Below are 72,089 nucleotides of genomic sequence, written 5' to 3'. Positions count from 1 at the left end.
GTCACTTCTTTTTCCAAATGGCCTATATTTGGTCTATATAATTCATACATCTGTTGTATTAATGAACACACATTTTTATTTGAAGCTTCTGACATGTTTTCTTGTGCAAGCATTTTTTCTTTCCTCTAATCTCTTTCTTAATCTTTTTGTATACCTTCTGTCTGGAAATTCTAGATTTCATACATAATAGTATACATAATTTTATGGCTCTTTTTTGGCCTATCAGTTTTTGTGACTTTATAGTGGTATGAAATATCTATTGTAATTGTCATGATAAAGTGTGATTGTATGTGCATTGGCACATTTAATTATTTATTTGCATGCTTTACATATTTATTTATTTTTGTATGTATGTATTTGCATGGCTTATTTATTGCCTGACTAATTACTTATTTGCTAGCTTACTTAATTATTTGACAACCCTTGTCGAATGCAATGTATATATTCTAATAAGGTTGGCACCAGTCTTGCAGTATGACCTCAGGATACACACTCGGCTCTATAGAGGACAACAGGCAATGCACATACAGGTATTTTAAGCAAAAACTGTTTGTTTATTATTTACACTTGTTTGATGGACAAAGCACCTTCATTTAGCAAATGGGACAGAATAATACAGCAGTACTTTTGAAGTTTTTCAGTATAGAGGGAGCTTCTTAGCTGGCTAATCATGAGTTTCACTTTACATTTAATCTTTTTTCTCTCAACAATGAAGCAGATTTTCTACCTGAATTTAGACATGCAATGTTGCAATGTTCTCTTTGAGAACAGAACACAGTTACATACACAAACACGTGTATGTGTGTGTGTATATATATATATATATATATATATATATATATATATAGACTTCCATATTAGTTCAGTCTGTCACACCTCAAAACCTGTTCATTCTCAAATAATGAGTCTTTTGTTTTTCTTTAAAATAAATTCTTTGCATATCTGGATACAAACAGAGCCTTAGTAACTAACTTTACCTTCTGTTATCCTCTCTTGAACATTTTTCTCTCTCTCTTTCTGCATATTTGTGAGAAATGTACAGCTGCTTCTCTCTAAACTCATTACAAACTCTGCATTTTTATGGATACATACTGTTACCGTTTTAACCTTAATTCATTTCTTTATTAAACATGGAACCCAGCATGGACGTCTTCTCATTTGGCTTCTTGTATTGCTTACCAGTCTGAATTCTGTCATATTTTATAAATATGATAAAATAAAACCAACTAAAAACCAAAATAATCAACTTTGTAATGTGAAACAAACAGAAAATACAAATAAAACAGGCAAAACCAGTTTTCATAGGTTCATAGGTTCATACTAGGCTATCTGCCCTGAGGCAATTATAAGCCTAGCTCGATTCTGTATGGCTAACGCCACCCCTTGATTTGAGTATACTGTGCCCTTTTTAAGGTTTAGTTTATTGTGCCTCTGTCTAATAGTCACACGGGAGTAATCCCTGGGACAAACCTACGATCCCCCATCCACCTATCGAGATTCTTCTTGAAGAGATTCAGTGAGGTGCTCTGCCTCACATGAACTGGAATTCTATTCCAGAGCAAAGGGAGCCTCTGGGTTATGAACCTGTGCCTCCAGCAAGTTCTATTTATTTCTGTGCTGAGGTTCAAGTCCCTCGAGCGTGTGGCTCTAAGGGATTTAGATTTACTGAGGTGGAGCATGTCCATTAATTCTGGATTTGACATAGCTTTGTATGTCAGGCATAGATCGCCTCGAAGTAGGCAGTATGCAACTGAGTAGAGCTGGAGTTTTTTTAACCGAGCAGCATATGGCATCTGTTTGAGACCCTTGATCCTCTTGGTGAGATACTTTTGGGGTCTTTCTAATTGCTGCAGGTGTCGGGTAAGATACATCCCAAAAGGGGCATTGTATTCTATGATGGGCCTGATGAGGGATGAATAAAGGCACGATTACCTCTCTTGATCTAGATGTGAAACCCTTCGTGATGAGGTGGGCTATGTAGAAGGTCTTTCTAACCACTTTGGCAATGTGGTTTTCAAAGGAGAGATTGCTATCAACTTGGGTCCCCAGGTCCCTAATAACTTTCTCTGTACTTAATGGGTTTCCGCCTATGTGGTAATTTGTGGGCACATTGTTTTTGCCAAAGGGTATGACTATACATTTTTTGGCATTTAGCTTTAAACCATGGTGCTGGCACCAGTTATCTGTCTCTGTGAGACCTTTTTGAAGGATGTTTGTGTCAGCTGGAGAGTTGATTATGGTGCCCAGTTTGCAGTCGTCTGCGAACTTGGTGAGCCATAGTCCTCCCACGTTTGCCTGTACTTCGGAAAAATATATACCAAACAAGAGTGGTCCCAGGACAGAACCCTGTGGGATGCCACTTGTGACTGGTTTTGAGTCTGACATGGCTCCAGCAACTCTCACTCTGTGGGTTCTGTCTTTGAGCCAGTTTGCAACCCATCTTGTGACATAGGGGTTTATATTTAAGCTGGATAGCTTATCTATGATGCCCAAGTGGGGTATTGTGTCAAATGCCTTTGCAAGGTCCAGATAGGCTGTGTGGACTACCTTCCCTTCATCTATGGCTTTGGTGACTGTTTTGAAGAAGTCAACCAGGTTCAAAAGGCAGGATCTGCCCTTGACAAAGCCGAACTGGGTAGGATCTAGTGTTTGTAGGTCCCCAATGTCTTTGTTTATGATCTCCATGATGATCCTCTCCATAGCCTTGCAGACTAAGCTAGTCAGGCTTATGGGGCGATAGTTTCCAGGGTCCGTAGAGGCTCCACCTTTGTGGAATGGGACCACTGTTGCTGTACGCCATTCTGTGGGCACATATCCTGTAGTGAGGCTGAGATTGTATAGCTGTTTTATTTGAGGGATTAGTTCCTCTTGGAGTTCATGTAGGACACAACCTGGGACGCCATCTGGTCCCATGGAAGCAGTGTTTTTTGCTTTGGAGAGGGCAGCCTTCACCTGAGCATCAGAGATGTTTGGGAGGCAGCCTTCTGCTGGGATAGATACTTGCTCTTTTGGGGGGGAGGGGGTGGAGAAGTTTGCACTGAACCTGTCTGCCAAGATATTGGCGATGTCTGTGGGTTCAGTGTATTTTTTGTCATTTAGAATCAACTCAGAACAAGTCTGGGAGTTGCATCCCAGGTTTCCCAGTTTTCTAACATAACTGAAAAAAGCCTTTTGATTGTCTTTGGTGTCCTGTGCAATTTTTCTCTCGAAGCTGGCCTTGGAGGATTTTATGAGGGATCGTAATTTTTTGCTAGTACTGATCAGAGATGCCTTCCCTATTAGGGATTTTGCTCTATCATGTAGTAGCTTCCTCCTTCTGTTGTACAGTTTATTTATGGCAGGGTCCACCAGACTGGACGCTTGCCTTCGGATGATTGGGTCTTGTTTTTTTTGGGATAGCATGATCCATGCATTCCTGGCGATGTCCGTAGAATGCGTTTATATAGGATTCTGCAGTTTGGGCCGTAGTTTCCACTGGCCCTGGGGCCTTGAAGGATTCCACTTCAGTTTTGAGATGTGAGAAGTTCGCTTTTGAGAAGTTTTTCACTGTGGTTTTCTGGGCTGGGGGTGGGGACGGGATGTGGACATCCAGTGAAATTAATTTATGGTCTGATCTTACCAATTAGGGATATACTTCTGGTGTGGAGCATAGAGTCCCCATGTTGGTAATGATCAGGTCTAGTATGTTGTCTCCTCTTGTGGGAGTGGTGACTAGTTGTTCCATAGCATTTGAGTTTATAATTTCCAGGAACCTTTGGGCTAAGGTGCTGGGGCTTGAGTAGTGCTCCCAGTCAATGTTTGGGTAGTTGAAGTCGCCCAATATAATGGTGTTCGGAGAGATCTTCATGTTCTCCAATGTTTTCAGGAAAGCCGAGTGGGATTCCTGAATTTGAGAGGGTGGTCTGTAGGATGCTATAAACTGAAAAGCAGTCTTGCCCACTGTTAGTTGCACATGGATGATCTCCGATACGTGCAATGCCACTAACCTAGAGGTGTGGATATCCTTGATAAATATGGAAACTCCCCCTCCTTTTGTGGTTTGGTCTGGGTTTTGGGGCCGAAAAGCATGATATGAGGTATAGCCTGGTAGTGCTGGGGTGCTCTCTGGAGCCTTGAACCAGGTTTCTGTCACTGCACAGATATCGATGTTCTCCATACTGAGGAGAGCTTGAGTGTGCATCTTGAGGTTAAGACTTCTGGCGTTTAGCAGCATTACCCTTAGTTTCTTGTTCCTTGTGCTGTCTATGGGGTGGGTTTGACTTTTGAGCCTTGCCTAAAAAAGGCACTATGGGGGTGGCAAGAGCCTTTGCCAATATCTGAAAGCCCAGTGATGACAGGTGCAAGCCGTACCTAGCGAAGCAACGTGGCTTGTCAAGCATGTCATCCCAGGCTGACAGACACTGGATCCCCTTTGAATGACACCAAAATTTTAGCCAATTGTTAAAATCGATCATTCTGTCTTTGTACTGTGGCATCATTCTAGGTGAGGGTAAGATGCTGCTCAAGGTCAGGGTCATACCAGCCTGGGCTACATGATCAGAGAGCTCCTCTATGTCTCTTTTCATGTAGTCCAGGGTGGTATGTCTCAGGTCATTCACACCAGCATGTACAATGACTGAGTCATATTTGTATTTGCTTTGGAGTGACCTGAGTGCTTGCGTTATGTGGTGATTCTAGCACCCGACAGGCAGCTCACCGTGACCGTATCAGGTGTGTTATTCAGCCTTAAGGGCTGTGGCTGCTTGGCACACTGACTTTGTGGGCTATGTGTTGTGCGTGTTTTGTTTTGAGGTAGCGTTTGCTTGGATATCTGCTTTGGAGGTCTCTGTTGCTTAGGTAGATTTTTATTTAGAGCCTCCGAGTATGTTTTTGTGTATTTATGTGTTTGGTTCGCTGATGTGGTGGGACTATGTGATACTGGAATTGTGTTGTGTGAGGTTACCTTCTCCTCCTGACTGGTTACACCAATTTTGAGATGAGAGAGCACAGCCTCCAGTTTGGCTAAATAGTTGCATCTCTCACATATATTTGAACCTGTTTGGAGGAGGAGAGGGTTGTCCGTGTACATGAGACAGTTGTAACATTGCCTCAAAATTCCCAGATTCACCAGCTGGACTGGAGACGAAACCATTGACTGACCTTTGGATATGCTAGAGTAATATAGGGAAACTGAATTTAAGACAGACCAATAGGGGACAGGGTAATCGTAGAGAGTATAAGAGTAAGTAGTGCTTATGGTTTAATAGTGCTAACTTGTAGGATTACTTAATTGTTTCACATTACAAAGCTGATTATTTTGTTTTTTAGCTGGTTTTATTTTATCATTATTATTTTTGTTTACCGGATCATTTGAGACATTTGTTTGGTTTTTATATTTTACCAATAAATAACTTTTTAAAAATTATTTCACTTCTTACCTAATTATAAACTCCCCGTTTCTCTTTCTCTCACAAAGTTAAACATGTTTTTTAAGACTTTGCTATTGAATTCACATGTTAAACCTCCTTATAGGTTCATAGGTTGGTACTAGGCTATCAGCCCTAGGGCCCATACAAGCCTAGCCATAACAATTCCCTAGCTATTTCTTCCCACACTATTTACTTCCCTGGACCCCTATCTAGCAGGGCGACTGACGTGATCCCTGGGGTGAATTTCCTTTCTCCCATCCAATCTTCAAGGTTCCTTTTGAAGAGGGCCAAAGTCATCGTTAAGAATCCAGCTTTTCCTTTTTTCATATTTGTAATGTGACTACAACTGCTTTGTTTGTAGAGAGTGTGAGGTGTTAGGAAGTGCTGCATTATGTTTCTTTGAGTAGTTGTTTTGAGACTGAGAGCCAATTATATGTTGTAATTTAAAAATTTTAATTTCAATTTTAGCTTTGTGGTATTGTAAAATGGGCATTCATTATATAATTAATAATTAATATTTATATATTTATAAAATTGTTATATACTATTTGTTTTGGGTCAGTCTAGAATTGTATACCAGCATTGTAAAGGTTAATTTCACCTTGGTAGGAATCTTATCTAAATGTATTTTATGATTGGTTAGTTAGGTTTTGTGGGGCATTAGATTAGTATTTAAGCTTGTTTTTATGAATTAGTTTGTTATTCTAAGAAAGTCCGCTACAGGGACTAAAGTGATTAAGTGTTCAATAAAGTTGGATGTTGAGCCACTGAGGTCTACTTCATTTGTTCTTAGTTCAATAAGAAGAATCAGATGTCATACAGGCAGAATCTACAAGAGTTAGCAGGGGGTGTAATGTCCTGTAGGACAGAAGGAATAATATTCGATGACAACAAATGAGTCAATACCCAGTACCTACAGACTTTCACAGTTGTCTTCATGGTCTCTACCCTCAGTGTAACCCAGCTTACTTAGATCACCTAACACTTTACAGTAATGTGCAAAGGTTAAATGATTTGCGGCAAATTTCTCTACTGTGGGTTTGAAGGCATTAATAAGGGTTTCATTAATGAATGAATTATGCAGATGTATAGCTTGCTGCAGTAGCCCACCTACCTGATTATAAAATATTAAAAAACACATGCAGTTAGAAAATTGAAAGGGAAACTGTGATTCTAGCAACTTAATAAAAACTGAAGACATCACCAAGACACAGGACACAGGGAATGTGCCTGCAGGAGATTTTTATGCAGTCTTTGCAGTGAGCATTAAAACATGTAGGATCATTTTAAAGACATCCCTTATAAAAGTATAGAAGTGATGCATACTGGCACAAGTAAGATTTAAAACTCAAGTTGTATGGGTCCAGATGAAGTACATGATGATTTCCTGCAAAGGGTTAAGAAAAATCTAACTAAATATCTCTGTGTTGTGTTCGCATATGGATACATGTTATGCTAATATAGATACTTCATAGAATTGAAAGAACCGTGCTGCCTTCTATCTTTCTATGGCGAATGCAGGTACTTTCATGTAACAATTGCAAAAAAGAAGTCCGGTAGTGTAAGTGGATGGGATGACCTTGTACTGGTGACATTGCCCCCCATGGACTCAGATGCAGAAGGTTCTGCCATAAACCATTGAGTGACCATATGGTTTTCTACAGAACTGGATACTAATACATCCACTGGATTCTGCATCATGGTGTAAGGCTAAAAAGTAAAGGAGCAGCTGCAGGAACCTTCTCCAAATGTGTTCAAAGTTTGTGGATGAGAATACTCGGTGGTTTAGAATGCATTCGTTTATAGTATTGGTCAGAGCTCCGGAATTCTGGCACCCTGCAGTGATGTCTGTTCATGTTTCTTGTGGTCCTAACATCCATAGACTTTGTTGTACCTTTTGTTTATTTGCTCATTGTTTAATGTTCTTGAAACTCATTGTGGTTCTGCTGTTTATGAGTTCTACCATGACTTATTTATATTTCTTATTTAGTTCACTTGTTAGGTACATGCCACTAGGGTGGGTGCCTGTTTCAATGGGTAATTCAGGAGTGCCAGTGTGATTGTATGAGTTTTATTTTACTTTATTTTGTCAACAGGGGTGGAATGCTGATCCAAAAAAAGAACAAGAAAGCACTTACTCATTTTTATTTTTACTTTTAAGTTGAATAAATTTAATAACTTACAGCCTTGGTGCCCTGGCAGTTTGTTTATTTGAATGCAACTTTTCATGTTCTACCCAGGGCTACAGTAGTCAAGCAAGTCTCAAGCTAGCTCACTGCCAAAAAGTGCATTGTCATCCCCTTTTGTAAAAACTCTGTATCTATGAATTACCACATAAATGGCAGTCTACTTAAGGCCGAATGTGTGAAAAGACCTTGGGACCCTGGCGGACAGTAGTCTCTCACTTAATAATCACATTGCCACAGTAGTCAGGAAATCCTTCTATGTGGCACACCTCATCACAAAAGGGTTCTCATCCAGCAGAAAAGAGGTCATTGTTCCCCTGTACTCGGTACTCATTAGACCCATTATAGAGTACAACGCCCCTTTTGGAATGTACCTCACAAGACATCTGCAGCAACTGAAAAGGCCACAGATGTACATCACAAAGAAGATTACTGGCCTCAAACAGATGCCCTACACTGACCGTCTCAAAAAACTCCACCTTCACTCCGTAGCATATCGCCTACTCTGAGGTGAACTATTATAAAGCTATGTCAAACCCAGAGCTGTTGGACATACTACACTTAAAGAAATCCCAATCCCTCCGAAATACATGCTCTAGGGACCTAAACCTTGTCACCACAATAAACAGGACATACTGGAGGGATACGTTCCTGTCCCAGAGACTTCCTATACTCTGGAATAGGCTACTCATCTATGTCAAAGTTCCTCATTAGCACTCTTCAAGAAAAATCTTGATGAGTGGATGGGAGATAGGAAATACACCATGGGGATCACTTCTGTGACTCTGCTCGACAGGGGCACAGGAAATTAACTTTCTTGGGTGGCATAAGCCAGGGAACTTAGGTTTACTTAGGCCCTTGGGCCGATAGCCTAGTACCTACCTATGAACCTAAGTCAAAACATGTATATCAAATTATAGTAAGGAGAATGAATATGAGAACATTCTATGTAACACGCAAACACACACACACCCACACACGCGCGCGCACACACACACACACACACACACACACACACGCGCACACAAACACACACGTTCACACACACACACACATGCGCACGTACACAGAAACACACACACACACACATACCGACACACACGCACAGACACACACACGCACACATACACACAAACACACACACACACACACGTGCGCACACACACACACACATGCGCATACACAGACACACACACACACACACACACACACACACACACACACACACACACACACACACACACACACACACACACACACACACACACACACACACACACACACACACACACACACACACACACACACACACACACATACCGACACACACGCACACATACACACAAACACACACACACACACACGTGTACATACAGTGGGAGTAAGAAGAAGAATGCAGCATCTTGAAGAAGGAAGGGTGAAGGGGTAGAGGAGGTAAATAAAGCTATCCATCAAGGTAGGAGGAAGTGAATGACTGCTGTGAAGGAGTCATATAAGGAAACTGCAAAATCATGTCATATCTGAGGTGTGTACATATATACATTTTTCTTTACTGAGCAAGATATTTTTAAAATTCTGTACTAATTTGTTATAGGGGTTGATTCGCTGTGAAGGGAGTGATTCCCAAGTTTTGGCTCCAAGATTAGACAATTTGTATGGGGGTCTGGAGGAATGAGTGATCTGTGGATTGGAGTTTGTTGTATTGGGTCTGGAGGATTGAGTTATCAGTGGATTTGAGTTTGTTGTATGGGTTCTGGAGGAATTAGTGATCTGTGGATTTCAGATTGTTGTATGGGTTCTGGAGGATAGGTGTGTTGGGAGTGTGAGAGTGAAGATTATAGAGAATGATATTTGTTGCTACTTAGCAAGAAAGAGACTGAGTTAGGACTATGGATTCTGTAAAGTTAAGGTGCTGGAAGGAAAGTTGATCTGTGTGTCTGTGAGCCATTTGGCTTTAGTTAGGGTAACACAGTGGCAGAGGTATATCTGGATTTTTTAGAGCCTGGGGGTCATCCCCCTCACTGGTGCCTTGTCTCCCCAGCTCTTCATCTGAAGAGCAAAGGGAAAAAAGTCCATTCCCTGAACTGGCACCAGATAGGCGGACATTTGCCTCCTCCCTCCTCCTCCCTGCCCCAGATCTTCAATGAAAGAGCAAAAAAAAAAGTTTTCAATCTGGTGGCTGGTAACATGAGCCAACCAGCCAACTATGTCCTGTTTCGGTGTCCCCTCCCCCCGACCACCCTGAGCTGAGAGGCAATTAAAAAAATGTCTGTGATCAGGTGCCTGGGGCTTTTGAAATGCAGGACCCAATGAGGTCCTCAAGTCCCATTTCTGCACCCTACCCTAACCCTCCTTTCTGAGATTTTACCAGAGGGGAAATTAAAAAAATGTTCTTATACTCTGTAAGAAACTGAAGCTGTTTATTACAGATTATACCACACACTGAGCAATACAGCACTCAGGTTTTAAATAAAAAAAAGAAACAAACAAATCTTTTTTCTTTTAAACTGTAGCATTCTGCTTGCTACAATTTAGACAACAGTGCTCAAGTTTTACTACACATGTAATACTGAACTTAAAAGCTGGTATGCACTCAAGAGTAATTGGGATTGGCCCATCACATCCCCTAGCACTTTTCACTAGGGCCAGTGGTCCCCTTTGCCCTACCACAGTTACACTACCTCACAGCGATGCTCTCTTAAAGGGGAAAAGTGATGAAGCTATGGGTTTTATTACTAGGGATTTGAAGAGAGCTGAGACTTTTTGGGTTGCTCATGGTATACATGATCTAAAAACATACCCTTTAGTATATCAAACTGTTTGGAACACTCATCATCTTCAGATGTATCCTGACTGGTTAAAACTTTTATGCACAGATATGGTCAGGCAAGTCTAACAGATGTGATCCGATTATTTACAGAGGTCTCCATTTGTCTGATGCTAACAGGTCTGTGTTTAGTGAAGATGTTGGCTGTGACCATTCTTCTTTTAATAATAATTTTGTAATAAATTTTTCCTTGAACTCTGTACACATTAAGAACATTATTCTGAAGAACTGGTCAATTTTATAAAATGAGGTTGAAATTATAAACTGTTTTGATAAACAGCCATTATGTTATTATAAAAATTAGACAAATATCGAAAAAAAATATTAGAGAGAGCACGGGGTCGTTCATACATTGGTGACAGTAGATCTTTTAAATGTGGTCAGTGTAACCAATGTGCTTACACTTGAAATTGATCATAGTGGTACATCGTGGAAAAAGGTAAAAAATGGATGTCCAAGGGCAGATATTATTATTACACTGCTAAGGTAGTATTCTTAGCTAGATGCCAGTCTTCTCCAATGTTTTATGTTGGCAAGACGAACAATGCTTTTAATAAACGGATATATCAGCATTTATATAGCATCAGCAGGGAAAACAACAAGAGTGCCTTGGCTCAGCGTGTTATGACTTGCAACAATTTTAATATGTCTAATTTTTACTTTTTAGAATGGGTGCAAATGGAAAACCATGGAGGTAACTGGCAAAACTGTTTCCTGATTAAGGAATTCATAGGTTCATAGGTTCGTACTAGGCTATCTGCCCTAGGGCATTTATAAGCCTAGCCAGAGTGTGTGTGGCTTTCACCACCCCTTAGGATGAGAATACTACGCCCATTTAGGGTTTAGTTTACTGTGCCTCTGTCTAGTAGTGACACAGATATGACCCCCGGGGTAAACCTACGATCTCCCATCCACTCGTCAAGATTTCTCTTGAATAGAGTTTAGAATTGATGTGGCACCTATGGTTAGATGCCACTAGTCTTTTGTAGTGAGTTGAAGTACAGAACCTCAAAATTATAATTTATTTTTTCATCAAAATAATTCTATTTATACATTGATTTATTGTTTTTTTATTAACTCAATCTTCATTTTATGTTTTAGGTGTATCTCTTGCTTTAAATTTTTTGGTGGGCATTTGTTACTTTGTTACATATATATATATATATATATATATATATATATATATATATATATATATATATATATGTATATTTAGATAGATATATCTGGTGTGTGCTGCCATGGTTTCATGGCAATTCAGCTGATGAGCTTCCTATTTTGTGTGGTTCTGATGATGTTTATACTTTAGATAGACAAAAGCACTAAACCATTTTTTAATAAAGTTTGTTTTGGAGTCAACTACTATCTGGTCATTGGTCTTTGGAAAAGTCAGAAACGTGTGTGTATGCACATACTGTATACAGACACACACACACACACACACACACACACACACACACACACACACACACACACACATGCATGGCCAAGCTTAAAAGGCCCTTATGAATGTTAGTCTAGTAAGCACTTATAAACCTATGGACACACATATATGTTTGTATGTGTGTGTGTGTGTGTGTGTGTGTGTGTGTGTGTCTGTGTAGTATGATGAGTACTGATAAACTTCTTCTGACTTCATCAGTGTGTGTGTGTGTGTGTGTGTGTGTGTGTGTGTGTGTGTGTGTGTGTGTGTGTGTGTGTGTGTGTGTGTGTATGTATGTATGTGTGTGCCTGTATATATAGTGTGTCTATGCACATACAGACGGATACGCACACACACACACACCCACACACACACACATATGCATCTGTGTGTGTGTGTGTGTGTGTGTGTGTGTGTGTGTGTGTGAATGTGAGATGTCTGTGTACTATACACAGACAGAAATATAGACGTCTGAGAGACAGACACAAATTGGCACACATGCGTATACACGTGTGTATCTCTCTCTCTTTATACATATATATATATATATATATATATATATATATATCTGCTTATGTGTATATAAATATATATATATGGGAGCCCTTCATTTGTTCGAAGTACGAAACTCATATGGCAGATGCCATATGAGCAAATGTTTGAAAGACTGACAAATGATAGCAGAGATGCTGCTACAGTGAGGGACTGGGAGATTCCCCTTTCCTGCACTGTAGTGTGATCTCAGAGTGAGAATATTTAAGTAGCAGGGGGTGTGGGGGGTGCAGGGGACCTTGCCCCCCTGCATAACACAGTTTTACTGTGTTTACAGGTAGGTAAATGGTGCTATTTCAGGATGTCGGTCATTTGGAATGTCAATCATATGGTATCGGTCATATGAAAGTCAGCATTCTGAACGGTCGACAGTCTGAAGTAGACCCATATATATATATATATATATATATATATATATATATATATATATATATATATATTCTTATCCAATGTTTTCACATTGTATCTGATTTGGTTTAATCAAGTAAATTTATTTTTGCATTATTTTTGAAAATTGTAAAATTATTGTTCTTATAATGCTTTTGCAATACTTTGGAGTTTTCCTCCCTAAGCCTCCTCTGAAAATGACCATCTACCCATTCAGACTTTCCTGGTAAAAAATATATATAGATAGACAGATGAACAGATAGTTATAGGTATGTATATGTTTATATGAGTAACTAGACTCAGCCAGCCTGCCTTTTACTGCCAAATAACTTTTTTCATTTGTCATGGCACACGTTCCTACCCATTGACTACGTACGATAAATGGTTTTAGTTTTTCCTTTTCTGTTTTCTTTTTTCATTTCTATTTATTTGTGTTAAACAGATTTAAAATCTACTAATATGCCACTTTGTTAACTATAGTGACTTCCATGAGAAATGCACCCTTATGTTTGCCTCCTTTTATGCAAAACAAGGCCTTGGTTCCCCTAATATTGTCTTTTCTCAGCCCCATTTTATTTACTATCACCTTTTACCTCGTTTGTGCTGCTGAGGTTGTTTGCTTCCTTTTCATAGTGTCTTTTCTTCATCACTCTGGGTACCATGCAGACGTCCTTCACTTATATTCCACCAGTCTAACTTTTCTCTTTCTACAAATGTAATTTGTATATTGTAAGGGTCTGTGAACCTTGCATAAAGCAGTGTGTTTTACCAGATTCTAGACATGTAACTGAATGTTGCAGAGTGGTATGACATTAGCTTGAAACATTACACCTCTCACCTTGTGTTTGTACCTTTAATTTCCAGCATGCAGACTGTGTGAGCTTCACATGGAGACTTCTGTAATGTGGATATTTTTTTATGTAGCTCATGTCCCGGCTGAAACAGGTCAATAAGTTATCCCCTACCCAGTAAATACATCTATAGTAAATAAGCAAACCTTAGGTTCCAGGCTTGCAGTTTACATAATCTGGTATTTGTTTAAGCAGGTGATTCTACTCTGCCCACTTGCCAAACAAATATCAGGATTCCTAAAGTAATAAACAAGGCATTTTAATAAAATGCTGCAGTCATTTACTTATAATCACAATATGAAGATGATTCAGTTTTACTGTCAACCCTTATAATGTGGTATTAGCAACACTCTCATAGTGTTATGAACTATGATGGTGAGGCAAGTAAAATTGCATCCAAAGCACCTATCAGACTAGTAAAACAATTGCAATTGCACAGTAGATTGTTTTAAACAATAAAAATAATGTTTCTCAGTTTAATGAAATAAAAATTAGTTACTTCTAATGTCAGGTCAGTAAAGTACATAGCAGTTTAGCTTATTTAAACAATAATTGTCTCTTTAATGAAATAACATAATTAGTTACTTAAAATGACATCCTTAACACTCAGTAAGCTTTATCAAGTACTGCAACAAATTACTTAAGACAGCATTAAGAACTCTAAATAAGTCAGTGAAATATTGTCCATATGTTACTTAAAACAGTATTAAGAGCAGTCATGAGGTTAGTAAAAGATAATAGTGTAATATAATAGTAAAATATACCTCACTGTGCTACTTAAAAATGATATTAACTGCCCCCATCAGGTTACTGCAATTCCATCATAAGTTACTGTAATATTAAGGCTCATTAGATAGGCTTTCTGCTGCAATACATTACTTGAAATAAGTTTAATGACACTCAAGCTAGTACGGTACCACAGCAGACCACTTAAATAACATTGTATAATGGATTCTGAGTGTTTTTTTTCACTTCCTAATTGGTTAAGGGATACCTGTATCCAGGTCTTTACAAGGACATACTGCGTTAGTGCTCAAGTCTTAAGATATTAGACTCAGTGTTGTAAGATTATAGTGCTATTAGTTTAGTATGATTATGTTTGAGTTATAACTGTCACTACCTTCAAGACAATGTCTCTCGGAGGAGCAAATGCATTTGTTACTTTTGTTAGCAACTTTAATTTAAGATGTAAATAATGGAATTAGATGCTTCTGTAAACAGACGTATTCTGCTGTGACTGAGAGAGTATTGTACATATCACCAGAATTGGTTACTCTTTCTTCTGGCCTTTTTTAAGACACAGAGGTTCTATCACCAGAATTGGTTACTCTTTCTTCTGGCCTTTTTTAAGACACAGAGGTTCTTTAGCAATAAACTATAAGAAATGTTATGAGACATTGTTTATACTGCTATGCAGTAATAACAGCTTGTGCTATCAGGAAAGAATATTGTAAGTATGGTGGCCAGCAATGGACAAGCTTCCAATTAAAGTGGGTCTTGCTTGTCAAACAACACGAAAATATTTTTTTCCTGTAAATATGCTGTGAATTATTTACTGGCCAATGGAGTTTCACATTAGATTTAAGTATGGTTATGTTTTATTTGGGAATAACCATCTACTAATGCATTTTGCTATTTATATATGTTTGCTTACTTGGTAGTTCTTTTCATATCACTAGAGAAGTATTTTTTATATTGGGTGAGGTAGAGGGGCTTAGTAGAAATCAGTAATACATGAATGTGGATAATTTGGGGTTGGGCGGGTGGCCTAATGGTTAAGGTATTTGCCTTACAAACACAAGGTGCAGGGTTTGAGTCTCACAAGAGATAATTGGCTAGGCTTACAATGGCCCGCAAGGGCAGTTAGCTTAGTACTAATCTATGAATCTATGAATCTATTTGCTTTTATGCTATAAAAGAAATCAAACCATTTCTAAAATCCAGCATGTAAGTCTCTAAGAGTGCGAAACATTCAAACAGGAATGAACACCCAAAACTACCAATTAAAAAAGTGGACAGCAAAAGTATTCAACAGATGCAAAGAAGCAATTGGTTCAAGAACTGTGTTTCAGCAAAATATTGTTTCCAAATTATGTTCTTAGCCTCAAGTAATGTTGGTCTCCGATTTGCACTGGAGAGATTTGATGCTGAATATGAAGCAGCTGGGATCAAATGTTCAGAACTAACTCAAAAAACAAACCACCATGGTGGAATCACAAAATCAATAGGCTGTATAACAGAAGGAAGAAAATCAGGGCAAAAATTAGGAGGTGCAGCACCCAGCAGGATATAAACACTCTTAACAAACTAAATAAACAATGCAAAGGACAAATAAAGTCTACCAAAGCCAAATTTGAGGCAAGTTTGGCCTCCCAGGCCAAGGACAACCACAAAGCATTCTTTAGCTATGTCCGCAACCTCAAAGGCAATACACGATTGTGTTCAGAGCTCATTATAAATGGAACCACCTATACTGAGCCAGAAGATATAGCAAACCTCCTGGCTGAAAAATTCAACTCTAACTCTACTCCTGTCTCCCCTTCAACCTTCCCTCAAGAAATATAATCAACTATAACTTACCCTATTATCACTAGGGAACAGGTCCTTAATGCTCTCTTTAAGACCAAGAACACTGCATCAATGGGCCCAGACAATATCTCAGGATGCGTTTTAAATAGCATGAAACATGACCTGTCAGGGCCTCTGGAATTAATATTTAACTGTAGCTTCCAAACAGGCTTTGTGCCTCATGAATGGAGAACAGCAACAGTCATCCCTCTGCACAAAGGCGGGCCATCTGCAGACCCTGGAAACTACAGACCCATAAATCTCACTAGTCTTATAAGTAAAGCCATGGAAAGAATTATCGTGGAGATGATCAATAGAGATATAGTAAACCTCCAGACACTGGATCCACCCCAGGTTGGTTTCATTAAGGGCAGATCATGCCTACTCAACCTGGTGGACTTCTTGGAGAAGGTCACCAAAGCAATGGGTGAGGGCAAAATCATTCACACCTCCTACCTTGACCAGGCCAAGGTATTTGACACAATACCCACTCAGGCATTGTTGACAAACTCAAGAGGTTAGGTACAAACCCGTATGTCACCCGGTGGATAGCAAACTGACTCACAGACAATACCCAGGAAATTAGAATTGGGGAGTCCACCTCTACAAAGAAGACAGTCACAACTGGTGTCCCTCAGTGATCAGTCCTTGGACCTCTCCTTTTTTGCATTTACTTTTCAGAAGTCAAGGCCAATGTCAGTGGTCTCTGGCTGACTAAATTTGCAGATGATTGCAGATTAGGAGCTGTCATTAAATCTCACACTGACACAAATGTTCTCCAGGAGGGGCTGACACAGACAAACCACTGGTGTCAGAGCCATGGACTAAAACTAAATTCCAAAAAATGCATAATAGTATTCTCTGGGAAGTCATCCATCCCTGGTAACTATCAAATTGACAACACACCCCTTAGAGGTGAAGCAGCAGTCAGGAACTTAGGGACACACACAGATAGTAATCTAGCCTTTGACCATCACGTGTCTACCATAGTGAGAAAATCATTCTATGTTGTGCAACTTATAAACAAAGATATGGCATCTAAGTCCAAAGATGTCATTGTTCTAAGGTATTCGGCATTCATCACAACTATCATTGTGTACAGTGTTCTCTTTGGTGTGTACCTAACCAGGCATATCCATCAGTTGGAATGTCCACAGAGGTTCCTCACTAAAAGTATACAAGGCATAAGTAAAATGTCCTGTGCAGACCGCCTCAAGGCCCTATCCCTGTATTCTGTCTCCCAGAGGCTTTTGAGGGGAGGTTTATGCCTGGCACACAGGACATTGTTAAATCCCACTCTGATGGACCTACTGCATATCCACAAAACAAAAAGCACCAAAATGACCCATTCTAAACAGTTACAATGTGGAGAGAGACAGGTATGTATCCCAAAGACTACCCCGTCTATAGACAGGCTCCCCATCCATGTGAAGCAGAGTTCCTCCCTAACCCAATTCAAATGCAGCTTGGACAATTGGATGGTGAACCAGGAATTACTCCATGGTTTGGCACCTATGTCTCTAATGGACACAGGCAACTAGTAGATGGTTCATCTCCCAGGCCCCTGCTTACACTTATCAAGGGTATCAGAAATTGACTAGGCTTACAAAGGCCTTTGTAGTCATTAACCTAGTAAACACCTATGAGCCTATATGGTGGGAAAAAAAAACATTCTTTGATCTTCAAATGGGTAATCTGACAAGACAGAGGAAGAGAAGGGGGTAGGGAGCAGTTTAAGTTGATTATATCAGAATTAAGTTATTAGCGACTGATGTGACTAAATGTATAGGTGGTGAGACTGTTGATATTTTTACTGAAAAATTAATTTATTATAGTCACAATGACAACACTCAGAATGGGGAGGCAAAAAGTCAACATTGGGTAGGAAGACAGAGGGGCTTTCTACTTAGGGTCACATAACACTTCTAAGTCCTCAGTTATACTGTAATAAAATATAGACATGAAACATAGAAATAACATGTGGTCTGATATGAAAATAGTATACGCATATCATCTTGAAAAAAAAAACATAGCCATGATAAGAATATATCCTGGATAAATTACAGTCATAATGAATACAACAGAAAAAAAACTTAATGACATCCTTAAAGCATATTGTTACACTTTGCATGCATCTGTGTTTTATAGTTAATTTTTGGTGCACTCCTCATATTAAAGCTTTAGGTTGTTTGAAAATAAACTGAAGCATATCACTTTTTTATGTTTTAGTTTAATTTTTCCTTATGACCAGACCCACAAAATGATATTGACTTTGGTACTGGCAATGATTTACATATACCAGCAAAGCATTCTAGGTAATAAAACACACCATATGTCTATAGAGGAACAGCTAGTTGCTTCACTAGTGAATCATCACATTAACTTTCAATGCAATATATTACATTGGTGAGATATGGCTAACAACTTTTCTTACTAGGATATGACTCTTTTTCTGATGGGTTAAGCATGGTAAAAACAATAGTGGATGCACGAAAGTATGTAATGAGGCTTTGTGGGGTCAGTCTTTCACGATGTCATGCCAGGCGTGTTCAGCTTCAATAAAGTATTCAAGAGGCCATCCTTATGAACAACATTAACTGCAAAAATAAAACATTTTTATCATACACTGGGATTTTATACTGTATATGGTAAGGAGATAGTTTTCATCACAAAGGATTTATTTATACTTTGGAAAGTCTAACACTATTTTTTAAATAGTTATAGCTTCAGATTTTTCAGTAACTGAAAAAATGTTGGCTTGTAGAATTGAAACAAGATGGAATAAAATAAATTAAGTATCAAATAAAAGACAGTATAATTAAATATACCTAGGAGGAAACCATTTGGGTAATCTGCATATGGAAGAACATGACGAGAAGTCAAAACAGGTACTAGGAATCAATATTATTTAGATTGACAAAGATGGAAAGGCATTTTTTTTTTTAAATTGACGTTTACTTACTTAATGCAGGTATGACACGTTTAAACCAAAATACAGAGTTATTAAAAAATGAAGTCACCTACCCCATTGAGTGCAGTGTAGTAGAGGAAACAACTGCAAGTACCAGGGTTAAAGGTCAGATAGTGACTACTGTCCTTGGGCTTCACCGTTATCACTGTCTAATTAGAAAGAAAAACAGGACAAGTAATGAGTAATGACTATTGGCTATGCAGAGAAAACATGCAACACGTGCAAAGGCTCTTGAAACCAGCCCACAGCCCCTCTTCTTAATGTAGACAGAGAAAAAGAATTAGCTACACCACCGGGAGAAGATGTTTGCGCATGTAAGAGTCACACGGATTTCAAACACAAAATGGGGCTTTGCGTCACCCAGCTACAGAGACACTTTGAAACCAGTATATTGAAACAGGTGCTTAACAATAAAAGAGCAACTTTCAGCACACCAGGAGCATGAAAAGCATGATGGGTTTTAAATGAGTGGAGTTTACAAGGAGTTGCCAGCCCTTCCTTACAAATGGTATTAATGTAAACACTTGCAGGTATGACTTCAAGGACACAAAGTTCTGAAGTTACACTTATCCACTCCAGGGTGAAAGGTGAAGTAAAGTACTTAATAAAGCCAAATCCCATCCTTCTTGCTGTCTCTGTCTCTTTTTCACTGTTCTACTGTTTTAAAGTACAAGAAAACATATGAAATGAGACATGAGAAGGATGGCACCTGTCACCCCTAGGCTTTTGAATACTGGCCAAGGCTCTTGCTGCCCCCATAGTGCCTTTTTTAGGTAAGGCTCAAAAGTCAAACCCACCTCCATAAACAGCACAATTAACAAAAAACTGAGGGTTACGCTACTCAGTGCCAGGAGTTTAAATCTCAAAATGCACACGCTCGAAGCACTCCTCAGTATGGAGAACGTCGAAATCTGTGCAGTAACTGAAACCTGGTTCAAGACTCCAGAGAGCACACTAGCACTACTGGGCTACAACTTGTACCACACGTTTCAGCCACAGAACATGGACTGAAACACAAAAGGAGGGGGTGTATCCATATTCATCAAGGATGCCTACACCTCCAGGTTAGTGGCACAGCATGATACCTCTGAGATCATCCATGTGCAACTAACATCGGGCAAATATGCAATGCAAATTGTGGCCTGCTACAGATCACCCTCCATGACCAAATAAAGATATTGGGGACCTACAGACACTGGATCCTACCCAGTTCAGCTTTGTTAAGGGCAGATCCTGCCTCTTAAACCTGGTTGATTTCTTTGAAACAGTCACCAAGGCCATTGACGAGGGGAAGGTGGTCCACACAGCCTACCTGGACCTCGCAAAAGCCTTCGATACAATACCCCACTCGGGCATTACAGATAAGCTCACCAGCTTAAATATAAACCCCTATGTCACTAGATGGATTGCAAACTGGCTCAAGGACAGAATCCACATGGTTAGAATTGCTGGAGCCATGTAAGACTCCAAACCAGTTACAAGTGGTGTCCCACAAGGCTCAGTCCTGGGACCTCTCTTGTTCGGTATATATTTCTCGGAGGTACAGGCCAACACGGAAGGACTGTGGCTGACCAAGTTCGCAGATGACTGCAAACTGGGCGCCATAATCGACTCTCCAGCCGACACAAGCATCCTCCAAAAGGGCCTCATAGAAACAGACAACTGGTGCCAGAGCCATGGCCTCAAGCTAAATGCCAAAAGTGTATAGTCATCCCCTTTGGCAAAACAAAGTGCCCACAAATTACCACATAGGTGGTAATCCATTAAGTACAGAAGAAGTAATTAGGGACCTGGGGACCCAAGTTGATAGCAATCTCTCATTTGACAACCACGTGGCCAAAGTGGTTAGAAAAACATTTTATATAGCCCACCTAATCATGAAGGGATTCACATCTAGATCAGGGGAGGTCATCGTGCCTCTTTACTCATACCTCATCAGGCCCATAATTGAGTACAATGTCCCTTTTGGGATGTACCTTACCAGACACCTGCAGCAACTGGAAAGACCCCAAAAGTACCTCACCAAGAGGATCAAAGGGCTCAAACAGATGCCATATGCTGCCCGGTTAAAGAAACTCCAGCTCTACTCAGTGGCATACCGCCTGTTCAGAGGCGATCTGTGTCTGACGTATAAAGCCATGTCCAACCCGGAATTAATGGACATGCTGCACCTCAGAAAATCTAAATCCCATCGAGCTACGTGCTCGAGAGACTTGAACCTCAGCACTGAAATAAATAGGACATGCTGGAGGGACAGATTCATAACCCAGAGGCTCCCTTCACTCTGGAATAAAATCCCAGTCCAGGTTAGGCAGAGTCCCACATTGACTCTCTTCAAGAGGAATCTTGATGAGTGGATGGGAGATCGTAGGTTTACCCCGGGTATCACTTCTGTGTCACTGTTAGACAGAGGCACAGTATACTAACCTCGAAAAAGGGCATAGCAAAATAAATTTAAAATGGGTGGCGAAAGCCAAACACATTCTGGCTAGGCTTATAAATGCCCTAGGGCAGATAGCCTAGTATGAACCTATGAACCTATGACCCAGGACCACCACTCCACCTTTCTGGAGATACTGGAAAACATGAAGGTCCTACTGAACACCCTGATATTGGGCAATTTCATTTACCCTATCATTAACTGGGAAAACTACTCGAGTACAAACTCCCAGGCCCAGCGCTTCCTGGAATTCATCAACTCAAATGCCCTGGATCAGCTGGTAAACTCCCCTACCAAAGGTGAAAACATATTAGACCTGGTCATCACAAACATGAGTGACATGTGTTCCACACCGGAGGTCAACCTGTCACTGGTTAGATCAGACCATAAACTAATCACTCTGGATGTTCATACCTCACCACCACTCCAACTAAGGAAATCACAGTAAAACACTTTTCTAAAGCAAACTTCACCTTACTTAAGACAGAGGTGGTAAGTTTCACAGCCCCCACGCTAAAGGATAACACTGCCCAAGATGCAGAAACCTTTACAAATGCACTCTATGGGCACCTACAAGGATGCATGGATCATGCCATCCCTAGCAAAACCAAGACTCACTCCTCTAAAAGAAGGAAACCACTTTGATGGACCCCTGCCATAAACAGGCTATACAATAGAAGGAGGAAACTAGTTCAGAAAAAAAGCAAATCCCAAGAAGGAAAGACATCCCTGATCAGTATCAGTAAGAAACTAACGTCCCTCATAAAATCATCCAAGGCTAACTTTGAAAGAAAAAGAGCCAAGGATTCAAAAGATAACCACAAAACCTTCTTTAGCTGTGTTAAGAATCTAAGTGGCAACTCGCAGATATGCATGGAACTAGTGCAAAATAGCACACGATATACTGAACCTACTGATATTGCCAACATCCTGGCAGATAGATTCAGTGCAAACGTCACCCCCCCTCTCACCCCCAAAAGGGCCCACAACAGTACTGGAAAAGTGTAGTGTCCCGGAAATCACAGATGCACAGGTGAAAATAGCCCTTTCAAAAGCCAAAAACAAAGCATCAATGGGGCCAGATTTTGTCCCAGGCTGCGTCTTGCATGAACTACAGAACAAACTAATCCTCCACCTAAACACGCTGTTCAACCTCAGCCTCTCCACAGGCTACGTCCCCATAGAATGGCACACAGCAACAGTTATTCCACTCCACAAAGGAGGGGCCACAACTGACCCTGGTAACTATCACCCCATAAGCCTGACTAGCCTGGTCTGCAAGGCTATGGAGCGCATCATCATGGAACTCATTAACAAAGATATTGGGAACCTCCAAACACTTGACCCGACCCAGTTCGGCTTTGTTAAGGGCAGATCATGCTTACTAAACCTGGTTGACTTCTTTGAGACAGTCACCAAGGCCATAGACGAGGGAAAGGTTATTCACACAGCCTACCTTGACCTCGCCAAGGCTTTTGACACCATTCCCCACTTGGGTATTACAGAAAAATTCACCAGCCTGAACATAAACCCCTACGTCACAAGATGGGTTGCCATCTGGCTTACAGACAGAACTCACATGGTAAGAATAGTGGGCTCCAGGTCCGACTGTAAATGAGTCACAAGTGGTGTCCTGCAAGGTTTGGTCCTGGGACCCCTACTGTTCGGCATATACTTCTCAGAAGTACAGGCAAACACAGGAGGACTATGGCTAACCAAGTTTGCTGATGACTGCAAACTGGGAGCCATAATTGACTCTCCAGTTGACACGGATATCCTCCAAAAGGGCCTTAATGAGACGGACACCTGGTGTCAAAGTCATGGCCTCAAGCTAAATGCCAAAAAATGCATAGTCATCCCGTCTGGGAAAAACATAACACCCACGAATTACCACATAGGTGGCAGCCCCCTTAATACTGAAGAGGTAATAAGAGATTTGGGGATCCAGGTAGATAGTAATCTCTCCTTTGACAATCATATTGCCAAAGTAGTTAGGAAATCATTCTATGTGGCCCATCTAATTACTAAAGGGTTCGCATCTAGAAATAAAGAGGTTATAGTGCCCCTCTACTCGTCACTCATCAGACCCATCATAGAGTACAATGCCCCATTTGGGATGTACCTCACAAGATACTTCCAACAGCTGCAGAGACCACAAAAGTACCTCACCAAGAGGATTCTTGGCCTCAAATATATGACCTATGCAGCCCGACTGAAAAAACTCCGGCTGTACTCAAGTGGCATATCGCTTACTCAGAGGTGATCTCTGCCTGACTTACAAAGCCATGTCCAACTCAGAATTGATGGACATGCTCCATCTAAAGAAATCCAAGTCACTGTGAGCCACATGCTCTAGTGAGCTAAACCTCACCACAACAATAAATAGAACATGCTGGAGGGATAGATTCCTGTCACAGAGACTCCCCATGCTTTGGAACAAAATTCCAAACTACATTAGGCAGAGCCCCTCACTAACACTCTTTAAGAGAAACCTTGACGAGTGGATGGGTAACAGAAAATACACCCCCGGGATCACTTCACTGACTCTGCTTGACAGAGGATCAGTTAATTAATCAATGGGGCAGCGAAAGCTGACACATTCTGGCTAGGCTTATAAATGCCCTCGGGCAGATAGCCTAGTACCTACCTATGAACCTATGAAGAATGAAAGCATGTTGTTGAATAGGTAGCAAACTTTTTTGTTTACTTGTATTATGTTACCACATCATTATAAAAATACTTCTTTCACTAAAAAAGATTGTGTATAGAAGTTACATTAAGTATCATTGTGGTATTTTAATAAAATATAATGAGTGCCAGTGATGTAACAGTTGTTTTTATTAAAGTGTGGGTAGTACTTTTTCAAATTGGACATCTTCAGTAAGGAACAGTGTAAAATGAAACTGAAGGTTATACAACGGATGCAATATATCCTACACACAAGTGATTCTAGCCTCAAAAATAAGTAGTTCAAAAGTAAGGGTCTAGTTCATAAAATCTAAGGTTCAAATCCACAAACCTCCATCCATAGAGCCAACAAGAGTGAATGTTCACTTAATCAAATGTTCACATCAGCAACTGTTGTACACGCCACAGTATGTCAAACCCACCAAGGTGGGGAGACACCGAGATTGCACTACAGTGGGGAAAAGGCAAAATTTCCTTACGTTCGCTGACTAATTCCATTCCCTATTTTAGACATTCGCTGATGTGAACATTCGCTCTTGTCAGTTCAATGAACAGAGGTTCACGGAGTTGAACCTTCAATTATATGAAATAGGCCCCAAAAGTAAGACTATATATTAATACATTGTGATAAAAATGTTGCTTTCACTAAAAATGACTGTGTATATGTATATACACTCCTGATGTTAAAGACACAAAAAAGGTCAACAGTGATAAGAAGGCAGAAGAGTTTTTCACTAAAGAACACAAAAATGTAATTGCACACTACAAAATAAATAGTTCTAAATTTTTAGTTATAACAAAATATAGAAATGAACCATAGAAATTAAATGTAGTCTCACTGTGGTAACTTATTGTGGTATGTTCTAGCATCAAACATAACTAGCTGAAAAGCAGATGAAGTTAAAAACATTGGAAGCCTATTTTAGCATATATTATATACTTAAACAAACATCATCTTCATCACCATGGGGATGGTTGCCATGGAAGCAAGTTGAGTAGGGTAGACAAGACTTTTCTATCTGCAGTGACAGACTTAACCTTGTAAACAACACAGTTGTGTGTCTGTGTCAGCCCCTCCTGGAGAACATTATGTCAATGTGGGATTCAATGACAGCTGCTAATTTTTAATCATCTGCAAATTTAGTCAGCCAGAGACCACTGACACTGGCCTTGATTTCTGAGAAGTAAAGGCCAAAAAGGGGCAGTCCATGGACTGATCCCTGGTGGACTCCATTTGTGACTGGCCTCTTTGTAGAGGTGGACTTCCCAATTCTAACTTCCTGGGTCCTGTCTGTGAGCCAGTTGGCCATCCACTGGGTGATATCTGAGTTTGTACCTAACCTCTTGAGTTTGTCAACAATGCCTGAGTGGGGTATTGTGCCAAATGCCTTGGCCAGGTCAAGGTAGACAGTATGAACCATTTTTCCCCTCATCCATTCTTTGGTTACCAATTACATAACCAGAACTAATAAAAAAAACAAAACTTCCACTGTGATGTACTAAATAAAACAAGATTTCAAAGATTAACAAATTTCAAAGATTAACAAATGTAAAATAAATATAAAAATAAAATAAATTTCACAGATGCACCTCTATGGTCTTAAAAACAAATATTTCCTTTGAAAAGAAGAAAGAAGTCCACCAGGTTGAGTAGGCATGATCTGCCCTTAACAAAACCAAACTGGGTTTGGTCCAGTGTCTGGAGGTTTACTGTATCTCTATTGATCATCTCCATGATAATTCTTTCCATGGTTTTACATATAAGACTAGTCAGACTTATGGGTTTGCAGTTTCCAGTATCTGTAGATGGCCAACCTTTGTGCAGAGGGATGACTGTTGCCTTTCTCCATTCATGAGGCACAAAGCCTGTTCAGAGACTACAGTTAAATAGTAATTCCAGAGGCCCTGTTAGGCCATGTTTCATGCTGTTTAGAAGGTATCCTGAAATACTGCCTGGGCCCATCGATGCACTGATCTTGGTCTTAGAGAGAGCATTAAGGACCTGTTCACTAGTGAGAGTAGGAGGAGTTATATTTGATGATATTTCCTGAGGGAAGGTTGGGGGTAGAGAGGGGTAAAGTTGGAGCTGAATTTATCAGCCAGGAGGTTTACTGTATCTTCAAGATCATTATAGGTGGCTCCATTTACAATGAGCTCTGCACACGACTGTGTATTGCCTTTGAGGTTGTGGGCCTAGCTAAAGAATGCTTTGTGGTTGTCCTTAGCCGGGGACTACAAACTTGTCTCAAATTTGGCTTTGATAGACTTTATTTGTCCTCTGACTTGTTTGTTTAGTTTGATGAGAGTGCTTTTATCGTGCTGGGTGCTGCACCTCCTAATTTTTGCCCTGATTTTCTTCCTTCTGTTATACAGCCTATTGATTTTATGATTCCACCAGGGTGGCATGTTTTTTAAGTTAGTTCTGTACTTCTTCCTGGTGGATACAACTGCCTCTATGCAGCTATTAACATGCTTGTACAGGGTTTCTGTGAACAGTTCTGCATAGGCAGCAGTGTTCTAATGGTTTATGGGGGCTTGAAATTTTGCCAGGTTATCACTTAACAGCAGGAGGTTAGCTTTAGAGTAGTTTCTGAATATTCCAGGTTTAGCTGGGGCTCCAGGTTTTAGTTTTACTTCAAAGGAGACCATTTTTGGTCTGACCTTACCAGGGAAGACATTACAGTAGGGGGTGTACAGCACTCTCCCATATTAGCGAGGACCAGATCCAGGATGGTTGCACCCCTGGTTGGTCTATTGACTATCTGGTCCAGGGAACATATTTTACTTTACCCCTACTTCATATTTACAGCTACTAAGTGTGTCTTCAAAAGCTTAATAGTACATGGCTGTTTATAGTAATGGCTATTGCTTCTATTAAAAGATGTCATTATCAATGATCCAACAACTCTTATGCAGATGGAGTTAATTGTACCAGCTTATGACATCCACTTAGTTAATTATTCTGTTTTTGGTCCCCTGTTTATGCAGGTAATGCAGTTATTAGCTGTAGTACCTTCTTGCTCTTGTGCTCCATCATTTTCATATTTACAAAACACCCAAGTTTTATTTTCTATAAATTAGCCATACATTAGCAAGGGGATTCATGTTTAAAGGATTATATATCATGTTAATAGTACCCTGGTATGCTGCACCTAATACATCTAAACTCTATCAGATCACTGGTGTTAGTTTGCAGTTCATTCACATTTGTAAATCATGTCACCTATATATTATTAATCATAAAACCCTGAAATCATATGTCAATGATTTATAGTGTGTTTGTGTTGCAATGATCACTGTGATTATGCTCAAAAAACAGCCACATTTCAAGCTGGTTTAGAGCTGCTATAACACAACACCTGACATTAACCGCCCCTACACATTGTTAAGGCTGGATCTACACTAAAAGCAAACAACACTGACCAAACAGCAGGTATAAATGGCTTTTTAAATTAAACTGCTTTCCTTACACAGGGAAGACATAAGGGTGGCAACCAATCCTCCACTGCTTTACCGGCTTTAAAGCCAATGCAACACACTGCACTTTTCTTTTTTATCTATTACTTTTGAGTAGTACATGGGAAGACAAATCGTGACGCACTAAAAGAATTATGATCGTATATCCATTTGTATGTATGTATTATATGTTTTTGAGATGGATGGAGCTTCACTATTGAGGAAGATTTCTTGACATCCATGTGTCAAACACACAACAAATAAGTTAGGATCAATGACCCAATCATAATCCTCTATGTTCGTGGCTGTTACCATGTTTTATGAATATAAATTTGTCGGAATGTTCAGAAGGATTCTGGAAGAATTGTAAAGGTAAGGTGGAGACAATTGTCTGCTTATTAATAAGTGCACTATAACTTGATCGTATTTTTGTTTAATTAAAAAAATGTCACTGAATTTTGCTGTTTTCTAGTTTTCAATGTGATTCAATCTCGATGTATTACAGGCAGATTAAATATTCTTTTAAATTCTTTATAGATATGTACTGTTGCTTGGTTTCTCCCACTGTTTTCCATTATGGTTGTTTGATTTTTGCAGCACATCAGTCCAGAGAAGGACATTCTAACATGACCACTACTAATTGATGCCTCTGATCATACTGTACAGTCCTGTCATTAGATTGTGACTCTCATGTCACGTATTTGTGAACATCTGATAAACTTCATGGTGACATATCTGTGATTTGTCCATAGAGACTGCGTAACAGAACAAATAAATCTTACACCATTACATACTTACTTAGTACAGCTTCAAATTTAACTACATGGCAGCTGGTGAAGAAGGTTAAGACTGTGAACTGTAGCCCCGTGGTCCAGGGTTTGATGTCCTCAGTTTCCTACTGTGTGCCCTTGAATAAGTCACTTATCCCGACACTGCTCCCAGGTTTTCTGTGAAAAGGCACTGTGTATCTAGTGTGCCTCCCTGGTTAACAAATGGATATTTATTTATATTTGTGACCATTCATTTCATATGGTCATGAGAGGTTACCAGGCTAATGGCCCTGGGGCCCTTACAAGCCTAGCCAAGAGTTTATACCCAAGAATAAACCTCAGTCAGCAACTGTCACGCCTGTCAGTGAAGGACACAGGTGGAATCCCTGGTACAAATTTGTGGTTTCCCATCCACTCATTAAGGTTGCACTTGAAGAGGGTCAGTGACATGCTCTGAAGTATATGGAAAGTCTATTCCAGACACGGGGCAGCCTCTGGTAGACAAACCTGTCTCTCCAGCAGGTTTTGTTAATGTCACATATTAGATTTAGGCCTTTCGAGCGAGCAATGCGTGAGGAGTTAGACTTACGGATATGGAGCATCTGAAGTAGAGCAATGTCCGAGATGGCCTTGTAGGCGAGACAGAGATCGCGTCTGAGCAGTAGAGTGATAGTGATTTGAGCCTGTCCATTTCATAGTGTAAATGGAATTTTGATAGGAGAGTGGCATGATTAAGTGCCGATATTTTTATACTTAAATCTCTTGAATGTAAATGCTTCTTCCTTTTTTGAAAACTGTTTGGTTGTAGTTTATGGCATTTGCTTTTGTTTGTTATTCTTTCCAAACCGTCTGCAGGAGACCAATGATCAGTTAGTTGCACTCTGATTGGCAGTACTACTGCATTCTGTCAGTGTCCGTTTCTGTGTTTTGTCTTTTGGTAATGCAGTGTCTTTTTCAGTCATTGTCTGTGTGTTGGTCCAGCTTGTGTTTATGTGCACATTGTTTTGGCAGAAGTCTTATTTGATAGGATGATATTATTTCTGTCATTATATTATGCCAGTCATTTTGTTTCTTTGTGCCATGTGGCATTTATTACAATATCTCTTTGATATCTCTGTGTGTCAGGGTATAACTTACTGCATATTTAGTTATTTGTTTCAGTTTTTATTTTATTTCTTTCTTAAACTGCTCATTTGTTCTTTCTTAAAATTTTCAGTATCTCCATAGCTTTTTGGTCTATTACATATTATTTTTTTAAATACTTTAACATTTCTGTGTGTATATATTGCTTATTAACTGCAAGCTGTTTAGATATAAACGCATTCATTTAAAATGGTGATGATGACTGTTAATTTAGTCTTCACTTTCATAAACTAGCTCAGTTCAAACAAAAAGTAATTTATAATCTGCAGTATAGTACATGGTGTGATCTTACTCTGCTCCAAAAAATAATAAAAACCTCACCTTGATATAGTGAAGCAGTGATGCATAAATGTCACTATAACAAACTTGTTATACTGAAGTTCATGTTTAAGAATCTCTCAATAGAAACATTCAACAGTGGTCACATAACAAAAGACATCACTTTCATGTCTTTCTTTCTTCTACTGCCAGAGTACTCCATTTGTTATTGCTGCCTCTTTCAATCCCTCAACAACTCATCTTTACAGAGGTTTAATGCAAGTCAAATCCAGTCAGCTGTAGTGCATAATTTGGCAGCCTGTATCCCATAATGCCATTGTACCTCCATTGATAAATCAGCTACATTGGACTTTCAAATTAAATCTGTAAGAGTTTTCATCTCAGCTACCCAGAACAGTAAAGTTGAATAGATAAATGGAATACTTAACAATTACTGGGTTTCTGTAGCTATACTGCTAACAGAACAAATGTCCCATGCATTGCAGTAGGTTTAACTTAAAGATGTAAACTGCCCTAGAAGCAGCACGTATGCTCATTTTGTCTCTGAGCATGCTCTGACATGTGCTACAAACCTGCTGCGAGTACCTTCAGGGGCACACATTTTACAGTACCATTCACCTATAAATGTATAGTAATTATTAATACTGGGTAGGTATTTGGCAAAACACAGAAGCTTTATCTATGACTGCATCATTGATTATAACCTTAGCCTGTCATGTGTTTTCAAGTTGGATTCATTCTAAAGTACTGCCCTTGTGGTGAATTCCTTGAAATCCACTCCTCAAACACTTAATAAACTAATTATGATCATGTTATGCCATTGTCTATTGTATAGTTTATATATGCTTATGATCTGTTGCATTTGTTTTCTGCCGTTAGTCAGTAGCACTATTTTGTGCACATGCAGCACGTTACGGCACGTGTAGTTGTTGTGTACTACTACTGCTGGGGGATAACTGCACACTCCTGGTATTTAGGCCAACATACTCTCTACCGCTTTATTTTCTAGTAAACAACAATGCAAGCTGGCAGTTATTTCTTGAGGAGCCTGCCCCGCTACACCATCATCATCATCATGCACTCTTATCTTAGCTGCTGTTATCTAATTTATTCCATAACAGGCATACTTTGATATGGTTTTCCTATCTAATTCCTAAAGCAGCTGCTATATCTGTTCATAGGTTCATATGTATATACTAGGCTAAAAACGACCAGGGCCCTTATAAGCCTAGCCATGCAATCCAACCCATTTGTATCCTTATGTATCATGAGTGTCATTATGACGAAGAATGTTAGGAAGTTTCTAGAAGCTATGTGCAGGGGGTATGTTAGGTTATACATAGTTACTTTTAAACAGTTTGGGGTTGTCATCCTGAAGTGAGTTCCTAGCTCATAAACTTTGGGAATCCCTTCCTACCTTCCTGAGAGGAATTTCTGCTGAGAACATATTTACATCCCCGTCTTAAACAACATCTTCTCAGACAAGCACGATGCAGATGCTTTTAGAAGGGACACCACTTAACACACTAACACATCTGGGACAAACTCTGTCAGTGGATTTTTTTCAGAATCTAATCTCTCTGCCTTCTCCCTGCCTCTTAAGAACTATCTCTTTTATCTCCTTGCAAGTTGTTTCAACTCTATTAAGTTTCTCTGGGGCAAACTGCAGCTATCAACTATATCTGAATAATCCTTGTACCAATCATTTACATTTGAATATACCCACCAGTATGCATTCTGCCTGTCTTCTTTTTCAGTTATCCATACCCTCTTCCTTGTTAAACTTTCATTTAAAAACTTCCACTGTTACTTTCTCCTATGTCCGCAGACTATATGACTATATACTCCATTCTGATTTCTGCATTATCTTTTACTCTGCTTATAAAATTCTCAAACAATATCTCCTCTACCTCTCTTTGCTCTCTCTCTCTCTTCATATATGTGTGTGTGTGTGTGTGTGTGTGTGTGTGTGTGTGTGTGTGTGTGTGTGTGTACGCACACACTTTTTCCAGAAAATAGTTGTAACAGCCTGAATTGCTATAAACTAGATTAGTTGAATCATTTTATTAACTTGGGAGTGCAGATTTTTTTATATATTTGGAAGTTTTCCATGCTTTACTTACTAATGTGTAAATCACTAGGTTTCTATCATCCTGAGTTACTCTATATTTTTCTAAACCTATTTGTATTCTGCAATTCTGCTGTGATGTAGTCACCCAGGCTATGCCTTAGATTGGTCAGTTGTGATCAGTGTAGTGTATGTACTGGTAAACAAATGTAAATAACACTAAATATCTCCTTGGTTATTTTAGCAAGCGGTTAAAGAAGCATTCAGTATAACTCCCCAAAGGACATCAAGCACACATGGCAGGATAGACAATAAGTTCTTACAACTGAAAAATTATATCTCAAACATTAACACTACCTTGGCAAACTCTCCACCCGAAGGCACTCAACTCAACCAACAATAACCATCCAACTTTTTTACTTTCAGACCATTTCTAAGAAAATAGTGAAGAGCTTAAAGACTCAGCAATAAATAATGATGACCATAATTCACTACATCCATACTTCCTGTAAGTTGTAGTTAAAGAAATTTCAAACCCCATGTTGTACCTCTTTTATCTTTTACTGTCCACAAGAAACATTCTTTATTAAATTAAACATGCTCTTATTGTCCCATTACCTAAGTCATGATCCCCTTCTGGTTCCAGGACTTTAGCCTTATTTCTGCTCAGTAGCTAAAATGTTTGAAAATTATGGAATATATCAATAAATATGGTCTGTTCAACATGGATTCTGGGATGGGTACAGGAGCATTACTGCATGTTTCACAGCAACAAACAGCATGCACACACCTCATAGGAGGATAGTCTTTGACCTTAAAAAGTTTTCACGGGCATTGATCATCCTGAACTCAGTTGACATGACTTCTGTATTAATGTCCGTAAATGGATGTCAATTCAATTCCATAACCACACATTCTCTTATTAAATGGTGATCAAATCTCCACAACTGGTTCAGCACATCAGGTGTCTTCCCAGGGGCATTTGGTTGGTCCCTTACTTGTCTGTGCATGGCTAATGACCTCACCTCCTCAATTTCTCCAAATTCACTTGTTCTTTATGCTGATGGCATTTTTTTCACTGCTGAGCCCTTTTACCCAAAAAGCAGTAGATGACCTACTACAAACACCCTTTGACTCACCATTCATGTGAAATAGAGCTCTTTCATAAGCCTTTTTAAATGCAGTTTGGACCACTGGATGAGAAATTGCAAATTCACCCCTGGCTTGTCAGCTGTGGCGCTTATGGATAGGGGCAGTTTGTAGATGCCTACATCACAGGCATATGCCAAAGTTGTTCTAGCCAGTGGTCATGGATAATTCAGGCATGAATGGCTAGGCTGAAAAAGGCTCTAGGGCTATTAGCCTAGTAACCTCCTATTATCCTATGATCCTATAATCTTATTAATAATAAAATTCACTTAAACATTACCAGAATTGCAGGAAGCTTATTTAGTACTGTCAAAAGTTTAAAGATAACAAACCCGTCAACATAAATTTACCTCATGAAGATTAATATTAACCAACTGCAATCCTATTACTATCTAGTCTTCCAGCTTGCCCCATCTTAACTTTTAACTGCACACTGAATGTATGACAGAAAAACACCTTCAACAGCTAAAAGCGTATTATTCAGTCTCTAACAGTTTTAACCCAAAATCTAGCTCTAAATTATCTAAAGGAATATAATCCCCAGGTTAGAGTATGAACTTTCAATTAAATTACTGCTCTGAATTTAGCATACAACACTGACCTACTGCATACTGGTATAAATAAAAACTTGTCATTTCATTAGCTTATCGCTATACTACAAACATCACTGCACTACACTAAAAATGATATTTGGTTCTCGGTAACTGCAAAGGCAACACTACTGCTGTCTACCTTCAGATTTAAGCTGGTACATTGTAAATTCTACCCTTTCCTTGCAAACAAATTACTAACAAAGTCTTCCTCATGACCTCTGTATCACCACAGAAGACATTGTGACATTACACAAGTCCGTATTTAAAAAGGCAATAGGTGAAAAGAGCTTCTTTAAATTTGTCCCAGCTAAATGGAATAATCTACTACTGTATCTCAGGCCAGAAAGTGACTTATATACTTTTAGGATTAAACTTAAAATATTCATACAGGACGCATGATTGCAAGCATTTCAGGGATACAAGGTAATAACTTCAACACAGATCCACAAATTAACCAACTTCCCAATTAACTTTACCATCCATTCTATAACACTTCTGTTGAAACAATCTTTTTTTATGACCATCATGTCATGGTTTGGGTTAGTAAGTCCTTCTATCTTGCACAGCTATGAGGGTATCCTTTTTACATTCTATTCAGTCTTGGCCCATCTATACTCTTCCCTTATTACATGTATTCTTGAATACAATGCCCTGTTTGGAATGTAAATCACAAAGCACCATGACTAATTTAAAAGACCTTCAAAGGCTTTTGATAAAAAAAAAAAAAAAAAAAAAAACAGTTTTGGACCACACAATCTAAGCCACCCTGAAAGACTAAAAGCTCTATCACTATATTTATCAAGAGGTATACAGCTAAGCTTTTTGATGGTCCTTTGAATGTAACCTTACACCTCAGCTCTCCAGATCATTTCCCTGCTGAAGTGTGGTATTTGCAGAGTTTCTCCCTAAATATGAAAGATGTACTAATGGGTAAAAAGACAATCTTAAATTGTGCACTTGGGTGTGGAGCAGGGTGTTTGCATGTGTGTGTGGTGTGTGTGTGTGTGTGTGTGTGTGTGTGTGTGTGTGTGTGTGTGTGTGTACATATGCATTGTGTATTGGGCTGGCATCCCATCCAGGACTGGTTCTCTGCCTTACTGGTGTTGCTTATTAGGATAGGCTACCTCCCATGTGATTATGAGTATGATAAAATTGTCATCTGAGAATAAAGGAGAGAGTGTTTCATGTTAGGCATCTGTGCATGTAAAATAAAATACTTCTTTTTTGTCCTTTTACTTATTATATTTTCTTAGCATTCTGTCAGTGTTAAGTGAATGCTTCTCTTTGTGAAGCTACTGCTAGCTAAATTCCCACTGTAGGTGCTTAGATGGTATTACAAATGTGGTGGATTTAATTTAGTTTAACCTGTTCTTGTTCATAAAATGATTACGAAATGCAATCATTAATTACAAAACTATCATCAGTAATGTAAAAATCAAATGTGGGACTTGTAAAACATGCTGTTTTATATTTGAAAGCCCCAACGTAGTAGTTCATGATCATCGAAGACTTAACCCTTGTCCTGGACTATGCAACTACACCACTTCAGGGCTGCTATATTTTACGACTTGAACACAGTGTTTTGTATTTCATATAGCAAAGTCCAAAAGAAAATTATGACATTTACAAATATAAACACAGTATTAATAAGAAATACGTTAAGAAAGCTCCGTACAGTCATTCTGTATGTTGTTTGGAATTAAGAGAAGTTTGAGATTTTTTATTGTGGAGAAAGTGAGCAAAAACTCTAGTGGAGGTAACTGGGAAAATGTACCCCAGTATTTAAACAAAGAGCAAATATAGTCTTGAATGAAAACCATTGCTTGTTACATTTTTTTATTTAAATTTTGTGATTTTATTGATAATGTATTGTGAAGAAGTATGGTATTGAAGTTAGATGAAAGCACTAAATAATAAAATTTTAAAGTCTATTGTTTTACCTGTATTGGATTTAATAGTGGTGTTTTCTGATTACTGTTTTAGTACAGTTGCCTAGCATATGCAGGCTCTTAGGTATGCAGCACCAGAGTGGAGACATGTACTGGTTGCTTCCAAGCACATGTAGATGGGAGACTGTGCAAATCCCTGTTGTGATGTGGATCTGCTTGTCCACTGCCAGGTAGTGGGGTTAGGGTATCAGGAACAACCCTGAACCCCACCACTAGTGATGGCTGTGATGGGTAGTTATTCAGTTTGGCGAACAGTTAGGATCCATCCTTAAAACCCCAAATCTAGGGCTCCTTGTAGGCAAGCCAAAGCAGTGATGCAAGACTGAGCATATATAACCTTAGTGTGCCCTGGATGATGGTGCCCTCTGATCTGCTATATCAGGTGGGGGAGTGGAGATTCCTCCCACCCTGGGAAGCGAATGGCGCTCAAGATCGGGATGGCTGATGTTCAGTAATCAGGAAGACAAAGAGATTTAAAAAAAGCTACAACAACAAGGACATTTCATGACTGTATGTGAACCAGTGCTAAAGTATCTTAGAGCTGGAGTAGATGCTTATCATCTGTTAGTTAACATGACTGTTTTTTGCTAGGTAGAGGCAGGCAAACATCACATATTAAGTGGTTATTGTATGCTGTCAATGTGCATGTTTTTATCTATATATGTATGACTTATTTGGAAACTATGCCATCTGACCATTTGGAAATGAAGCAACATGTGTAACCTTATTGGATTGTTCTTAGTTGTGTCTTAAACAATTCTAGAGAGTAGGTCATTCACAAACATTGTGGGTACAGTGCATCTTAGCTATGTTTTCAGTCAGTGAAGTATCCATTAAGTGGGCTCACTATTGGATGCTTTGCGTACTTTAGTCCTTAAACTATCTGAAAATGTGGTTTGGTTGTAATCATTCTATAATGTAACTTAACCACTGAATTATTACAAAAAAATCGATCATCCTTGAACACTGTTTATATAATATGATTTCGCTAGACTTTCATCTGTTAAGACATCTTCAAAGTTGATGTATGTCCATGGACATTGTGTTTGCTGTATTTCTTAACACGTTTTAGTTATGAAACTCAACCCTGCCTCTCCATACTTTATGCTTTAGAAACATCAGCTGGGTCTTCAGCATTTTAACCACCCAAAAGGTGTTTTGCTTATAAACACTGTATTTGCAGTAAACTTTCACAAGGCCTTCAGACATCACATAGAATGGTGCGAGTGGAAATATTCCTGTGCCTCATAATGTTTTAACTAGGACTTTGGTCACAGTAAAAATGGTTCTCCATAAAAACAGTATACGCATAATACTGTCTTGTTAGGCAGTGGCTTTAAAAAATAGCCACATGTAGACAGTGTGTCAGGTAACCATTTAAAATGTTATGACTGGCAGTTCCAAGTCCTGAAATGTGGACTGAATGTCATTAGTGTGGTACGGTGATCTCAGAGTTGGTATAAGTATATATATATATATATATATATATATATATATATATATATGTGTGTGTGTGTGTGTGTGTGTGTGTGTGTGTGTGTTTCTGGGGTGTGGAGGGATTGTTTCCTACATCAGAGGGTGTATGGAGGTTTGTCTTCCCTGGAAAAGCAGGTAAGCAATGATGCTGCTTAACTTAGACAAAAGTCACTGAACCAGCAATGATGTTTCCCATTCATATCGATAGGTAGGTTTAGCCTAAACGTATGAGAGGTAATGTTTGGAGTATAATTCAAAAATGTAAATCTGTACATGTTTAGATATTTTATTGTGGAGAAAGTGAGCAAAAACTCTAGTGGAGGTAACTGGGAAAATGTACCCCAGTATTTAAACAAAGAGCAAATATAGTCTTGAATGAAAACCATTGCTTGTTACATTTTTTTTATTTAAATTTTGTGATTTTATTGATAATGTATTGTGAAGAAGTATGGTATTGAAGTTAGATGAAAGCACTAAATAATAACATTTTTAAAGTCTATTGTTTTACCTGTATTGGATTTAATAGTGGTGTTTTCTGATTACTGTTTTAGTACAGTTGCCTAGCATATGCAGGCTCTTGGGTATGCAGCACCAGAGTGGAGACATGTACTGGTTGCTTCCAAGCACATGTAGATGGGAGACTGTGCAAATCCCTGTTGTGATGTGGATCTGCTTGTCCACTGCCAGGTAGTGGGGTTAGGGTATCAGAAACAACCCTGAACCCCACCACTAGTGATGGCTGTGATGGGTAGTTATTCAGTTTGGTGGACAGTTAGGATCCATCCTTAAAACCCCAAATCTAGGGCATTCCCTCTCCTTGTAGGCAAGCCAAAGCAGTGATGCAAGACTGAGCATATATAACCTTAGTGTGCCCTGGATGATGGTGCCCTCTGATCTGCTATATCAGGTGGGGGAGTGGAGATTCCCCCCACCCTGGGAGGTGAATGGTGCTCAAGATCGGGATTGCTGATGTTCAGTAACCAGGAAGACAAAGAGATTTAAAAAAAGCTACAACAACAAGGACATTTCATGACTGTATGTGAACCAGTGCTAAAGTATCTCAGAGCTGGAGTGGATGCTTATTTGTGACTTTGGTCACAGTAAAAATGGTTCTCCATAAAAACTCTATACGCATAATACTGTCTTGTTAGGCAGTGGCTTTAAAAAATAGCCACATGTAGATAGTGTGTCAGGTAACCATTTAAAATGATATGACTGGCAGTTCAAAGTCCTGAAATGTGGACTAAATGTCATTAGTGTGGTACGGTGATCTCAGAGTTGGTATAAGTATATATATATATATATATATATATATATATATATGTGTGTGTGTGTGTGTGTGTGTGTGTGTGTTTCTGGGGTGTGGAGGGATTGTTTCCTACATTAGAGGGTGTATGGAGGTTTGTCTTCCCTGCAAAAGCAGGTAAGCAATGATGCTGCTTAACTTAGACAAAAGTCACTGAACCAGCAATGATGTTTCCCATTCATATCGATAGGTAGGTTTAGCCTAAACGTATGAGAGGTAATGTTTGGAGTATAATTCAAAAATGTAAATCTGTACATGTTTAGCGCAGTGGTCTATGCCCTTCCAGGTTTTAAATTATAATTTTGACATTAGTGCTTTTTCTTAAATGAACTTTATGTGAAGGCGTACTCTAAACTATTATTGTTTTAGCACTCTAAGTATGATCTTCACTGACATACATATTTATTTTCTCTTCTAGATGTGGACTACACCAGAATGCAAACTGCACTCCCTTTAGCCAAAACGCGAGCTTCTGTCTCCCCTGTGCATCTGAGCAGCTAGTTTTTATGTACGTGTGAAATGCATTAAGGTAATGCAATGCGTAAAAAAATAGGCTGGCCGGTTTACACGTTAATATTCGTTGTTGTATAGCTAGCAATTGCAAAGATGTTTGATATCCTGTTATTTGCTTTGTCTTTGGGAAGTATCTGTTCATATTACTTGTAATGTAATTATTAGCTTTAAGTTATTATATGCAGGTAAGTCCACTATGTCATTCTTGCTTTGTTTGGTGTTTTTACTATGTATGGCATGGCCTAAGTTGTCTCACACTGATGAAGTTACCAATGAATATCTTTAAGAATTGTTTGTGACTGTTTTAGCTATAGTCAGTTCACTTTGCTGAAACGAACTGAAATTGCACTTTTTGCATTCTTCTGAAATGTTTACTTAATAATACAAGAATACTGCGGTCAGAAGGAGACATAGTATCTTACCTAGTTGTCTAATGAAAATGATTATTACTGTACATATGCTTCTCTGATGTATGTCCTCTCCCACCCCCATTCCACTTAGCTAGCCAATTTTAAGTTTCTTAAAGTTACAATCAGGGTTGTCAATTTTTCAGCTGTCCAAAGTGGAACATTAGCAATAAAACATGAAATTCTGCAAGACAACCATACTAATAACTAATGCAAAGGGTTGGACTTTTTTCAAAAATAAAACCTTACCTTTCCAGACTTTAAATTGTTTCTTAGTTTCATATTGTATTAGAGTGTTTCAGATACAAAATAATTGTTTTATGCAACTATTAGAAACAGGGAAATTCTTTTATCACAAAATCTCGGGACAATTGCCATTTTTCTTGCTTTTTACACAAAACACAACTTTCCAAATTGGGATAGTCCTGCATAAAGACAGGCAGATAATAACTCTATTTATGTAATGTTGGACTAGCCAATCAGGGATGTCTGGTCTGAAATCAATGCCTTCAAGTCTGAAGACTTTGTCTCCTTCCTTCATCTTTCCTTCCCAACTGTGTTTCATCACTTGCCTCTCTTAATCTCGTCTTCCTAGTTGTGATTATTTGAACCTTATAATGCCTGAATTGCCCTGGTTAACCACCTCTGCACATACTTCTCAACCTCTTAGAGCAAAAAATCTGGACGAAGCCTAAAATGATGGGAGGACAAATAGGGACAGATTTTAAATATTGCTCTTACAAACTTAGAACGTTGATAGAATAATAGGTTTTGCATTAGCATGAATGTTCTGAAGGGTGTGGAGTCTTAAACTCAAATATTTGTCATTATTTAATGACTTGAATCCTCAGCTATTTGCCAGAAGGGTACAGATTTTAGGAGGAACACACCAAAAATATGAGGCAAAAACCTGGACATTCTGCGAAAATCTGTACAGTTGAGAGGTATTGCACTCTCTCTTCTCTATAATGCCTCTTGAAGTACATAGCTTACTCCAGCTTCAGCCTATTACCCCATATAATGGTATAATTACATTTCTGTGTCTGGAATCAAACCCCAGCAGAGTATATCTCCACATTCTAGTTGTCTTGATAACCACTGCTTCCATGTACCTTTGGTGATTTAGTGTTCCAGAGATCAAAGAACTCAGATCATTGCTCATGGGATGGACAATGAACTTCAACCCCCACCCTCCAAATCCTTACATAGATTGGTACGACTCAGATGCAGCACCTTGCCTTGGCATTCATTAAGCCTCAACTCTCATCAGTCATTGCAGTTTATCAGTCTCCTAAAATCTATTCTGACATTGCCCCCTCATCAGTTCCATTCCAAACATATTGTTTTTCCTTTCCTGTACACACAAAGCAAAATATAATATAAAACATTACACAGTGAGGGTCCCAATACCAACACTTGTTAAAACTTAGTAAGTCCTCTTCTGTAATCCAGTCTGTGAGCTATCATCTCAACCCACTTTTTCACCATAATCAAAAATTTATAAACACATACATCTCTTTAAGCTTCTAAAGCAGTTTCCGTACTAAGTCAGATACCGTGTTGAAATCAAAGTATATCACATGCATCACGTTCACCCAAACCACTTCGACAGGATACCAGTTGAGAATCGGATTTGTTTTACATGTTCTTCATATTGAAACTCATTCCTTTCTGTCATTCGGAAGCACATTTTCTACCTGTATTGTCACTTATCTCTGTTAAAATGTTCTATATAACCCTCCCCACTGCAGAGGTCAGACCAGTAGATGCTGTGTAATTCTTCAGACTGTCAAACTCGACAGTAGTACATCAGTTACCGCTCTCTCCCTCAACAGTAGTACGTCAGTAGCAACTCGCTCCCTCAGCAGTAGTACCTCAGTTACGTTCTCTCCCTCAGCAGTAGTACCTCAGTTACATTCTCTCCCTCGACAGTAGTACCTCAGTTACCTCTCGCTCCCTCAACAGTAGTACCTCAGTTACCTCTCGCACCCCCAACAGTAGTACCTCAGTTACCTTTCTCTCCCTCAACAGTAGTATCTCAGTTACCTCTCGCTCCCTCAACAGTAGTACCTCAGTTACCTCTCGCTCCCTCAACAGTATCACCTCAGTTACCTCTCGCTCCCTCAACAGTAGTACCTCAGTTATGTTCTCTCTCTCGACAGTAGTACCTCAGATTCCCCCTCTCCAAGGCATTTGATAACCACTCCCTCCTTCAATGACTGGCTAAACTGATTCAATGACTGGCTAAACTGATTTCCTGAGGGACCTGACAAATCCTGAACAAACAAACTGTAGTGGGTAGATTTATTTGGCCCTTGGCCCTTAACTTTCTTCTAAATCCCAAGTCCCTTTTCTATTTTCCAATGATCAAATTCTCTGTAAACCAAATAAACCCTTGTTTTATAAGTTATCCCCCTGTACCTGCACTCTTCCCCACATCTCATTTGTAAACATCTCTGTTTGTAGCCATGCTTCTTTAAAATCCTATCCTCTCTTCTTAAGTTACTTATTTTTAACTTCTCATTCCTCTTCACTCCTAAATACCTAAAAATTGACTTTTAACACAATCTTTACAACTGACTCCCCATTTCTGCTGGATCAAACCAACTCCCTTTCTATCTCTTATTTTGCCGACTTCACTTTGTCTGTACTCCCTTTTTCTTCTCTGCTCAGATTATTCCTTACGGCAACCTCCATGTTCATAGGGTCATAGGTGTGTACTAGGCTAATGGCCCTGGGACCTATATAAGCCTGGCTCAAGAAGATTCCCTGGCAGCATGCTACCCAAAGTTAGTTCCCAGTGTCCCTGTCAACCAAGGCCACTGAAGTGATGCCCAGGGTGAACTTTCTATTGCCCATCCACTTGTCAAGATTTCTCTTAAAGAGGGCCAGTGAAGTGCTCTGTTTGACGTGAATGGGAAGTTTTTTCCAGAGTATGGGAAGTCTCTGGGTTAGGAACCTGTCCCTCCAGCATGTTCTGTTTATTGTGGTAATGAGGTTTAGTTCCCTGGAGCATGTGGCAAGGAAGGATTGGGATTTCTTATGGTGTAGCATATCTAGCAGCTCTGGGTCAGACATGGCTTTGTAGGTCAAGCAGAGATCGCCTCTAAGTAGGTGATAAGAGACAGAGTATAGCTGGAGTTTTTTGTCTGTATAGGGCAAGTGTCTAAGGCCTAAGATCCTCTTAGTGAGGTATTTTTGTGACCTTTCCAGTTGTTGTAGGTGTCTATTGGGGTACATACCAAATGAGGCATTGTATTCTCTAATAGGTCTAATGAGGGATAAGTAGAGAGGGATTATGACCTCTTTCTTCTTTGACAAGAAACCTTTTGTAATGAGATGTGCCACATAGAAGGACTTTCTGACTACAGTGGCAGTGTGGTTATCAAAGGAGAGGTTGCTGTCAACCTGGATCCCCAGGTCTCTTATCACACCTTCAGTGTTTAATGGACTTCCGCCTATGTGGTAGTTCATGGACACTGAATTTTTCCCAAAGGGAATGACAATGCACTTTTTGGCATTGAGCTTAAGGCCATGGTTCTGGCACCAGTCATTGGTGTCAGTGAGGCCTTTTTGTAGAATGTCTACATCAGTTGGAGAATCAATAATGGCTCCCAGTTTGCAATCATCTGCGAACATGGTCAGCCAGATTCCCTTTGTGTTGCCTTGAACTTCAGAGAAGTAGATGCCAAATAGGAGAGGACCTAGGACTGATCCCTGTAGGATGCCACTTGTAACTGGTCGGTAGTCTGATTTGGAGTCCGCTGCTTTCACAGTGTGGGTTCTATCAGTGAGCCAATTGGCAATCCATCTTATGACATAGGGGTTTATGCCTAATTTAGTGAGTCTATCTATGATTCCTGAGTGAGGGATGGTGTCAAAGGCCTTGGCAAGATCTAGGTAGGCTGTGTGAACTACCTTGCCATCATCCACAGCTCTGGTGACAGACTCGAAGAAGTCTATCAGGTTGAGCAGGCATGATCTGCCTTTCACAAACCCAAACTGCATGGGGTCCAGAGTCTGGAAATTCCCTATGTCCTTACTTATAAGGTCCATGATGATGCGCTCCATAGCCTTACATATCAGACTCATCAGGTTAATGGGGCGGCAGTTCCCAGGGTCTGTAGTCGCTCCCCCTTTGTGGAGTGGGATGACCATAACAGTGTGCAATTCAGTAGGAACAAAGCCTGAAATGAGGCTGTGATTGAACAGGGTACTCAGGTGTGGTGCCAGTTCACTTTGTAATTCATGTAGAACACAGCCAGAGATATTATTAGGTCCCATGGAAGCTGTATTCTTGGCTTTGGACAGTGCGTTTTTTTACCTGTGTTGCCGTGATAATAGGGACTTGGCATTCCTCAGGTATTGTGATAGGCCCTTTAAGGGGTGAAAGGGGGGTAAAGTTCGCACTGAACCTGTTGACCAATATATTGGCAATATCAGTTGGTTCTGTATAGCAGATCTGAGTATTGCCATGTAGATTCTTGACATAACTATAGAATGCCTTGTGGTTTTCTTTAGAATCTGCAGCAATTTTGTTTTTGTAGCTATCTTTAGAGAATTTGATAATGGATCTTAGTTTTTTGCTTAAGTCTCAGTCACTGCAAACTCTTTTTCTTTCAGTGTTGTCTACATATCAACATTGAGCTATGTAGTCCTTGCTATCTTATCCTACAAAGCTCATCCTCCATTTTTTGGTAAAGTTAACTCCACTGCAAAGGTCCCAAACTTTGGCATTTTCCAATAATTACTTGTAAATTTGACTGTAGTTATTTGTAAACTAGCATTAAAGAGTTGTATAGCAATTGCAATAGTTTAGCAAGTGCACTATAATTTATACAACTATATGGATTAACCATACATATTTTTCCCCCAAAATTTGACTCAGCCTCTTTCAAAATTAAAATGAATACCGTTCAAGCAAAATATGTCCATCTTTTTCACTGCAAATGCAATAAAATCTTGTTTTTTTTTTTCCTTTCTGAAACATGGATTTATAAGAAATGTTCAAGTATGTGTGTACAGCTGTATGCAGCTACTCCTGTCCCTGCAGCTCTGGGAATGTATACCTTTACCCTGCAATGGTTTGGGACATTTAAGGTTCAAACTATCAGAAAGCATAACTTTTTGGAAGAGATATTTAGCTTGCCATGATTCAACCAATAATGCTTCAGAGAACAAGGATACCATTGCATTATTACTATTAATTTCCAACAGTAAACATGTGAAATGTCGGGACCTGTCAGTGTCATTCCCAAATATGGAGACTGAATGGACAAAAAATGGACTTGCATATGCTAAGTCTGAGGTGGCCATTTCTTGGGATATTCCTTTTTTTTTCAAGTTGGCGGCAGTGGTCATTTTAATTGCCAACATTTCAATAGGCGCCATTTCCAACACAACTGCAATAAACTGCTGTTTTTTTCAAAAAGCCCCATACCACTCCAATGTGATTCTTTACCATACCATTTCAATCACAATAAAGTAACAAGGAAGATGCAGAACTTCTTATACATCCTGATGCCCAACTGCCCAAAGTCACTTCTCAGATCACACTGACCAGCCAATTCAGGTGACCACTGCAAATAAAGGTTAGTCTAATTTCTGCAGCCCCTCTGCATTTAATGATATGGAGGCTCTGACCATACACCCTGATTTCAAAATATACTACCCCACAGATTTTACACCAACTCAGATTAAAATGTCTTGTACAATGCTACGGCATTACAAATAACCATGTTGATATGCAGGGTTGCAATATAATGGTCTGCAGTAACCTAAGTGCCATAGATTGAGCATTTATAAGCCAAAGTAGATGCAAATGCACCACACTGTACCATTAAGGCAGTTAGTATTGTATATTATAACATTACATTACACATAACATTGTATATTATAACATTACATTACACATAACATTGTATCTTTTAACATTACATTACACACAGAAGTGTCATTCTGACATATCCAGCTTCATTCCTTAACATGCAAATTTATACAAGCTGCTAGTGTTACTTTATAGCTAATTTCTAATTTTCTCTTTTTTCCTCTTACTTTGTGCCACCATTTCATTTATTTGGTATGTTTACTCTGGTAGAATGCTGAGCTATAAAGAATTTCATAAACAGAGAATATATAGCATATTTAAGGTTTCAGACTTTAAAGTCATAGAAAAGCTTAGCAATTACTACTAATTTTCACAAACAAGTGATAAAGCAATGCCCCGTGTTGCAGTTTTTTTACAGCAATCCATATAGTGGGGGATATTCAGAGAAATTGCCACCATAGCATTACAAGTGCTTCACTAATGAGCTCTGGTAGTGCTGTGTCAATAACAAGAGATTCAGAGACAAGAAAAAGTCAGATTGAGCAAACACTCATTAGAGACTTATTTGCATATATCTTAGTCAAGCACTTAACACATCTGGAGCAATTTCATTCAGTGTTACCCCCCCCCCCCAACCCTCACAGTGCTTTTAGGAAGTTACCTGCATACTTACATACACACGTGCATGCATTCTGTCACATGTGGACATTTTTTGAAATGTTGTTTCATCACTTGATATATATATATATATATATATATATATATATATATATATATATATATATATATATATATTTATATATTTAGAGAGAGCGAGAGAGAGAGAGAGTTAAAAATGCAGGGAATAATTTAAAAATACAAAGGTGACTGTAGATGCAAAAATTAAATTTCAGTGGCAACTATTTACATTAAGACAAAGCTGGAGTTGAAACAGGTGCCAATAATGAAATAAGTTACTGTGTGCTGGCAAACAGTGTAACAGGTAGGGTGCCTAACTGTGTATCCACTGACATTCAGCAATGAACTTGAGCTTCCTGCTGAATGGCTAGCTGTTGATGGGAACAGTCAGTCGATGACTTCCTTTTCTTAGCGGGTGACAGTGAACAGCACTGGTGTCACATGATTGCTGTATGCCAAGGCTTTACCCTGAGAAATATTTAGTGTCACCATCAACACTGGGAACTGCTATAAAAGCTACAAGACATGCAATAGGCAATCCAAAATGGTCCTATGATATCGCTATATGCAGTTATCTATGAAGATGAGGCTGGGATGGACCTGAGTGAAGACCCTACTATTTCCTGGAAGATATAATGTATGAGGACGAGGAGTTGGGGATATATTTTACACTTATAGAGTTCTTAGGACATTACTAGGCTAATGGTTCAAGAGCCCTTACAAGTTTAGCCATTTTACCAAGATTTTACCCAATTTTCTATCCCTACGGGAAAAATAACAAGAGTCAGCAAGTGGGATTTTGATTGTTTTTGCAGACTGCCTCTGTCCATAAGGGACATTGTCACCATCTCAGGAATGAATTTGTGATTTCCCATCCATTGGTCCAGACTGCACTTGAAGTTGGTTATGGAAGGGCTGCACTTTACATGAATAAGAAGTCTATTCCAGGGAGGGGCAATCTCTCGGGCACAAATCTGTCTGTTCAGCATGATCTGTTCATGTCAGAGATCAGGTTTATATCTTTGGAGTGAGTAAGCCTTTTGCAATTAGTTTTGTGAATATGCATCATTTCCATCAGGGATGGGTCAGTGACTGCCTTGTAGGTCAGGCAAATATCATCCCTCAGCAATTGGTAGAAAACTGCATGCAGTGATCGAGATTAAAAATGGTCTATATATGACCTATTGGTTATTCTCTGTATTTGTTTTTTGGTGATAAACCTCTGAGGATTCTCCAACTGTTGCAGATGCCTGGAGAGATACCTGCCAAAGGGTGCATTGTACCTGATTATTGATCTGATGAGGGCTGAGTACAGTGGTACTATAACATCCGTAGATCCTGATGCCATGCCCTTAGTTATAAGCTGAGCGACACAGAAGGATTTCCTCACCACCGTGGACACATGATGATCACAGTTCAGATTACCATCTGTGTGAACACCCAGATCTCTCATAACTGGGCCCACTCTTAGGGGGTGGTATCCATGTTGAAATTTGCAGGGGTATTTGATTTCCCAAAGGGTATTATTATGCACTTCTTCACATTTTGTTTGAGGCCATGGCTCTGACACCAATCATTAGTCTATGTAAGACCATGCTGTAGCATATCAACATCATTTGGGGAGTCAGTAATTTCCCCCAACTTGCAGTAATCAGCAAACTTGGTCATCCAAAGGCCATCTACATTTGCCATGACATCTGAGAAGTATATTCTGAACAGGAAGGGGCCCAGCATTTCATTGTTGGTCTAGGCAGAATATCTTTAGAAGACCAAAGCATGATGCAAAAATGCTTCTCTGTACAACAACAGCCATTCATGGCATATAAATAGCATTTATATCTGTATAGCTGTAACTTGTCTTAATGTGCTAGTGATCAGAGCACACAAAAAAATTATGAACACAGAATTCTTGAACCATTTTTCTGCTGATGTTGCTCTTGCTTGCATCAGATGCTCCGGGTCGATTTTCACGCCCCTTTCTTCCTAGTAATCTGTGCACCCCACATTTAAATGGTATATTGTTTCTTTTCTAGTGATTACAGTGAATCTACTTTGAGGTTTATGGCTGCATGTCCTCCCTGCATTCACATGGGTTTCCTTTGGGTACTCTGGTTTCCTCCCACATTCCAAAGATATGCATCTGGAGCGTTTCTTCCCGGGCCTCCGCTGAAAATAGGCTGTGTCCTAGTTGGACTTTCCTGGTCAACAAATGATAAATAAATTAATTAATAAATAAATAAATAAATAAATAAATAAATTAATTAATTAATAAGTCTTCTTTTTCTAATACCTTTATTAACTTCACACATTGAGCAGTGGAGTGGTAGTCTGAAAAAGTGTGTAGTTAATTGTGCCATATAAACAAACCATGATAGTAATCCTTCCTACTGTGGATCAGGGGCTGAACTATCCATTTAAACTTCAAGAACTGTTTCAAGAAGAAAATGATTCAGGCCTTCTAATTAATTTAATGTGTATTTCCTTTTCTTTCTTTTTTTCTTGTGCTTTGTTTTTAAAAGTTTTACCAGAAGCATATTACAGCTTTATTCCAGATGTGAGATGAGGAGAAGTTCATAAAGCCGTACAGAAGGAGAAATCATAAACAATAATTATAAGAAGTGCAAAATGAATGTGACTGTAATTATTACAATACATGAAAAGGCGTGTAATTATAAACAGAACAGGGCAGAGCAGTATGCATTGTGTTCATCTGTCAAGAAAAGGGTGCAAAAATATGATTGCACATGGAATGACTTAATTCTTTGATTCTGTATCCTTTGTCCTAAACATTGTCTTTGCATTTCTATTTTCACTGTCAAGTTCCAGTCATCAGAGGATATCAGTGCCTCATACGTGTGAGACCTGACGTGGTCTATGCGGTGAAGTTTTTTGTACCCTTTTATTGATGCTTTGTATCCCTGCCCTGTGGCTGTTGGTCATTTTGCAGTAGAGCACTGGAAAAAGAGTATTAGTGGAGTAAAATCATTTTCAAGAGTGGGTTCAGGCAGTGATGGATATTTTGATCTTTGTCAGCAGGTTACACTCTTGCCATTGTCAAAGAGCAGTCTATACATTAGGTGCTCAGATTCCTTCACCAGTACTGATTCTGTAGTGCACCATGGGTGTGGGATGTAAGTATCCTTCAGCAGAGACTTTAAACTAAAGTCCCAGTTCTCTGAGTTTATGTATTTTATTTTATTTCATAATTTGACAATCGGGTAGGTTAGCTTGTGTACTGGTCCTTTTCCATAACGACCTAGGTGCAAACGTAGAGTAACATAAAATGATATGTACAGTATGGTATTAAATCAGCATACAAAGTTCTGACAAATTGTCTTAGTACATAAATTAAAAAAAAAAATCACAATATTTGTATATAAAATAATGCATTAATGACGTAGAGTAAAAGGCCAGTAGTCATAATGTATTTGCAGTAATTGCAGTAGTAGGTATCACAGCAGTGCATTTACATGGAGTTGGAGTGGTCCACAGGAAGTTTCTGATAGCCCAGATGTTTGTTAAACAACCCAGTAAATTTGTTACAGAAGAGAAAGATGCATTTCCCAATGTCCTGGCAATACATCCTACCCATCAGTCCAGCCATCCTCAACCCCGTTTTTCCTATTTTCCACATGGGGTCAGGGTGTCGCTTCAACAGTGACAATCATCTTAAGCCAAGGGTTACCCTGCTATGGTAGCTCATCCTTACCACTCATTCGGAGACGTAACTACAGCCAATTTAGAGTGTCCAATCCACCTACTGCATGTCTTTGGAATGTGGGAGGAAACCAGAACACCAGGAGGAAACCCACACAACCACAGGGAGGACATGCAGGCTCCACACAGAAGGCTTCAAAGAAGTCTATCAGGTTTAGGAGACATGATCTGCCTTTTACAAACCCGAACTGGGTGGGGTCCAGAGATTGGAGATTACCAATATCATTGTTTATAAGTTCCATGATGATACATTCCATAGCTTTGCAGGCCAGGCTTGTCAGGCTAATGGCGTGGTAGTTCCTGGGGTCCGTTGTGGCTCCCCCTTTGTGGAGTGGGATAACCATAGTTGTGCGCCATTCAGTGGACACAAAGCCTGAGGTGATGCTATGATTGAACATGGTACTTACATGGGGTGCCAGTTCGTTCTATAGTTCATGTAGAATGCAGCCTGGGATGTTGTCAGGTCCCATGAATGCTGCATTCTTGGCTTTGGAGAGTGTGTTTTTTACCTGTGCAGCCATGATTACAGGAACTTTGCATTCTTCCGGTATAGAGATGGGCGCTTTAGTGGGTGAGAGGGGGGTAAATTTAGCACTGAACCTATCTGCCAGGATGTTGGCCATATCAGTTGGTTCTGCATATTTAGTGCCATTGTGCTGTAACTCAGAGCAGATCTGAGTGTTGCCATTGAGATTCTTGACATAGCTATAGAATGCTTTGTGGTTGTCTTTAGAATCAGTGGCGATTTTGTTTTCGTAACTAGCTTTGAAATATTTTATGAGGGATCTCAACTTTTTACTGAGGCTGACCAGGGAGTTCCTCCAATCATGGGATTTTACTGTTTTTTGCAACAGTTTCTTTCTTCTGTTGCAGAGTTTGTTTATGGCAGGAGACCACCAGATTGGCTTCCTTTTTTTGGAGGATAGCATCTGGTTTCTGTTAGGGATTGCACAATCCATGCACTCATGTAAGTGCTTATAATGTGCATTTGTGTAGGATTCAGCAGTCGTACCTCTATTGTCCGTCTGCATGGATGTCGTAAAGTTTTCCACTTCTGTCTTAAGCGTGAAGTTGGCTTTGGAGACATTTTTTACAGTGGTTTCCCTAATGGGGGTTGGTGGCGGGATGTGGATGTCTAGGGTGATTAGCTTGTGGTCAGAGCTGACCAACAAGGAACTGACCTCTGGTGTGGAACACCAGTTGCCCATGTTGGTAATGACCAGGTCTAGGATATTGCTGTCCCTGGTGGGGGTGTGAATAAGTTGATCCAAGGCGTTGGAATTTATGAATTCCAGAAAACGCTGAGCAAAAGAGTTGGTACATGAGTAGTTTTCCCAGTTAATGGTGGGGTAGTTGAAATCACCCATTATTAGGGTGTTAGGTTGTACCCTAATATTTTCTAGTGTATCAAGAAATGAGGAGTGGGAATCCTGGGGCATGGTGGGGGATCTGTAGCAAGCTACAATTTGGATTGCGGTCTTGCCCAGAGTAAGTTTCACTTGAGCGACTAGCCTGGAGGTGTGGCTATCCTTAATGAATATGGACACGCCTCTGCCTTAATGAATATGAACAAGTCTCTGCCTTAATGAATATGGACATGCCTCTGCCGTTAGTGTTTCGGACCAGGTTAGGTGGCCGAAGGGTGTGGTTTGAATTATAGCCTGGTAATGCAGGGGTGCTCTCTGGAGCCTTGAACCAGGTCTCTATCACTGCACAGATGTTGATGTTCTCCATTTTATGGAGTGCCTCAAGTGAGTGCATTTTGAGGTTTAGACTTCTAGCATTGAGTAGCATTACCCTCAGATTTTGCTTGCTTGTACCTGTTACAGTGGTGAGTTTGTCATTTGAACCTTGCCTAAAAAAGGCACTATAGGAGTGGCAAGAACCTTAGCCAGTATCCAGAATCCCAAGGGCAACAGGTGCAGGCCATCTCTGGCAAAGCATCGTGGTCTGTCGATCATGTCATCCCAGGCAGACAGATACTGGATCCCCTTAGAATGACACCAGTAGCTTAGCCAATTTTTGAAGTCAATCATTTTGTCCTTGTCCTGTGGTATCATTCTGGGTGATGGCAGGATGCTTCTCAGGGCTAGGGTCATACCTGCCTGGGCTACAAGATCGGACAGCTCCTTCATGTCTCTTTTCATGTAGTCCAGGGAGGTACATCTCAAGTCATTCACACCAACATGGACAATGACAGAGTCATATTTGTACTTGTTGTGGAGTGACCTGAGTGCTTGCGTTATGTGGTGGATCCTGGAACCCGACAGGCAGATGACAGTAACTTTCTCCTTGTTTTGCCTAGTGAATGAAACATCAGTGTGCCTGACTATAGAGTCACCTATGACTAGAGTGTTGAGTACGTTGTTATGCCTTATGGGCTGTGGTTGAGTGACACACTGAATTTGTGGGCCATGTGTCATTTGGGTTGTGTTGGGAGGGTGGAGGTTGCTTGCGTTTCTGCTTTGGTGGTCCCTGTTGTTTGGGCAGATTTTTATTGAGAGCCTCCGTGAATGCAGATGTGTGTTTTGTGTTTCTATGTGTGTGTTCTGGTGGTGTGGGTTTTAAGGGACTATGTGGTGAGTGTGGTGTGGTGCAAGTGTTTACCCTCTCCTCTTGACTGTCTAGTCCAGTCTTGGGTGCTTCCAGTTTGGCTATATCAGTGCATCTCTCACAGGTTGTAGTGTTGGGTGGTGGGAGGAGAGGGTTGTCTGTGTACATGAGGTAATTGCTGCATTGCCCCAAGATGCCCAGATTCATCAGGTAGACAGGAGAAAACACCCCCAAACAGCTGACCCTTAAACATGCCTGGATACGTGCTTATTTATTAAGTACTAAAACCTGTTTTCCTCTAGACAAGTGAGGAAAGTTGAGTGCTGCAGTAATTTGTAGCTTATTTAGTGCTTACAATGAGTTCTGAACAAGTGCTGAGCTCAAAGAAACAGATTTGAGTGCTAAAACTAAAAAACTGGCTAGTTCTAAGGGAAAATTTGAAGAGCAGACTTTATGGCGCCAGGAATAGTTTAACCCTAGCTAAGTGGCGGGTGCTCAGAAGCTTACAAACAGTCCTGGATACAGGAAATCTGTATCTGTACTAGACTACTTACAGGAAAGGAAAGAAACAAGCTTAGAATTTTTTTTTGTAAAGTGGAACGGGAGTAAGGAGGAGCAGAAGATAACTCAAAGTTAAGAACTAAGTGGGTTGGCCTTCTCAAATGTTCTCCCTGTATTAGGTAGAATGAGGTAATGACAGGAACCTGGGTGGTAATTCCCAGGTATGCTCAGAATTAGTCCAAAATGACAAAAAATACACTGAACCCACAGACATTGCCAACATCCTAGCTGACAGGTTCATCGCAAACTTCTCTCCCCCCCCCCATCCCCACCAAAAGGGCAAATATCTATCCCAGCAGAGTGCTGCTCCCCTGACATCTCAGATGCTCAGGTAAAAGCCGCCCTCTCCAAAGCAAAAGACACAGCATCAATGGGACCAGACGGTGTCCCGGGCTGCGTCCTACATGAACTCCAAGAAGAGCTAAACCCAAACATAAAACTACTGTTCAATCTCAGCCTTACCATAGGCTATGTGCCCAAAGAGTGGCGTACAGCAACAGTGGTCCCTCTCCATAAAGGTGGTGCCTCAACGGATCCTGGAAACTATCGCCCCATAAGCCTGACTAGCTTGGTCTGCAAAGCTATGGAAAGGATCATCATGGACCTCATAAATAAAGATATTGGGGACCTACAGACACTGGATCCTACCCAGTTTGGCTTTGTTAAGGGAAGATCCTGCCTCTTAAACCTGGTTGATTTCTTTGAAACAGTCACCAAGGCCATTGATGAGGGGAAGGTGGTCCACACAGCCTACCTGGACCTCACAAAAGCCTTCGATACAATACCCCACTCGGGCATTATAAATAAGCTCACCAGCTTAGATATAAACCCCTATGTCACTAGATGGATTGCAAACTGGCTCAAGGACAGAACCCACATGGTTAGAATTGCTGGAGCCATGTCAGACTCCAAACCAGTTACAAGTGGTGTCCCACAAGGCTCAGTCCTGGGACCTCTCTTGTTCGGTATATATTTCTAGGAGGCACAGGCCAACACGGAAGGACTGTGGCTGACCAAGTTCGCAGATGACTGCAAACTGGGTGCCATAATCGACTCTCCAGCCGACACAAGCATCCTCCAAAAGGGCCTCATAGAAACAGACAACTGGTGCCAGAGCCATGGCCTCAAGCTAAATGCCAAAAAGTGTATAGTCATCCCCTTTGGCAAAACAAAGTGCCCACAAATTACCACATAGGTGGTAATCCATTAAGTACAGAAGAAGTAATTAGGGACCTGGGGACCCAAGTTGATAGCAATCTCTCATTTGACAACCACGTGGCCAAAGTGGTTAGAAAAACATTTTATATAGCCCACCTAATCATGAAGGGATTCACATCTAGATCAGGGGAGGTCATCGTGCCTCTTTACTCATCCCTCATCAGGCCCATAATTGAGTACAATGCACCTTTTGGGATGTACCTTACCAGACACCTGCAGCAACTGGAAAGACCCCAAAAGTACCTCACCAAGAGGATCAAAGGGCTCAGACAGATGCCATATGCTGCCCGGTTAAAGAAACTCCAGCTCTACTCAGTGGCATACCGCCTGTTCAGAGGCGATCTGTGCCTGACGTATAAAGCCATGTCTAACCCGGAATTAATGGACATGCTGCACCTCAGAAAATCTAAATCCCATCGAGCTACGCTCGAGACTTGAACCTCAACACTGAAATAAATAGGACATGCTGGAGGGACAGATTCATAACCCAGAGGCTCCCTTCACTCTGGAATAAAATCCCAGTCCAGGTTAGGCAGAGTCCCTCATTGACTCTCTTCAAGAGGAATCTTGATGAGTGGATGGGAGATCGTAGGTTTACCCCGGGTATCACTTCTGTGTCACTGTTAGACAGAGGCACAGTATACTAACCTCGAAAAAGGGCATAGCAAAATAAATTTAAAATGGGTGGCGAAAGCCAAACACATTCTGGCTAGGCTTATAAATGCCCTAGGGCAGATAGCCTAGTATGAACCTATGAACCTATGACACTAAACTGGGAGGATTGCCCCACATCAGATTTGCAGAAGGGGCAGGCAACTGCAAAGCTACCAAGTATAAGACAAAAATCAGAACAAACTAACCCAAACAGGTGCTTAACAAATATAGAACATTTCCAGTTAATACATCGCACACAATGAAATTAGCTAGCAAAGTACGCAGCAGACAATAAAAGTGCTATAAATAGCTCGTAAAAGTAAAAAAACAGGATACTTAATGTTATATATCGCAGATCAGTTTGCTCACTGCCCTTCCTCCGATTATTATTTATTTATTTATTTAATATTTCTTAACCAGGGAAGTCCGACTTGGAACAAAGCCAATTTTCAGCAGATGCCCGGGGAAGAATGCTCCAGATGCAGACCGGGGCACCCAAAGGAAACCCACACGAATGCAGGGAAGACATGCACACTCTGCACAGAAGGCACCCCAGCAGAGAATCAAACCAGAGAACCTCTTGCTATGAGGCAACAACTCTACTGCTGCACCACTGCACCATCCTAGCTCAGTGTGAAATGGCAGAAACACTTACAAGTTAACTTCTTAAGTAACAGAAAGTTGAAACCTGAAACAACTTTAAAAAAAGCTAGAAAGAACCAATTAGGTGCTTACTCCAAGCCGTAGTCCAGATAACCCCAATCAGCCAATGACCATAAACACTCCCCTCTCAAGAATGGCTTTGGCTAAACTAAGATGGCCTGGAGCATGTGCTCAGACACACAGCCTCTACTTACAGAGAAAAGCAAGTGCTGGTGAGTGGATGTTCTTCAGACCAAATCCAAAATGCCCAAATCTTTCTCTCTGAGAACGTCTTAAATTGATAAACACCCAGTACTGTTGAATCATTTCAAATTACATCATTTTTATCACTTCTTTAGTTCCCAGGCTAACAGAAACTCAAATTTTACATTTTCTAGTAATCTTCACCTGGCCAGGAAGCCACAGCAATGAAAAACATTATACATGTAAAACCTTAGTAATTATCGCTTAAATCAAGACAATAGAAAGAATTTCCTGGCCCAGACATACATTCTCCAAGCTTGAGATCAGTCATATAATGCTTGACTTATCAGCTGTCTTCCAGCAGAGTGCACTGTGGTTACATTTTGGAAGCTCAGTGCAACATGTAGTTTATTCATAACATATATTTCTCTTTACATTTGTAGAACAAGCCTGTGGATTACATTAATATATATAATGACATAGAATTATTTACAAAATTCTATCTAGCTAGGCTGGCAGCCTTCACATACCCCCCCCACCCACCCTGGAGAACTCAAGCTAGTTTTTCAAGTGACCCTTGAGAAACGTTGCTTGAGAGGGTTAAGTTTACCACAGTACCTTACCCCATTCCCTGTCTTGGGAGCCCATCTGCGTTGGCATTGCTAACCCTACTGAGGCGATGTACTGACATATATGCTTGCAACCCTAGGCTCCATCTTAGCAACTTGGCATTTTGCTGGCTGGCTCAGTGTAATTATGTTAGGGGATTGTGATCTGTAACTACAGTGAATTTCCTCCATACAGATAAGGCTGACGTTTCTGCAATGCCCACACTTTGGTGAGACATTCCTTTTTGACAGCTGCATAGCATTCCTCCCTGGGTTGAAGCCTATGATTGAGATAAACCACTGGGTGCTCTTCTTCCTCCTAAGAAATCTGGCTAAGTACAGCCCCCACCCCATGGTTTGAAGCATCCACCTGCACAATAAATTATTTGCTGTAATCTGGACTGGCTAACACAAAGCTTCTTTAAGCGTCTGGAATGCCTGCTCACATACTGTGGTCCACACTACCTTATCTGGCCTGTTTTTCCTTGTCAGGTCTGTGAGGGGAGAGGCTATGGTACTATAACTGGGGACAAACTTCCTGTAGTACACTGCTGTCCCTAAGAATGCCTTCACCTGCTTTTTAGTAACAGGTGCAGGCCATGCCCAAATGGCTTCCACTTTGGCAGGTTCTGGCCTGATCTTACCACTCCCCACTCTATGTCCCAGTTAGGAGACCTCTGCCAGACCCACCTGATATTTGCTCGGCCTAGTGGTCAATCCTGCCCTCTGTAGAATGCCCAGCACCTCCCTGACATGTTGAAGGTGCTCTTGCCAGGAATGGCTGTAGATAGCAATATCATCTAAGCAAGGGCAAACCCTCCTGCTCCTGCCAAGATATGATCTACTAGCCTCGGGAAAGTTGCTGTGGCATTTATTCATCCCAAAGGGCATCTTTGTGAACTCATACAAGCCAAAAGGAGTCATAAAGGCTGACCTCTCTCTAGCACTGTGAGTCAATGACACCTGCTAGTAACCCTTGGTAAGATCAGTGGTGGTAAGATACTTAGCCTCACCCAGCTGCTTTAGGGCTTTATCTTTCCTAGGCATGGGGTAAGCAGCAGACTCTGTGTGACTATTTGATTTCCTGTAGTCCACATAGAACCTGGTGCTGTCATCCTTCTTTGGCACCAGCACCACTGGGGAGGCCCAGGAACTGTTAGACTCTTGAATTACCCCTAGTTCCAACATTTCCTGTATCACCTCCCTCGGAGTCTGTTTGACTTTCTCAGGCACCCTGTAAGGGGCCTTTTGGGGTCCTGATGGTGCTGTACCAGGTGGGTGCACCCTAGTTTCCCAGTGAACATGTCCCCAAACTCCTGTAACACTGCTCGGATTGTTTGAACCTGGGTAGGGGATAACTGCTGGCACATTGCTACCCCTTCCACTGAAGTGTCAGTCCGAGCCTCACTGAGGAGATCAGTCACCAGATGTCCCTCAGACTCCTCCTGCAATCCACTGTAAATACTCAGCACAAGGGCCACCCTATCATGGTAAGATTTCATCATGTTAACATGGTACAATTTATGCCCCTGCCTTCTGCCTAGCAGTTCCCACATGTAATTAACATCACTTACCTTTCTTACCACCCTGTAGGGTCCCAACCAAGCTACTTGCAGCTTGTTGTGTCTGAAAGGAATGAGAACGATTAGCTGCTGCCCTACAGCATACTCTCCGGCTCGAGCATTCCTGCCATACCAGACCTTTTTCTGTTGTGCTTCTGCGAGGTTCTCCTGGGCCAAGCCCATGAGTTCCCTGAGCCTTGTCCTGAGCTTTAGGACATATGCCACAACAGACTTCTTGTGGGCTACACACTCACCCTCCCACTCATCATGAATCAAATCTAGAGGTCCTGTCACTCTATGTCCATACAGCAACTCAAAGGGTGAAAACCTGTGGGTTCCTGGGGAACCTGTCTGTAAGCAAACAAGAGATGGGACAAATATTTGTCCCACTCTCTCTTAAACTGGTCTCCAAATGCCCATAGCATGGACTTGTGTGTAGAGTTTAACCTCTCAACAAGACCATTAGTCTAGGGGTGGTAGGGGGTGGTCTTCAGGTGCTTCACCCCACAGTACTTCCACAGACAAGCCAGCATGTCTGGTATGAAATTGGTACCTCTGTCAGTCAGTATTTCTTTTGGGAAACCTACCCTGCTGAAAATCTCTAACAAAGCATTTGCCACCTTTTCTGCCTTAGTGGAGGACAGAGACACTGCCTCAGGGTATTTTGTAGCATAATCTACTACAACTAGGATAAACTTTTTCCCTGTGGAACTTGAGGTACTCAGAGGCCTCACAATATCCATAGCTACCCTCTGAAATGGCTCCTCAGTCACAGGCAAAGCCATCAAAGGAGCTCTCACCTTCTCTCCTGCCTTGCCTACCTTTGGGCACTGCTCACAGATCCTGCAGTACCCTGTTACATCACTGGACATTCCAGACCAATAGAAGTTCTGCATAATACATCTCTTTGTATGTTTTATGCCCATATGACTTGCAAAGGGAATATCATGGGCTATGGCTAGAAGTGCCAGACAGTAGGCTGTATGCACTACCAACTGCTGTATTCTCTCACCTTCTCGCCCTCCCTCAGGGGTCTACTCTCTGTACAGTAACCCTTTGTCCCAGTATACAGATTCCCCCTTCCCTTGAGAAGCCAGTGCCTCTCTAGCTACCTGCCACAGGCCTTGCATTGTAGGGTCTGAGAGCTGAGCCTGTCTCAGCTCTTTCTTTGTAACCCCTTTGAGCTCCCCTTCCACAGGAAGTTTGGCATCCTCTGACAGTGATGCCTCACTGTCAGCCTGGTTACTACTACTCACCCCTGCCCTTGCAGTCACTCTGTCCAAGGGACCATCAGTACCCACAAGCAGCTGTGGCTTACCTTCAGTCTCACTGCTACAGCTAGCTCCCTCCATGAAGTAACCACCTCACCATTCCTGGCTGCAAGTGTGTGGTCGGTCTGGGTCTCCCCAAGGCTACTAGACCCACATGCTTGTCTTCAACCCTGACTGCATGTAACTGTGTGAGCACATTGTACTGCATTATCAAAATCATTCCCTATCAGGATATCTCCAGGGATATCCTCAAACACACCTACTTGCTGGATTCCTTCTCCACTCTCCCAGTCAAGGTGAACTCTAGCCAAAGTTATTTGGAATGGCATCCCTCCTAAAGCTCTGACTGGAATAGACTGTCCAGGCAAGTAGTGCTCCTCTGTAACCATTCCAGGCTTCACAATGGTTATGTCAGATGCTGTGTCTGTCTTAGCAATGGCCTCTTTGCCATTCACTACAATAAGATATAACCTCTGGTGGTAGTTTGGTACCCTTGCTGTCTCAAGACAATGTACTGTTGGCATTTTGTCCTTCCCACTTACTGGCTCTCTCACCTTTTGTTCCCCACCTTGCCTCCGTGGACGTCTTTATGCCACATGGCCGCACTGGTTGCATTCAAAACATTTAACCCTAGGTCCTGGACATGTACCTGGAGTAGTGGCTTCCCTTGCTACTGTCAGATTCTCTTGGGGCAGTTTAGGCTTCCCACCATGGGTTCCTTTAGACCCGTGAGCAGTACTGGGATTCCCTTTCCTGTGCAGGGATGCCCTGCTTGGTAGGTATAGGTCTCTCGTCTTCCCCAACTCATTTGAAGTAGCACATTGTCTATCACGTAACCAGATCCTCAAGTCTTCAGGCAAAGTGCTAAGGGCTTGTTCCCTCACCAAAATATCTGCCAGCCCTTTAAAAGCAGTTACCTGACATCCACTCACCCACCTATGAAAATAAGTGCTCAGTTCAGCAACATATTCACACACACTTTCATCTGCCTTGTGTCTATGCTCAAGAAACGTTTTCCTATAAGTTTCAGGTGTTAGCTTAAAAAATTCTAACAAACAATTCTTTGCAGCATTATAGTTAAAACAGTCAATGTCAGATAATTTGGAAAGTACATTTACAGCTTTACCATGGAGTAAGGGGGTAAGGAACCGTACCCAGAGTCTTTGGTCAACATCATACTGTTTACATACCCTCTCAAACATATGCATGAAACTATCAAAATTATCCCCCTCTGTAAACTGTGGAAACATTTTACTGACTTTTGTGCTTCTGGGGTCTGGTTACTCCCTTCCCCACTACCTCCATGACTCTGGCAAAGAGTCAGCATCTCCTTTTCATGCTGTCTCTGCCTATCCTTCTCCACAGCTTCCATTTTCAAACACCTGGCCTTCAGCTCAAGTATCTATAGCTCAAGATGGATTTTTAAGTCCTCTGCAGAAAAGCTGAGTTGTCCATTCTCTGAGTGTTGTACATCTCCACGGCCAGTCTGATTATCCTTCTGGTTGCTATTTTGTGATGCAGCTGTGACCAAAGCTGCAATCAGGTCTGCTTTAGTCAGATTTCCGTGTACCAGTCCTTTAGCCTGCCATATCTCAGTCAACTGGCTCCTTGTCAGCTTGCCATACTCCTCTGCTGACATGCTTGCCTGCTCTCCCTGACCTACTAAGCTAACAAAAGAACTAAAACAATTGTGATCTGAACTCTGAATATTCACGTGAGGTTGATTTAGAGTACAAAAACACCTTCAGTGATTGCTGTCCACAAGCTGCAGGAATTGACCATCCACACCACTACAAGCCAATTAGTATGTGATGTGGCTAACTCACCACTATCAAAGAATTAATATTTGATGTGGATATCCTACCACTGCCAAACAATTAATATGTGATGCCAGTGCACTGGCCCAGTAATCAAGGAGCCTCAGTCCTCACCACTAGCACCAGTGAGTGGTGTGCACATTGGGAAGGATAACAAGTACACACACAGTAAAGTACAATTTCCCTTAAGAGCACACAGACATCAGTCAGTCTGGGGCTGGTTTCTCCCTTTCTCTCCAGATCCCCAATAAGACTCCCCACTGGCACAGCTATAGGGTACAGATCTCAGCCTAGTGGTCAAGCCAAAGCCTCCAGCACTCTCTTTGTCCAACCAGTGCTTCGTGTCCCTGCCCACGTAGCTGACACACACACACTTTGAGATATGTGTTATATACAAATGCACAGACACTCCTGGTGAATGCTGGCATAGGTTCTCCAGCTATGCCCCCTTCTCTCCAGACTATAATGTAGAAATCACTGCCACCTACCACTAATATCAGCTACTATAAGGCCCTTCCCAAAGGGTGACCAATTTCACTGTGTAATATTACTGTTATCCAAATAGTAAGTGTGACCCAGGGCTAAAGCTATTGGAGTGGCTTGAACAGTATCACCGAATACATGCAATGTACGCTAAGAGCTTAAGTTACCTTTACACAAAACAACCACAGTTTAAAGGTTTAAAAATATTTAATAATAAATAATAAAAACACAAGACAAATCTTATCACTTCAACACAATGACAGAAATCTCAGGAAAATGCTTTAAAATAATGCTGTAGAATAGTCTGACATAAATGTAGAAAACAGCTAGACTAATCTGTCTATTTCTATCTATCTATCTATCTATCTATCTATCTATCTATCTATCTATCTATCTATCTATCTATCTCTAAGAGAAATCACTGTTCTAAATAAATATCTTACTTACAGATTGAAGCAAGTGCTGGTGAGTGGATGGTCTTCAGACAAAATCTAAAATTCCCAAATCTATCTGTCTGAGAAAGTCTTAAATTGATAAAACACCTAGTACTGCTGAGCCATTTCACATTGCATCATTTTTATCACTTTTTTTGTTCCCAGGCTAACAGAAACTCAAAATTTACATTTCTTAGTAATCTGCACCTGGCCAGGAAGCCACAGCAATATAAGACATTATACACGTAAAACCGTAGTACTTATCTCTTAAATCAAGAAAATAGAAAGAATTTCCTGGCTTAGACATCCTGTATCCAAGCGTGAGATCAGTTATACAATGCTTAACTTATCATCTTTCTTCCAGCAGAGTGCACTGTGGTTACATTTTTGAAGCTCAGTACAACATACAGTTTATTCATATATTTCTCTTTACATTTGTAGAACAAGCCTGTGGAATACATTAATATTTACAATGGCATAGAATTATTTACAAAATTCTATCTAGCTAGGCTGGCAGCCTTCACATATGCAATGCAGAGAAAGCTAGTCATTACATTGATAGAGGTGGACTGATTTTTAACTCTGCACTTTTTTAATCATATACTTTGCTAATGTATGTTTTTTCATTACTGATGACAGGCATTTGAAATAAGGCATGCTTGCATACTTCTTTACTCCTGACTTCACAGGTCAGGGAACATGGCAGGTTCAGGGACAAATGACCAAAATGTATATATGTGTGCCTGTGCTAGGGAGACACTGTTATCATGAAACACTCCAGCTGCAGTTAACAATTATCAAGAACCCTATTCAAATCATAGCTAACTCCAGGCCAAGTCCAAGATATTTACACCTCTTGTGGGGATGTCAACCAACTGGTCCAACCATAGACTGGAAGAAATACTCATGCCAAAACACAAATGCCCACAGATTCCTTGATTTTGTCATTGCAAATGCCTTGGAGCAGTTGGTTGACAGCCCCACAAGAGGAGAACATATCTTGGACTTGGCATTAACCAACATGAGTAACCACTGCAGCATCCCTACAGTGTCATCATCCCTGGCAAGATCCAACCACAAAGCGGTCACTTTCGAAGTCACCATTTCCCCCGAACCCCCCCCCCCCCAGCTAGGGTCAAACAAAAAAACTTCTCCAAAGCTGATTACAAGCTCCTGAGGGAGGTATAAACAGCTTCACAGCCCCCTCCCCCTCCATAGGAACTGGCACATATGTCCACATCTACACCAAAGTACTATATGAGCATTTATATATCTGCATGAAATCAGGAATACCAGATAGGATGAACTCATCCTCCTCAAGGAAGAGTAAATCTTTCTGGTCGACATCTACAATAAATAAACTGTATAATAAAAGTAAAAAAAATGCTATCTGGGACTAAGAAGGAGCAGGTGTCTAATTGGAAGCAATTTCTCCTTAGCCTGAACAAGCAAATAAGAGCACTAGTGAAATCCTCCAAAACAACCTTCGAGTCCAAACTGGTCATATCTACTAAAGACAGTCATAAGACTTTTTTCACATATGTCCGCAATCTCAAGGGAAGCACCCAGATCTGCTCAAAACTTTTGGTCAAGGACACCACATGCACAAACCCTGTAGATATAGCCAACCTGCTGGCAGACAGATTCAGTGAAAACTTCACTCTTCTGCCCCCCCATCAGTAAAACAGAACACCCCCTAGTATTTGCACCCCTCCCCTTTATCTCTAGGGAGCAAGTCATCACTGCCCTCTCAAAGGCAAAAAATGCAGCCTCCATGGGACCCGATAACATCCCAGGCTGCATCCTACATTAACTCAGGCAGGAGCATTCAGCACCATTAGGCACCCTATTCAACCAAAGGCTGAGTACCAGCTTCATCCCAGTGGAGGACAACTACTGTCATCTGTTTGCACAAAGGTGGAACGTCCACTGATCCAGGAAATTATAGACCCATCATCCTAACTAGCCTTATCTGCAAGGCCATAGAGTGGATTATCATGGACCTCATTAACAAGGATATTGGCAACCTCCAGAGACTTAATCCCACACAGTTTGGTTTTGTCAAGGGGAGGTCATGCCTGTTAAATTTGGTTGACTTCTTTGAGACAGTCACCAAGGCCATAGACGAGGGGAAGACAGTGTACACTGCCTATCTTAACCTGGCCAAGGCCTTCAATACTATTCCCCATTTAGGTATATTAGATAAACTCTCTCAACTAGGCATCGATATATATGTTACCAGATGGGTAGCAAATTGGCTCACTGATAGAACCCACCTAGTCAAAATAAGGGAAGCCACCTCAAGTAGTTCATAGGTTCATAGGTGTGTACTAGGCTAATGGCCCTGGAGCCTTTACAAGCCAAGGCCATAGAAGTGCCCTGGCATTTTGCTGCTCATCGTTAGTTCCCAGTGCATCTATCAAGTAGAGCCACTGGAGTGACCCCCAGGGTGAACTTTCTATTACCCATCCACTTATCAAGATTTCACTTGAAGAGGGCTAGTGAGGTGCTCTACTTGACATGTATGGGAAGTCTATTCCAGTACATGGGCAGTCTCTGGGTTATGAACCTGTCCCTCTAACATGTTCTGTTGATTGTGGTAAGGAGGTTGAGGCCTTTGGAGTGTGTGGTGCAGAGGGATTGGGATTTCTTTAGATGTAGCATTTCTAACAGAGCTGGGTCAGACATGGCTTTGTAAGTCAAGCAGATGTTGCCTCTTAGTAGACGATATGCGACAGAGAATAGCTGGAATTTTTTGAGTCTGTCCATGTAGGATATGTGTAAGGCCTAGGATCCTCTTGGTGAGGCACTTTTGTGGACTGTCCAACTGTAGCAGGTGTCTAGTGAGGTTCATGCCAAACGGGGCATTATACTTTATGATTGGTCTAATGAGGGAAGATTAGAGAGAGAAATGATGACCTCTTTCTTCGTGGATGCAAAACCCTTGGTAATGAGATGTGCCACATAGAAGGACCTTCTGACCACAGTGGCAATGTGGTGGTCAAAGGAGAGGGTGCTATCAACCTGTGTCCCCAAATCTCTATGTGGTAATTAGTGGGAACTGAGTTTTTTCTCAAAGGGGATGACTATGCATTTTTTGGCATTAAGCTTAAGGCCATGGTTTCGACACCAGTCATTGGTTTCAGTGAGGCCTTTCTGTAGGATGTCTGCATCATTTGGGGAGCTACTAATGGCTCCCAGCTTGCAGTCATCTGCGAATTTCATCAGCCAGAGTCCCTCTGTGTTGGCCTGGACTTCTGAGAAGTAGATGCCAAACAGGAGAGGACCCGGGACCAATCCCTGTGGGACTCCACTCATGATATATGGGAGGGTGGCCTAATGGTTAAGGTGTTTGCCTTACAAACACAAGGTGCAGGGTTTGAGTCTCACAAGGGATAATTGGCTAGGCTTAAAATAGCTCGCAAGGGCAGTTAGCCTAGTACTAACCTATGAACCTATGACTGGTTGGCAGTCTGACATGGAGTCCCCTTCTTTCACACTGTGGGTTCTGTCTGTGAGCCAGTTTGCAACCTATCTAATGATATAGGGGTTGATGCCTAGTTTCATGAGTTTATCAATAATTCCTGAGTGGGGAATGGTATCAAAGACCTTGGCCAGATGGAGGTAGGTGGTATGAACTGCCTTACTTTCGTCCACTGCTCTGGTGACTAACTCAAAGACGTCAACCAGGTTGAGCATGATCTACCTTTCACAAAACCAGACTGCATGGGATCTAGAGTTTGGAGATTCCCTGTATCCTTGTTAATTAAGTCCATGATGATGCACTCCATAGCCTTACATAGACTTGTCAGGCTAATGGGGGGAGATAATTTCCAGGGTCTATATTCACTCCCCCTTTATGGAGAGGGATGACTGTAGCAGTGCACCTTTCGGTAGGGACAAAGCCTGAAGTGAGGCTCTGACTGAACAGAGCACACAGATGTGGTGCCAGTTCACTTTGTAGTTTATGTAAAACACATTCAGGTATATTGTCGGGTCCCATAGAAGCTGTATTCTTGGCCTTAGACAATGCATCTTTAACCTGTGCTGCAGTAATGCTGGGTGCCTGGCATTCCTCCAATATTGTGATTGCGCCTTTATGGGGGGGAGAGAGGGGTAAAGTTGGCACTCAATCTGTCAGCCAGTATGTTGGCAATATCTGTTGGCTCAGTATAGGATGGACCATTGTGCAGTAACTCAGAGTAAATCTGGGTATTGCCATGAAGATCCTTGATAAAACTATAGAGGTCTTTGTGGTTATTTTTAGTGTCTGCTACAATTCTGCCTTCATAGTTGGCTTTGGAGGTTTTGATGAGGGATCTCAACTTTGTGTTGAGGCTAATAAGGGAATTTTTCCAGTCTTGGGACTTCCTTTTTCTGCAACAGTTTCTTAATTCTTTTGTAGAGTTTATTAATGACAGGTGACCACCAGACTGGCTAGACCCATAACAAGCGGTGTACCCCAGGGATCAGACTTGGGGCCTTTCTTGTTTGAGATATACTTCTCAGAGGTGCAGGCCAAATCTAGTAAGCCATGGCTGACCAAGTTTGCAGATGGCTGCAAGCTGGGTGCTGTCATAAATTCCCCTAGTGATGTGGACATCGTCCAAGAGGGTCTCACCCAAACAAATGACTGGTGCCAGAAACATGGCCTCAAACTGAATGTCAAAAAATGCTTAATCATCCTTTTTGGGGAGAGTGACATCCCCACATATTATCACATTGATAATAAGGCACTAAGGACACAATCAGTCGTGAGGTACTTGGGCACCCAGGTTGATAGCAAACTGATTTTTGACCACCATATTGCCTCCATTGTATGGAAAGCTTTCTACACAGCCCACCTCATTAGTAAGGGTATCTCATCCAGGGACAAGGTGGTTATAACATCCCTGTATTCTTCCCTTATAATACCCATTATTGAGTACAATGCCCCTTTTGGCATGTACCTCACAAAACACATGCAGCAGCTGGAGAGACCACAGAGGTTCCACACCCAGTGAATCCAGGGCCTCAAACATCTACCCTACACAGATAGGCTAAAGCCCTGTCCCTCTACTCCTACAGACTCCTCAGAGTTGACCTCTGTCTGGCTACACAGCAATCTCAGACCCCACCCTGATGCAACTGCTGCATATCTGCAAGTCAAGCTCCTCTTGAGTAACCTGCACACGCGACCTCAACCTGGTGTGTGACATTAATAGGAGTTGCTGGCGGGACAGATTTGAGACTCCCTCTTTTGTGGAATAGACTCCCTCTCCATGTAAAGCAGAGTACCTCATTAAACCTTTTTAAGCGCAACCTGGATAACTGGATGGGGAGCAGAAAATACACCCCTGGGATTCCGTCGTTGTCCCTGCTGGACAGTGGCATGGGGTGCTGATTTATTGTAACATGGGTAAATTCTTGGCTAGGCTTGTAAGGGCCTCATGACCAATAACCTAGTAACTTCTTATGATCCAATGAAGTTGCTGGTTGGTTGAATTGTAACTCTCTGAAAGAAAAATCTTGAACCTCCACATAGCACATCTAGGGATCAAGCACTAACAAACTTGCTTAATCTGCAGGATCCAAGTCAGCAGTCATCTCCTAGGTTTGTGAACCCAGGATGGGCTTGAGCCTTTCAGGACCCAAATTAGCACTTGGTCTGTTGGTTCAGTGGATGGAGGTTTGATGGTACTGTTTTGACAAAATTGAGTTCCAAGATATATATATATATATATATATATATATATATATATATATATATATATATATATATATATATATATAAGCACTACTATCTCGAAATATTGAAATCTCGAATTTCAGTATCTCAAGATGAAAATGCCAAAAGTGCAGTTGAGCGAAACTGCACTTGATCAAATTCAGAGTGTCGAATTTGAGGCTGTGGTGGCACGGTATGTGGGATTTGCTGTGTTTATAAGGTGTGGTGCGCTGTGGGTTATGGTTTGCCTGCCATTGTGTGGATATATGTGGGGATTCAGGTAAGTGCTGGTTTTTAAGGGTTTTGGGTAGGGATTTGAATGTATGTGAGAGTGTTGGGAAGTTTTATGTGTAGGTTAGGGTAGGTAGGTAAGAGTGTGAGTGTGTAAGTGTTGAGAGTGGTGGTGTTTGTACATATGTGGTGTGTGTTTGTGCAAGGGGAATATAGAGTATGTAGTAGTGGGTTTAGTGTCTTTGTCTTTTTACTGTGACCTATATATATATATGTGTGTGTGTGTGTGTGTAGTGGGGGGGTGCAGCCCCTCACATGAGGGGTGCAGGGGGGCTTGCCCCCTGCTTATATGTAGGGTAGGTGTGTGTATTTGTGTTGTTGTGTTTCTGTGTGTTTTGTTCGTTTGTTGTAGTGTGGGGAGGAATGTGTTATGTATGTTTGGGTGGTGGAGGGTGTATTTAAAAGTCACGATTTTGAATTTCTTGCTTTTGGGGTTTCGATATTGTGAATGTTTGGCTTCATAGACTCAAGGTACTGAAATTCCAGATTTCAGTATTTCGAGATTATAAAGTGAATCCATACATATGTGTGTGTGTGTGTGTGTGTGTGTGTGTGTGTGTGTGTGTGTGTGTGTATATATATATATATATATATATATTTATATATATATATATATATATATATATATATATATAATTGTGTTGTCGACAGCTTCCTCTGCATCTTGCTCTCTCACACCAACTACATGCATGTCCTCTCTCACCACATCCATAAACCTTATCTTAGGCCTTCCTCTTTTCCTGTTACCTGGCAGCTTCATCCTTAGCATCTTTTTCCCAATATACTCTGCATCCCTACTCAGCACATGTCCAAACCAATGTAATCTTGTCTCTCTGGCTTTTGTCTCCAAACCTTCCAACCTGGGCTGACCCTCTAATATACTTATTCCTAATCCTGTCCATCCTCGTCACACCCAGTGCAAATCTTAACATCTTCAACTCTGCCACGTCAAGCTCTGACTCCTGCCTTTTTGTCAGTGCCACTGTCTCCAACCCATATAACATAGTTGGTCTCACTACCTTCTTGTAGACCTTCCCTTTCACTCTTACTGGTACTCATCTGTCACAAATCACTCCTGACACTCTTCTCCACCCACTCCATCCTGTCTATACTCTCTTCCACATGCACCATTACTTTGAACTGTTGATCCCAAGTATTTAAACTCATGCACCTTCGCCACCTCTACTCCCTGCATCTTCACCATTCTTCTGTCCTCCCTCTCATTCACACATATATATTCTGTCTTAGTCCTGCTGACCTTCATTCCTCTTCTCTCTAGAGCATAATCTCCACCTCTCCAGGGTCTCCTCCACCTGTTCCCTACTCTCACTACAGATCACAATCATCATCATCATCATCATCATCCCCTTTTTCCCATTTACATGGGGTCGGGGTATCATATTAACTGTCGCCAACTCTCTCGATTCAGTGCCACTCTCCTGCCTTCTTCAACACTCATGCCTGACTGTCGCAGATCTTCTTTCACACAATCCATCTACCTCTTTGCTGGATGCCCTCGCTTCCTCTTACCTTCTTCCTGTCTGTCCCAAATCTCTCTCACCAGATTGTCTTCTGCTTTTCTACACATGTGCCCATACCATCGTAATCTGTTTTCTTTGATCTTTTCTGCAATTGGAGCTACTGTGGCTTCTGCTCTTATGTCCTCATTTCTTCGCCTGTCCCACAGTGTGCATCCTACCACCTTTCTCAGGCACTTCATTTCCATCACCTCTAGCTTCTTCAACTGTTCTGCCTTTACTGCCCAGGTTTCTGTACCATACAGTAGCACTGGTCACACCACTGTCTTGTACACCTTACTTTTCAGCTTCTTTGGCATTCTTCTGTCATAAACTACACCTGATACTCTATGCCTGTTGGCTGCAGCCCCTCTGATTCTAGCTTTGACCTCTTCATTCAGACTACCCTTCTCCTCAACCACCCCTCCCAGATACTTGAAGCTATTTACCTGTTCCACTATCTTCCCATCTATCTCTATTCTCAGCTTCTTCTGATTTCCCCAATCTGCTGCCATTACGACTGTCCTATCTGTGCTTAGTTTCATCCCATGTGCCTTCAGATTTGCATTCCATTCTCCTATCCTTTGCTGAAGTTCTAGATCAGAGTCTGCCTGTACTGCCACATCATCTGCATACAGCAGCTTTGTTTTGTCATCTGCAAAAATCATAGTCCACGTGGACTCCTGTCTGATCTCGTCTGTTAACCTGTCCATCACCATTGCAAATAAGAAAGGGCTCAGAGCTGATCCTTGATGTAATCCCACCTCCACCTTAAACGCATCCGTCACTCCCACAACAAACCTCATCGCTGTCACACTACCCTTGTACATATCCTGTACCACTCTTACATACTTCTCTGACACTCCCGACTTCCTCATACAGTATTACAACTCCTCTCTAGGCACCCTGTCATATGCTTTCTCTAAGTCCACAAAGACACAATGCAAATCCTTCTGACCTTCTCTGTACTTCTTCATCAACACTCTCAGAGCAAACATCGCATATGTAGTGCTCTTTCCTGGCATGAAACCATACTGCTGATCACTAATCATCACTTCCCTTCTTAACCTAGCTTCCACTACTCTTTCCCATAACTTCATTAATTTAATCCCTCTGTAGTTACCACAGCTCTGCACATCAACCTTATTCTTAAAAATCAGTACCAAAACACTTTTTCTCCATTCCTCAGGCATCCTCTCACTTTCCAAGATTTCATTAAACAATCTAGTTAAAAACTCCTCTGCTATTCCACCTAAACACCTCCATGCTTCCACAGGTATGTCATCTGGACAAACAGCCTTTCCATTCTTCATACTCTTCATAGCTATCCTTACTTCCTCTTTGTTAATCCACTGCACTTCAAGATTCACTATCCGCACATCATCCAACCTTCTCTCCCTCTCATTCTCTTCATTCATCAGCCCCTCAAAGTACTCTTTCCATCTGCTCAACACACTCTCCTCGCTTGTGAGTACATTTCCCTCATTATCCATTATCACCCTTAATTGCTGCACATCTTTACTAGCTCGGTCCCTCTGTCTAGCCAATTGGTACACGTCCTTTTCACCTTCCTTAGTGTCCAACCTTTCATAGAACTCTTCATACGCCTTATCCTTAGCCTTCGCAACCTCTCTCTTTGCCATGCATCTCATCATTTTATACTCTTGTCTACTTTCTTCATCTCTCTGACAATCCCACTTCTTCTTCACCAACCTCTTTCTCCGTATACTCTCCTGTACTTCTTCATTCCACCACCAGGTTTCCTTGTCCTCCTTCCCCTTTCCAAATGTCACACCAAGCACTTTTCTATCCATCTCTCTTACTAGCTCTGCTGTAGTTACCCAGCTATTCGGTAACTCTTCACTGCCACCCAGTGCCTGTCTTAACTGTTCCCTGAACGCCACCTCACAATTACCCTTTTTCAATTCCCACCATTTGATCCTTGATGCTGCCCTCACACTCATGGTGTATATGGTCAACAAATCAGCTGATTGGCAGTGCAGGTGTGAGACCACTGTAAATAAAGACATCAAAGAATATGCTGTTTCCTTGCTATTGTGTGATCACATAGATGATATATACAAGTAGCAGGACATGTGTTGGTTACAGAAAAAAGTGTTCTGTTATTGTGACACTCCAAGTTTATTTAATGGCAAATTCATATTTCAGTGTTAGTATTTTCTGTTTAATAATTTTGTGACAATATTTAGTGATTTGATGTTTTGTAGTACCAGTTATTTTACATCCATATCACTGTAAAAGTAAATTATTTTACATACATACATATATATCTTTATATAGAGATATACATTTATATCTAGTTCTAGCTCTATCTGTATTTACATATATATATATATATATATATATATATATATATATATATATATATATATATATATATATAAATATATATTATGTACTTACCTTAACACTAGATCATAGTCAGTCCAAAATACCAACCATTACCATAACCCTGGTATCACTGCCCAACCTTAATTCATAGATTTACCCAAAATTTTCCAAAGACCATACTTACAGAACATACCGGAAACTCAGCCATTTTGACACAGGCATTTTTAACTCTAAACTGTCTGGCATCAGTTGGTCCTTCCTCTATCACCTCCCTCTCAATGAGGCTGTAAAGTCCTTCAGTAAGATTTTCCTTGATACTCTTGATTCTGTCGACCCTTCTAGAAAAATCAGAATTAAATCCAATTATGCCCTCTGGCTTACAAAACAAACCAGACTGATCATGCACAAAAGAGATAGCACCTGGAAATCCTGGGTTAAAAATAAATCCCCTCCCTTACTTCAAACATACAAAGAGCTCAGAAAACAGAGCAAAAAACTAGTTATCAAAGATAAGAAAGCTTATTTTTCCTCTAACCAACACAGCCCTCAGAAAAATCCAGAAAAACTTCTGGACCTCCATCAA

This window comes from Protopterus annectens, chromosome 2.part1, assembly GCF_019279795.1.
Source record: "Protopterus annectens isolate FY-2018-M chromosome 2.part1, PAN1.0, whole genome shotgun sequence".
Classification (NCBI taxonomy): domain Eukaryota; kingdom Metazoa; phylum Chordata; order Ceratodontiformes; family Protopteridae; genus Protopterus; species Protopterus annectens.
This window is presented reverse-complemented; position numbering follows the sequence as displayed.